This window comes from Artemia sp. Qi Xiang Cuo, chromosome 1 (assembly GCF_049724085.1).
Source record: "Artemia sp. Qi Xiang Cuo chromosome 1, ASM4972408v1, whole genome shotgun sequence".
Classification (NCBI taxonomy): domain Eukaryota; kingdom Metazoa; phylum Arthropoda; class Branchiopoda; order Anostraca; family Artemiidae; genus Artemia; species Artemia sp. Qi Xiang Cuo.
Genome location: NC_142794.1, coordinates 53837979 through 53910067, shown reverse-complemented (window position 1 = coordinate 53910067; position 72089 = coordinate 53837979). Strand labels below are relative to the sequence as shown.

Genomic DNA, 72089 nt, shown 5'->3' with positions numbered 1-72089 from the left:
GCGTTAGCAAAACCATCGTGTTCATAAAACTATGCCGTTTTGCAATTGTAATTAAACGAATAAAAAATATTTGTCAACTAGAAGTACAGAGCAACTTTAAAACTTAAAAGAAGTGAAATTATTCTGCCCCCTCTTCAAATCCCCACTCATTAAGTAAAGTTTTTTATTCCTTTGAAAAACCTTCTCTTTCGAATTCAATGGCCCTTTGTTCGAGTAAATGTTCTTAAAAAATCGGAGAAAAAAGTCAAACTTCAGAGTAAAGAGCAAGAAGTTAAGGAGGGGACATTCCCCTCATGTAAAGAATAATTTGTGTTCATTTTAGGCTTCAAAAGCTGCAAATTATTTTTAATTGGAACAAACAATTTTTTAAATACAATTTCCGATTGTTTTCCAAATCATGCCCAGGCTCAACCAAGATATAATGTGGGGTACCGGCCGCTTAAACTCCTGGTTTGTTTCTGTTAAAATGTATGCATCCATAATTTTAAATTGATTATTACCGTCCAGTTTTTTAATTTTCTGCTTAAGAAATAAAATGTTGGATTGCAACTTAAATTTTGGACAAAGTTTGAATATACAGTAAAAATTTGCGATGAACAGTAATTTGCTCAATAATTTCTTATTAATATTTTACTGCAGAATTTCAGGTGTACAAAGAGGGGTTTTATTGTTCATATGGATGGAAATTCTGTGTGACTTTTTAACTAACTCAGAGGTCTTCTTGTTTCACGGGGATATTGACCCCCTGACCCCACTGTTGGTGTCGCTCGGGACACATCCCTATAAAATCTTTGTTTATGAAGCGTTTACTTACTCAAAACTACCTGCCCAAATTCGGCTAGTTATCGATCCTTTTCAGCATGATTAGCTGAAAGAGTCCTGCATTAGGGGTTATTTGGTACGCCTTTACCACCTGATTACTGAGTGATTAGATAGATGGATCCTCTTTGACTAACTTCTAGTCGACTACTACAAAACTTCCGAACTGATCTTCTACTCTACAGCAGTGAATAATCTAAAATTGAAGGGTACCGGAAAACATATTCTGCTTTATGTCATTGACTCCCTACTAGGTCGCTTACAGTGCAGATACTCTCTCTTCCCGGGTGACGTCGATTCCAAATGTGCTGAGCAGAGATGTCGCACACCACGAGGTACGAAGCAAGCAGTCCTTTTGTTTTTCAGCATTTAAGAACTACGTTCTCTTAGAACTTGAAGAAAGATTGAGATATATGGATGATCTTTCTGAACTTCTGAAATGTACTGCAAAGAAAGTAGAAGTACATCCCAGGTTCAGTAATGAAGCCAGCAAACCTTTTTTCAATAGTGTTACAGCTGAACATTAGATTCCTTCAGCAAACCTTCGAGGTTCGTTCCAAGCCTTCAGTTCAATGAAACAAAAGAAGCCGAAGTGATTGGGCTCAATCCGCTGATACGAAGTCTCCTGCGCCCTAAACCGTGGCACTCAATTGCCTCTGTTACTGAAAAAACTGGGCGTCACTTTTGACGCTGACTGTTCGATTGGGACGCATGTTAATCGGTCTCGTGAAAAAGGGTAGTTGTGCGGTAAGCTCGCTTACTTGTTTGTGACAGTTGGGTTACCCCCAATCTCAGCTGAAAACTGTCTACATCATGAGTAACCGCCCTATTCTTGAATATGCATGCCCTGTGTGGGGACCACATGAGCATAATACGGACTATCTGAAAGAAGAAATGGAGGCGGTTCAAAACAGACAATCAAGATTATACTGAGCTAGAAGTATACCACTTAACGAAAATGCACTTTCTACCCTAATGGTCCCAACCCTACTTGATGGGTGTTTTCAGAAAATTCCCAAGTTCGGAGAAGCCACTCTTTTCACTAAAATATATCGTCAACTATTCCCTCCACCTGCACTAGTCAGTTCTAACACCCGTTACAAAATTGATGCAGGACAAACCGTCATTTGAATTCTTTTGTGCCTTTTATTCTAAGTGTTCTTAACAGATATTAATTGTATTGGTATCAATATTCGTATTAATACGAATATTGAGGCACTCAAGCATAATGTTTTGGAGATAAAAACTGATTTGAGTGCAGTGACTAATCGTGTCACATCGGTAGAAAATAAAAATAATGTGCTGGAGAGAAGTCGCAACAGTGAAATCAGAACTGCTGATTTTGACGATTATTGTGGCGGGCCAATCGGAGATAATAGTAAATGTAACGAGGAAATGAATTCTAGTAAGTCAATCGTTTGTCGAAGAAAATCGCAATAAAAATTGCAGCTTATTATTTCGGGGCCTGAATGAGGTACTTATTAAGAAGGCCGAGTCTCTGATTTCAGATGAGCTGGTGTATGGAATGTCATTTAATAGCAAAAATCTGCCGTCTTTTAGTGTTGTTCAGTGCTCAAAAAAGTTTGTAAAAAATTAAAGCAGACAATACACAGGTTTGATTTTCTATTTTTAGCAATACGAAAAAACTAAAAGGGAAAGAGTTCAGTGTGCATAAAAATATTTTTATTGGCGATGATGTTGTGCCTTGTGTGCGTACTGTGCGCAAGGAACTTCCGGGTATATGTAAATGCCTAGTCGAAATTGGAGTAGAATGCTGGGTACCCCTGTTATATACGTTAAGAAAGACAACACTGTAGCTAAAGTGCCTTTGTATAATGCAAAGGATTTGCTGATACAATAATTTGTGTATTTCTGGGGGTTGAGCCTTCTTGAAGTTTTGTTGTATTCGATTTTGAGTGATCTTATGATTTTGGAGCTCGTATGAACCAATAATTTGGAAACCCTTGTGTTAGGACCTTGCTAGATGAACGGGTTACGGGCAATATTTTCATGACGTGCTCTTTTTCTTTTTAGTGTTTTGAAGTTGATTGTTTTTGTTTTTCTATTTGGTGTCTGTTAGTTATTTTTATTATTGAAACTGTGTACCAAGGGTTTAGTTGAATTTAATGACTATGGGCAATTACGATCGTTATTCCCGCAGCATTAGCCATCTAAATAATCTGGAATCTTCTAATGTAGATTTTGAAGGTATATTTACGGAGCAGCTACATCGGGGTTATGATATTGGGATAGCAGGCCAATATAAATCTATTAGTTCTAAATATTTGTTTAAAGATCGAATTCAATCTGAGTATGGTGATGTGGATGCTTCAAAGTCACCCACCTTAATTGCTACGTACTAAATTCTTCGTTTAATTCCTTAAATGAAATATGTGAACTTTCTATTTTTTAGGTTATCGGTCTAACTGAAATTTGCCTGAATGACCATTACTCAGCTCTTTCACAGATTCCACGATACAAATTTTATAACAGGAATCGACAATTCAGACAACATGTAGGAAATGGCGCATATATCCGAAGTGATATTGAGGTTTTAATAAGAAATGACCTAGTAGTATATCAGGAAACGTTATTTGAACCATTTATTCTTCAGCTTCGACTGAAACCCAAAGATTTATTTGTTATCATCTTGTATAAGCCGCCATCTGGCTCCATACCAATCTTTATAGATCTTCTGGGTAAGCAGCTTTAGAAACTACCAGCCGGTTCGCATTCATTTATGATGGTGGTGATTCTTTTATTGACCTTCATGAGGTCGATACGAGCGTTTCTATGGATTTTCTGCAGCTTTGCATGTCCTGTGATTTATTTCCTGCTATTAGTATATGTACACGGGTCACCACCTCATCATCGAAGCTTATTGACAAGATTTTTTCAAGTTTAGATTTTTCAGTTCCAAGAGTTATTACTACAGATGTATCAGACCATTCTGGGATTTCAACAAGACTCGAGGCTTGTATTCCCCCAAAGCCAGCATCAATAGTTCCAAAAGGTCCAATGCCAGTGTTTAACAATAGTAACCTTCAAAGGTTTAAGCAGGCAATTGCGGAAGTCAATTGGAATAATTTGGTTGATCTTACGGATGATATAAATATGGGTTTTCAAAGATTTTATGACATGCTGATTTTGATAATGATAAAGACGTGTGTGGTAAAGCCTTTCTAATTAAGTCAATTTGGAATTTAGTAAAAATATGTTAAGACGTAAATGCACATAAAGAAAGAAAAACGAGCAAAAATGGGGTTTTTATAGGCCAAATGAAGATACTGAAAAAACGAAGCGAATATTTCGAGAGGACAAACGCCTCTCTTCTTCAGCGCGAAACGAAACGATGTATCAATAAAAGCCAAAAATTAAAGAATTAAAACCAACTACCTAACAACCATAAAAGCGAGTTATTCGCCAATATCCGCGATTTGCACAAAATCCAAAAAATATGAACTGCCATTGACGGATACTAGCAAACAACTGCTATGCTCCGTCGATGGCAGTTCATATTTTTTGGATTTTGTGCAAATCGCGGATATTGGCGAATAACTCGCTTTTATGGTTGTTAGGTAGTTAGTTTTAATTCTTTTAATTTTTGGCTTTCATTGATACATCGTCTCGTTTGGCACTGAAGAAGAGAGGCGTTTTTACTATAAAAAAATAAAGGTTTTTTTTTAAGTATATTAATTTTTCCAATAAAAAACCCATTTTTGATAGTTTTTCTTTCTTTATGTTATGTCAGGCCAAAGTGGTTTAATAAATTATTGACGTAAATGCAAGGTTTCGAAATGCAACTTTTTTTTTATTAAGATAAGGAACATATCCTGCCAAGTTTCTGCTTAACGGGAAATTGAAAAATCACCACTTCCTAGCTATTGCGTGAGTTGGGTCCAGGAAGATGTGGTTGATAAAAATATATAAAAGATACATTTTATGGGAAGGGGCAGACGGATACTAACTTTATGTCGGACTGACCTCTGGTCCGTTGTTTTAGAAATACCTTGGAATTTTGTCGGATCATTGTAAGTGTCTAAGTATCCTATTATATAATATTGTAGTTTTCCCCGGCTTGTGGTCTACTTGGGACAGCCAGTCCCAGTAGAAAAGATATATCTGGTATTATTATATGTTAATTGAATAAAAGTATTGTATTATAGCCAACCTCTCTACAATCTACCTTTAGTCCCTCGAATATACCCAGCTGGTACGCCTCATTAGTTCGGTCATAGCCTAAGGCACGCTACCAAAGTTTAATTATCTTAGGGCCATAGTTTATCTCCCCTATAAAGGGAGAAATAAAGGCATCAACGACAACATCACCCTAAATACCATAAGAACCACATTAACACAACTGGTGGCATTGCGGATAAACTGGGTCGATAGGGCTAGCTAAAAATAGTAGATTCAAATAAAATGGCTTTACCAGAGGAAAAAATGACTTCCCTATCAACGGTACTTGAAATTTCAAAAATTATACCCGAACACGCAGGAATTTCAGATGTAGATGAATTTATCGAAAAATTGAAAATTTTCGACGAACTAACTGAATCGTTTGAGGATAAGGTTAAAGAGCAATGCGTTGCAGCCAAATTAAAGGGAAGCACCCTTCAACATTTTGAGGCAATTAAGGAAAAAGAGCCCAAAAATATCAGTACTCTAATTGAATCTTTTAAAACAAGGTTCATAGAAACAAGCATCTCCGAGAGGCTAAGAACAGAGGTAGTGACATTCAATACCTTAACTAGTATCAGGGAATATGCCGACAAAATTTGTAGATCTGTATGCTTACAATTACAGAAAGGCGGGAATGACGAGACAGTATAGAAAGTATAATTACATACTTTTACCCAAGGGTTACCTAAAAAGCTATTAAGACTAATATTATCACGGAAACCTGAAAATTTAGAGCAGGCTATAATCCTAGTAGAAACAGAGGTAAAAATTGACGAGGACATGAAAAAGTTTGATCAGATGTCAATAAATAATACAGGAGCCCAAGAAAATAAAAAATATGAGAGAGGACAGAAGCGGGTGACCTTTGAGGAGCTAAATCATTAAACAAAAACGCGCGAGGAAGGCCAAAATCTCCCACCGTGGACTGACCCCTCCCCATTTGACGCCCAATCCTATGGTAATAGATCCTTAATGACTTGGATTACCGAGTATTATGGACACCCACCTCCTCCTCCCGAGGAAACTTATAGAGCAAATGGTGACAGGTCAAGAATATATAGAAATAGGTATAGACCCCATGAGGAAGGGCAAATTACCAAGCAATATAGGAAAAGATTCAATGGCTATTACTGTCGCAAACCGAACCAGTACGCATCAGATTGCTGGCATAAAATACCTAATGAAGGTCCGACATAGAAGACAAAACACCAGTTCAGAACACAGGGGGGCAGAAATTTAGGAACGCAGGGAACAAATAATACTTGGCAAACACCTAGCAATATTCCTGAATTTAGGCCCAGAAGGCAAACGGTTAATAATACCCAAGGTCAAAATAGCAATGCTGAAGAAAACTGGGATAATCCCAGAAACTTTTGGCCAAACAGTGGGTATTTAAACGGAGAAACCAGCCTGTAAGGGTCGACAGAGCTGTTTCCTTACAAAGACCCCTATACAGTTTAGAATGTTGTTATACAAATGCAAATAATAATAGTCTACTGATTTTGCGTTGTTTTAAAATTGAGTGTTTTAAAAATTTACCATGTTTACTAGATACGGCTGCATCTAAATCATTAATTCGAGAGGAAGTTTTTCAGAGGTTTCCTCCTAGTGTCAAAAATTGCGTAAGCAGATGCCAGAATACTCTGACATCAGTAACAGGACACAGGCTGACAATTTTGGGGAAATGTCCATTAAAATTTAGCACAGGGGATAAAGAAATAACAGTAACGGTGATAATATGCAAGCAGATGCCATTTCCTTGTATTTTAGAGGTAGATACTATCAGGAAATATGGGATTGTATGGGAACCCATATCTGATACAATAACCATAAACCAGGCAAATAAAACTAATGGGCAAATTGGCGTAACAACAGATCAAGAGAGTGATGATTTGAATTATAACCTGAAAATAAGCGGAAAAATCACAATAGAAGGGGGGACAACAGCTCAAGTTCTAGCGACATTAAATACAAAAGAAGGAAAGGTTAAAACAATGGACGCCATGATAGGAGGATACACCCTAAAAGAATATCCCACGATTTTCGTGGAAAATCAAGTTATTAATATTGAAAATGGTGTCACATATTTAAAACTATCAAATTTAAGTAGTAATAAAGTAAAACTGAACCAAATAGAACATGAATCAGTGGAAAGGATTTCAAATTCAGAAATAAAATCTCTAAACAGTCCAGAATTAATCATAAAATTCTCGAGCCACGAACAATTATCCTCATTAAAACCGCAACCACAAGAAAAGTATGGAATGTCGAAAACGGATTTCTTGCAACAATTTGATTTAAAACATTTACCGGAAAACGTAAAAACCCGGGTGGAAAATATTCTGTGCGATTTTAAATGGACTTTTGCAAGACACAAAGAGGATTACGGATTAACTCACTTAATCACGCACAAAATATCAACACAGGGTCCTCTAATTAAAAAGTCATCGTGTAAAACACCTTATCATTTAAAACCATGGCTGGAAAGCCAAATAATGGAAATGGAAGATCAGAGAATAATTGAAGGAAGTGTTAGCTATTGGTTTTTTCCACTAGTAATAGTCAGAAAAAAAAGATAAGACCTGGAGATTATGTATAGATTTTAGAGTGCTAAATGCCGTCACAGTAAAATACGTCATGAAACTACCAAGAATTGATGCGATTTTAGATTCGCTGGGACGTACAAAATATTACACTAGTTTTGACTTAATAGCAGGATATTGGCAAATCACTTTGGATGCAGAAACAAATTATAAAGCTACAGTAATCTTAGACGATGGAAGAACGTTCACATTTGAACGTATGCCTTTTGGCTTATCATTTAATCCAAATTGTTTTAGTCGACTAATGAATTTGGTGTTAAAAGATAACGAACCAGGAAGGAAAAAAGATACCTTGGCTTATTTAGATGATGTAATTTTGTTTAATGAAAACCTGGAAGACCACTTGGTCGGACTTAGAAAAATACTGGAAAAATTTGAAAAAGCATGCTTAAAATTAAAACCAGAAAAGCTAAAAATAGTAGTGCCAAAACTAGTTTTTCTTGGACACCTGATAAACCAAGGTACTATTTCACCAAATCCAGAAAAATTTACGGTCATAGAAAATTTACAGCCTCCTAAAGATCAAAAAAGCTGCAGATCAGTTTGTGGTTTGTTAAGTTATTTCAGACGATATTAAAAATTATGCAACAATAGCACAACCTTTGACAAACCTTTTGACAAAATCAGGTAAATTCGAATGTCCAGCGGACGCAAAACAAGCGCTGGATGAAATAAAAAGGCAATTATTACAGGCACCAAAACTTAAACTACCAGATTTGTCACAAGACTTCTGTTTACAAACAGATGCTTCGGTGTACGGTATTGGAGCCATACTATTAAACATAAATTCGGAAGGAGTAGAATCAATAGTCCAATACGCCAGCAGGTCACTGTCGGAGGCCGAGAGAAAATATTCGACAGTTGGAAGGGAATGCTTAGCAGTTGTCGGTTTTACAGAATATTTTCGAAAATTTTGCTTGGAAAAAAATTCATTTTACGCGTAGACCAAAAATCCCTAATTTAGCTACATACGATGCAAAATACTTCAGCACGACTGACACAGTGGATACTACATCTGCAAGTATATTCATATACCCCAATATATATAAAGGGCCGTACAAACATTTTACCAGACTATTTATTACGAAATCCTGATACCGAAGGAAATTTGATTACAACCATCCAGAGTGAACTGGAAGGGGATAGAAATACTATCTAATGAAAATATTTCGAATCATCAAGATAAAGATGATTTGTGTTTAGCGATGAAATCCTTTTTATCAAAAGGAGCGGAACTGCAAGAGCACTTTAAACATTTTTTAAAGGACTTAGATAATTTTAATCTTGATGAAAGTAAAAATCTTTTGGTAAGATATTACAGACCATCACAAGAATATAGAAAAAATGACTTAAAAATTATTCCAGCAATTCCAACATCACTGGAAGGAGAAATTTTACAGATGGCACAAGTAACGATTGGCTGTCACATGGGAGAAGCGAAAACTATGGGGAGGCTAAAAGGATATTTTCATTTTCCAAAAATGTACTCAAAAGTAAAAGCTTCTCATACAAAGCTGCCAAGAGTGTGCCAAACAAAAGTCGCCACCAAAGACCCCTAGGGCTGAATTAGGTCTCTACTCCACCCCTTCAGGGGTAGGAGAATTAATGTCAATAGACATTTGGGGAACAGGAGGAAGTTTACGAGTTTCCAGGAAAGGAAACAGGTGCGTACGAACCGTAGTTGACCATTTTAACTCATACTTACACGCTTTTCCAATTAAAGACGAAAACACAAAAAGTATTGCGAAAGTTTTGGTAAATCGCCAATTTTTGGAACACAAAATTTCTCCTAGAGTTTTACTTAGCGACAATGGGCCATGTTTTTGAACCAAATTATTAGACGAAATTACGGAATATCTGGGGGTGAAACGATGGTTTACCTCGTCTTATATGGCATCAGCAATGGAAAGGTTGAACGCAAACACAGGGAATTAGCTTACATGGTGGGGATACATGCAAGAGAAGAAAATGAAAATTGGGATGAACATTTGCCGTTTGTAGTCTTTGCAATAAATACGGCTTTTTCACGTTCATTAAAAGAAACGCCATTTTTTTGCAACATCTAAGAGATCCCAGAATTTTTTTAGATGAAAAACAAAATGATAGAATATATTATAACCTATACCAATATAAGCAAGAAATGGTAATGCGAATGAAAAAAGGCTATGGAACAAGTTAAAGACAATTTGGAAGAGGAAAAAACAGAACAAAAAGAAAAATATTGAGAGAACAAGCAAAAATAAGACAAATTATTGTTTAAGAGACTTTTACGCATAAAAAACTAACCTGGAAGGGACAAAAAAGTTAAAACCGAAATGGGATGGGCCCTACAGGATTTAAAAAATTCTACCAAATAACTGAACATATGTTCTAAAGCATCAGTATAAGAAAAAGGAAGAAGTAGTATACCATAATAGAATGGAAAAAGGATATTTTTCAAAACCATGGAAATCAGAGCCTTTTCCTTCAGACGAAGAAGAGGAAACAATTTCACCAGTATATATCAGAAGACCATATGAATTTTATGACCTTTTTAACAACCACAAAGGTTGGGAGGAGTGGAAGGAGTATTTTGCCCAGTCTTGGCTACAAACTCTCCACAGAAAACAAGAGAAAAAGGGAAATATTCGATGCTCATCGGATACTAGCGATGAAAAGCCTCAAACACAACATAATGGTTTAAAACGTGATAAACCTAAGGTGAAATCCAAAGAGGAAGAAAAATTGGAAGAAACCAGTGAATTATCTGATTTTCATACATTAGACTCACCTACAGTCTTAACACAAAAATGGCTCTTGGAACAAACGCCATCTACCAGACGCGAGCTAACAGAATGTGACACCGGTAATTCTTCTACAGAAACAGATATAGCTACTGGACAATCGTTAAGAAAAACCTCCTTAAGAGAGAAATTATGGATAAAAGTAAATAGACCAGGAGGACAGTAGCAAGTTCCTTCGTCTGCAGCACAAGTTAGTAAATAACTTATCAAAAAGGCCAAACGTCATGAGAAAAAAAAGATTAAACATATTTGACGAAGCAACAAAACCGCGCTTGAATTCAGAACCTTTTGAACCACACTATAGAGACCACGGAAAAAATTGCAAATATTATAAGGAAGATAAACAAAAATTTGGAATCCAAAATTCAGACCAGGAAACGGAAAAAGGGAGGACAAGCCGATTAATATTTGAATAGAATTAAATGATAACGGAAAAAAATAAACGAGTAAAGAGCCTCTAAATAAATCTATATTTTAATAATGTCAAAATTTCTTTCATAATATATCAAATAAATAAGGTCTGATAGTAGAAATCAAAAAGAATGAAGCAAATAGTCCCTTATATCCCAATTAGTCAACAAATAGATTGTGCCATTTGAAGCCAACGGAAACCTTATCACGGAAACAATTACACAGGGCATAAATAGGTGACTCGTAACTTTTAATGGATGTAGTGAAACTAATCGAATTATACATATTTAGAATCAGCATTAAAAGTCAATTCTTTTGATATGTATATTGAAAAAAATATTTGGGGGGTAGTTAAAAAAAACAAACGAAGGAGGGTAGTCTACTGAAATAGGGTCATGGAAGCTAGCAAATTTGGAGTAAGCTCAATCACTGCTGGTTTCTCGTTTTTAAGTAAATGCGAAGCATCTACTGACCTTTGACTCTCTGAGATAGCACATTCAGTCAAATTTGGAAAAAAAAGTGTTTGTGAAAAATTTTTAAATAATTATAATGGTAAAAACAGCAAGAGTTTATATTAAGTCGCGACATGTACAAGCTAGCTGTAATCTTATTAAAATTAGTTCTTGTATAATATAATAAATTTTTTATTGGTTACACAAAGTGAAAAAGAAAAAAAAATTAAAGACAATAATTAAGCGCTATAAAAGTTTAAGCGAAACTTAGAATAAGCTTAGAAAGCAATAAAAGTGCGAGGTAAAAGAAACGAAAAGCAGTTTCTTTTCTTGGAACAAACAAATTTTAACCTAAAAACTTACCAGGAGGTAAAAGCCAACGACAAAATCCATTACAAATAAGCCAAAAAAATTAACCCCATCGTCACAAGCAAACCACAATAATAGTTCAAGGTAATAATTTTAACTCTAGCGATGTAGTGGATCTGATAAAACGAACTGGCACAGGAGATCCCTAGTTTAAACAATTGGTTTTCACCTGTGCCAACCCAAACACCCAAATCCCAATCCGTTGAACCCTAACATAAACTAAACGTATCCACTATTTCTTTGAAAATAAAATATAACATTACACAACAAAAAAACTTGCAGTATTGAACAGAAATTCATTCATACAACGTTCCCAGATTTAAGCTTATCAATAAACCACAGATAGTGGAAATCGCATTCGAAGCTATGTAGCCTTGCAAAGAGAATTGTTGTCTCCGTTTGGCAAATAAAATAAGATCGTAATTAAAACTAAAATAAAATTTGTAACCACTATGGCGGAAAAATTGCATTTTATATCGAAATGAGAAATAGAAAATGCAGGGCAAAACATGATTAAAAATGTTCCAAAAATCACCTGAAAAAATACAGTACTTTTCTAACACGAACACTTTCAGACTGAGAAATTTAAATAATGAAAAAAAAATACAGGTTGTGAAATTAGACACCCCCCACCTCCTAAAACTATGGAGATAGTGAATTTGAACATAGATGGGCGATCAGCATTAAACCTTGTTAAAGCTATTGAAAAAAACATGAAGCATATAAAAATAGGCTTAAAAAAGACCTATTTTACCGAAAAAGCGGGCAAAGACTTGAAAGAACCATTAGGATTCTTTGAAATAAAGAATAAAAAGAAGAGAAAGGTTCAAGTTGAAAATATAGCCAGAAAAATTAAAGTAGAAGAAACTGAATGGAGTCAGTTAAACTCTGTTATACGCACATATTGAACTGACCGAACGATACTAGTATGAAAATTGTACTAAATAGGTACAAAATAACTAGCATTAATACTACGGATCCACCGTTACAGTGGTTAACTCTGGCCGCGATTAATATAAATATTGGAGAAAAGCTCCAAGAAGACAGGAAAAAATTATGCTCTTTTATGTGAGAGTCGTTTAAAAAAAAAAATTACAATCATTGCATAGAAAATTAAAATTAAGGCACAAAATAGCCTTAAGGACCAAAGTTGAAGTAGAAACTTAAGACAAGAGCACTAAAAGTTGGGAAGTTAAATGAAAATAGTCATTATCACTTGTATGTCTGAAAATAAATTACTGTGTGCCATGAAGGCAAGGTATATTTTCTTCAGAAGGGCCACTTTGTTTGAGAACAGAATAGCCCAAGAGGAAACTGTGGCCACAAATCAAAAAATTGTGACAATACTATACGATATAATTAATTATTGTGTGTGCAGGTTCATAATAGTCCTTTTAGCTGTAGCTGATTACAAGAGAACTAAGAAACGTTATTGGAGCTATCAGAAGGCAGTCCTGGTAAGCAAACCTTCAGGGTGCAGGCACGAGTCAATTGATAGTGCCAAAACAGATAAAAAGACGAATAGCTAAATTTTTAGCTTATCAGATCTAAGCTGTAAATGGAGCCTTATCCCAAAAGGACATTAAAGCTGAAAAAGAGAAATTACAGAAAAAAACGTTTTAAAACTGTCTCAAGTACCTAAAAATCTGAAAAGAATTAAAAAGCTCAAAAGTCCGAATAAACAGATAGACATATAGTAAGCTAATAACAGTTAATGACAAAATTTGCTTCGGAATAGAACCAAAGTTGTAAAACAAAGATAAGAAAATGTATATAGTTGTATATCTAAAATTTATGTAGTGGTAACAAATGTTGTTGAGAAAATATATACAGTTATAAAGATATTTTGAAAACCCTTAATAAATATGGAATTGTTATCATAAAAAAAATTGTAAATATTCGAATTTTAATAGCTAAATCATGTTATATGAACTATTGCCAAGCCCTTATATAGAGGCTAATCATACTTCTCAGTTATATTGTATAAACCTGATTGTTGGAGTTGATTTTTTTTGTAAATATTTTAAATTGCAGTTAAAACTTATCAGATAAAAGTCTTGAAGAACTTATTTAAAGTTACAAAAAGAACAAACATTGCAGTGACTAAATACATTGTAAAGGTACATAATTATTATTTGTTTTTAACAATTAAGTTATGCATCAACATAACTTCTGTTATTATATATATATATATATATATATATATATATATATATATATATATATATATAATATATATATATATATATATATAATATATATATATATATATATATATATATATATATATATATATATATATATATATATATATATATATATATATATATATATATATATATATATATATATATATATATATATATATATATATATATATATATATATATATATATATATATTATATATATATATATATATATAAGCTAAACTATCCACGTAAATATAGTGAATTAGTATGTTGAGTATTTTTGTTATTTTATTTTTGTATCATTCAAGAATTATTCTACATTAATACTTTATAAACAATTAAAAAAATTCTAATTGGAATCAATTCCAATGCTAGTCTATACTGTGATTTATTTTTTTAAATACTTTAAGTTTTAACCAGTAGTTAAATTTCCTATCTAGTTTTGCGACTTAAAAAAAAATACTTGTGTAAGTTATTACACAATGCTTGTATACTATGTTTTTATTTACTTTAAGTTTTAACTAGTGATTTAATGTTATATGTACATATTGGACTTCGAGTCAACGTATAAATATTTTTATTGTGAAACAATCTGTTAAGTGATTAATAATTATATATTAAGAGTAAAAAGAGGAGAAAGTAATTAAAAGTATTTAACTTTAGTTAAAAAAAAAGTGCAGTGATATATACAATTTTTGAGTGTTTCTTTTTACTATATATATAGGTAGCAAATTATGCTTTATGTGTATTCTAATGTGAATATTTATTTTAGATACAGCCTTAGCTTTTTACGGAAATCAAATTTTTCGTAAAATCCTTTCGGATCCATTTTTTTCAATCATTTTTTTTAACGCATTTTTGAAAAGTAACAAATTTTGAAGCCAGTTCAAATGTATCCTGATACTAACATCTCATGCCCTCAGAAACAAAACCATACCTGATCGCCTGATATTTTGGAAACTATAGCAGTATTACAGACTTTACTACAAGTTCATCAGAAAGTAAGACAAAATAGGAACTTAATTTAGGCCTAGAGAATATGCTACATAGCCCAAATGGCTTATATTATTGAAATATGTGAAAATGCTTTGTGCTGGAAAAATATGTGAAAATTTAAAAACCAAAAATGTTATTTTTAATTTATCCAAGGCATTTCTAAAACCAAAAATGAACGGTTTATCAACCACATCACACAGACACATTAAATTGTAATGGGAATTAAATTTAAACTCAAATAATTTATAAACATTTTAAATATAACTTGAAATCTAATTTAAGCAGAACCACTAATATAATGCTTAAGCCGCCTGGGGTCAAGCTAAAACAGAAGATGTATATGAAAAGGGTAAAAAGAGTATTTATCAGTCCTAGAGACAGAAAAAAAGAAACAAGGATGAATTATATGGCCTATATTGGACCAGAAACATGACCCTAAGGAAACCCATTGAGGGTATATGCACATAATGATCCAAAGATGGCAGCATAATAGCTGTAAACAAAATTAAGTTGTTTTAAAAGTAAAATACTGAGAATTGGGACAATTCTTCTTTAAATGGAGAGTATTGTGGTAAAGCCTTTCTAATTAAGTCAATTTGGAATTTAGTAAAAATATATTAAGACGCAAATACAAAGTTTCAAAATACCACTTTTTTATTAAGATAAGGAACATATCCTGCCAAGTTTCTGCTTAACGGGAAATTGAGAAATCACCACTTCCTAGCTATTGCGTGGGTTGGGTCCAGGAAGATGTGGTTGATAAAAATGTATAAAAGATACATTTTATGGGAAGAGGCAGACCGATACTAACTTTATGACGGACTGACCTCTGGTCTGTTGTTTTTAGAAATACCTTGAAATCTTGTCGGATCATTGTAAGTGTCTAAGTATCCTATTATATGTTATTGTAGTTTTCCGAGACTTGTGGTCTACTTGGGACAGCCAGTCCCAGTAGAAAATATATACCTGGTATTATTATATGTTAATTGAGTAAAAGTAGTGTATTAAGCCAACCTCTCTACAATCTACCCTTAGTCCTTCGTACATACCCAGCTGGTACGCCTCATTAGTCAGGTCATAGCCTAAGGCACGTTACCAACGTTTAATTACCTTAGGGCCATAGTTTATCTCCCCTATAAAGGGAGAAATAAAGGCATCTACAACAACATCACCCTAAATACCATAAGAACCACGTTACCACACGTGTATGATGTTTTTTTTTGCGATCAAGGAAAAAGAATCTTAAGAAACCATGGCTGTCAACTAGCGTGTTACGTTATATTAATAAAAGAGATCAACTTTATCTAAATTACTTAAATAATGAAAACGATCCGATTTGTTCAAGAATTTATAAAAACTTTAGGAATGTCCTTAATAAACTACTGAGAAATGTAAAAAAAAACTTTGAAAATAAATTCAAAGAAACTTGTGGTGGCTCTGTAAAAACATGGACAGTAATTAGAAGGGTGATATCGACAGAAAACTCTGTTTCCCCCATGAAGTACTAGGGAATCTCGGGTTGACCCGGACACTTTTTTCCTTCTCAAAAATCTCGGTAACTAGCAGACATATCTGAGCGTTTTAAGAACCTCAATGTGTGTCCAGAGATTCCGCATCTACGAGAATTTTTAACCGATTTTTGTCTCCACAGTTTTTTCAGAAACGGTTTAAAAACGAAACAAAAATCGTCCAAAACAACCCCAGAGTATGGGGTTGTCTCAGATATGCCGCGGGTCGCTTTGGATACCTTGTAACATTGCAACAACAGTTTCAATTATTATTAATCATCATAATCCAAAACTTTTTTAGCGAATGTTAAGCTTGGAAAAATCCAAGTTGAAGCCGAGAGATTTCACAGCTCTCATTGTACCACCTGTCGAAACTGGGCAAAGAAGCTTCAAGATAATATCATCTTTTTAAACTAAAGCCTTGTCAATGTGATCAAGAAAAACGAAATTTCATCCCATTTTTTTAGAAACACCACCTCCACGTCATCATCACCAATTTCTGCTACACGTGCAACATAAAAAACGTTTCCTTTGCCGACGACGAATATCACGAGCACAAAGTCATCAGCAGCTAGGATATTTACATTAAATAAATCGTCTGGATCCGTTACCCCAAGACGAGAGATTCATCAGAACTATCATGCATGAACAGACATTCTTGTAACTCATCGTCACTATCTTCACCCCGGTCAGTCACCTTCGGATTTCTTGCTTTATTTGGAAGGGTGGCGACAACTTTCTCCTGAGATCTTATTCTATTTTGTACCACTTCCGGTGTTTCTGTAAGTATTCTTGTTTTGCTGTTTTGTTTTACTCCTCGACCCTTGGTAGTTAAAGGTGGTATATGGGGAACTGGACTTTGTTGCTCGGAAGCTACAGAAAAAACTACAGCTTTTGAGTTTCGTAAGTACTCAGAGGTCTGCCTCATGTGGATCTGGCACAGCAAGTTGAGAATGGCTGTCCAGCAATTGATGATCTGTAACCGAAGCAGCAGAAAAATCAACGCGGCAGAAAGTGTTGTGGTCGAAAGGCCACAATCTGGGCTTTCTGAAGACAGTCACAATATTATTCATGCTGAACTTATCGATATATGGAACACGTCTGCAACCTTATATATAGACATACGTTGGCCTGGATGAAGTTTCAACCATCCATTAAAGCAGCTACTCAACGCTGTTTGAATGTTCTATAGACCGAAACATCTAAAGCTTGCAAGGGATACGAGCAGTGAGGTTGGAAGGTAAGTAAGATTACCGCATTTTCTTTGCAATAGTCGACTACTTGGATGTCCAGGTGACTGTCATGATTGTCCAGTAACAGAAAAGTTTTTGTTTATTTTGATGATCTGGTAAGCTTTACAAAATGTTTCATTGTCTCCAGGAAGATGTCGATCCAACCACTTGGATGAACTAGTCCCAAAGCACCAAGGGCCTATCTTTCAGCTTCCGTGGTAAGAAATAACCATTGGAAAGACAAAACCGGAGGCATATGGTTACTTATTGCCCAAACAAAACAGACCATCGTTACATTTGACCATGTTCTGTTGATGTCGTTTAGGCCACTTGCTTCTAGCCTTTCTTGGCAAGCACTCTAAGGAGGCAGCAATACAGTTGGGACACCTCCTTCATCGGTGTTACAAATACTGCCCGGAGGGATTTGGTATTTAGCATAGACTAGGGGCAAGGTTATCGAAGAATCTCCGTACAACCACTTTGTTGAAACCACTTGCTCTGGCTTGACTTGCTGCCTCAGAGGATCTGTTAAAATCTCACTCTTCCGCTTTAGGAATGCAGCCATCCAGTCTATTGGAGCTTGTGCCTTGATTTCCCAGGATGAAAAAAAAAAGGAAAGAGCATGAAGAGTACGGAAGGAGCATAAATAAGGTTTCCAGTGGTATGCTCACTTTATTCGTAGGTCAGAAGTGTGGACTGCTCCATATTTGCCTCAGTAGCAAAGTCTTAGCCTACATCGTTCGGCTAAAGACAGATGCAATGTATCGTATGCTATAAATCGACATCTCTTTGCGCTTGTATCTCCCCTCCTGGGATTAATTTGACAAACTAGGGTTATTTTGGACACTCTAAAAAAAATTGTCCAAACCAACCCAACTATGACGTCCGAATCAGCCCCACAAAGACCATTTCTAAATAATGGCTTATAGAAAAAATAGTTAAGGGAAGTCTAATTTCTGACTAGCTGTAGCTAGCGATATGATAAGTCAAAGTACCTGCAAACACTCAACTATGTACACACGTGAACAACACAGCTACAAAGCCTGGTGCATGTTAGTGGAAATAAAAAGAATACCTTAAAAAGTGGTTCAAAGGGAACATCTTTGAAACAAGTATTATGAAACTTTTCCGCCAAGTCGGCCACTCGTCAGCACTTGATCCTGATTTTTGGCAGAATTTTTTGTGCAAAACTCGATTTTCTAATGGCAGTGTCCGAACCAACCCGTGTCCGAAACAACCCCGAGCTCCCTTAATGCAAAACGGTTTGCTAACTAATAAACCAGAAGAGGTTTGCCATGCTCTTTCTCAACATTTTGCTAATCTTGGTGTAAATTTATCTTCCCATATTGTACCTTCTAATGATGATCCTTCTGTAAGGGCTAGGCACACGTAGCTGATTTCAGGAACCGATTTCAGCAGGGGTGTATTCCACGTCGAGTGATTCTAATTAATGGTGCTAAGAGGCGGGGCTTAGTGATGTTTTTCGGTGATTAATCATCATTAATTACGTTCTAGACAAGGAATGTACTAGGGCTTTAGAGCTTTAGGCTTGTAATTAATCGTATTTAATGATTATCGTAAATTAATCGCAATTAATGATTAATCACCGAAAAACGTCACTTAGCCCCGCCTCTTAGCATCATTAATCATAATCACTGGATATGGAATACACCGTTGCTGAAATCGGTTCCCGAAATCAGCTACGTGTGCCTAGCCCTTTAGAGTTTTCTTTTTTATGTAGACTCCAATTGATATTTCTATGTGTATGAAACCCTTCTGTCATGATAAAGTAGAGAAAATTATTTTTGGGTTGAAAAGTACGTCGGCCGGTAGGGATTCACTTAATCTTCTTGAGTTAAAAATAGCGTTTCCTTATATTGCAGATGTTTTTACTTCCCTTATTAATATGTGTTTCAAACAGGGGAGGTTTCATGATTGCTTGAATGTTGCTAACTCCCATTTTTAGGGGCGGTAATTAAATGATCTCGGAAATTATCGGCCTATTTCGGTCTTACCTGTTATTTCTCGCGTTCTAGAAAGTGTATTAATGCTATAATATATAATCACTTGGAGCGGCATAAAGTGTTAAACCCAATTCAATTTAGTTTCATGAAGGGTAGAACTAAAGAGTCGGCAATGTCACATATAACTTCGGTAATCAATTGAGCTCTTGATAATAATCTCAGAGTCACTGGTTGTTTCTGGATTTGATCAAGGCATTTGACACTGTTGACCACCAAATATTATTGCGAAAATGTAAATTTTATGGACTAAGAGGGACTATTTTGGCTTTGCTTCGTAGTTACCTCCAGAATAGAGAGCAGTGCGTTACCCTTAATGTAAAGTAAAAACCTTCAAGTAGAAGTCTTTTTAATTGTGGTGTCCCCCAGGGCTCTGGGTTAGGTCCAACTCTTTTTTTTGATTTTTATTAATGATTTGCCAAATGCTGTTACAGCTACTTCTAGAATTAGGAATTTAGTCCATTCAGCGCCTTCTGGGCCCAGTATATCTACACCCTCTTTTGCTGATGATGCGACATTGATGTGTATTGCTTCACTGAACAACTACTTACCTCTACAACAAATGCAGCGATGACCAAAACCTGTCTATGGTTGAAGGTAAACCGGCTTGACCTAAATATAAGTAAGCCAATTTTTTTTATCTTTTTACAGTCTCTAAATTATTATCTTTGGATTACTGAAATATCTTCACCAATGGGAATTGTTAAGCGGTCGAGGTTCGCTAAGTACCATGGGATTATTATTTACTGTACTTATAAGGCATAGTTACTGTACTTTTCAACTACGTTGAACAAAATGACTATCGTAAAATTTTCATAAGATGACTTTGAGTAAAAAAGGGACGTAAAAAACAAACAAACAAATAAATAAACACGCATCCGTGATCTTTCTTTTGGCAAAAAAGTACAAAATTCCCCATTTTTGCGGATGGGAGCTTGAAACTTTAACAATAGAGTTCTCGGACACGCTGAATCTAATGGTATGATTTTCATTAAGATTCCTTTTCCGGGGGTGTTTCTGGCCTTTTCCGAAAATCAGTCAAAATTTTCTCAGGCTCGTAGCTTTTGATCGGTAAGACTAAACTTATTGAATCTTATATATTTGGAATCAGCATGATAAATCAATTATTTTGGTATATCCATTGATATGAAAATTCCTTTGATTTTACATTTCCAGTTACTATTGAGCTGCGTCACTCCTTACTTACAGTTCGTTACTAACTGTTTGGTATACCACTATGACTGATGCATCACAGTTTTATAAAATGTAGAAAACTCTATAAAAATAAAAACCTTTATACCACCTAATTTTATGTTTTATAACTTTTGAATACGAGTTCCAAAAACTTCTTATAAGTTTGGCCTAATTCACAACATTTAGAATCGTCAGTCAAAATATCAATACGGTTACTGTTTTTCAACGTCGTAATATTTCAGGACGCAATTTTCCTATTATTTTAAATATCTTAGAATGTTAGGGCTTCAAGAAAAGCAATGATTCCACCAGTACGGGCCAGGGACCAATGGCCCCTTCTCAATTCTCAACAAAACAGTTTAAAGGCTCAATACTTGCAGCAAGACATTCCCGAGACCACCGGTCAAATGGTGGGCTTATGCAAGCCTGCGCCAAACTTCGTAATTAGATAGTTTTCTACACTTCGCGATGTAATTCTATCAACGAGAGGGAATATTCTGGCATAATAACATTCCAGGCACATGACCCGGAGCATGACATATTCATGCCTAGAACATTAGACTACAATAGGGCAGCAAACGATAATAAAAGAGAAGTTTAAACATTCCACAAAAATATAAAAACCAGAAAGACTGTTCATAACTCAGAATCAAAAGCAATGCTATGTCGTTAGCTAAATACAAATTCCTACAAGGAGCGCCTCTCTCTTAAGATTACCTTGCAACAGTGTTCGCAGTCATTGTCTTAAGTGAATCCGTGAAAGCCCTACCCCAATACCACTATGAAGCTGTGCAAGTAGGGAATCTCCTCTGGGAATAGGTGAAAAACAGAAGTGACGATGGAGTCAATATACCGAAGCAATCCCACATTACCGAAAAGCATGAGCCTTTTATCGGTGCAGTGGCTTATTTTAGTTGGCGAATAACGGTAGTAGGGACCCTTTATTTTTAGACAACAGCGTAAATAAAGCTTAAATAGAACCCCATCCTATTTTCATTATTCATCATAGCACCCGCTAAGAGGTTTTGGAGTGAATATTGATTTGGATGGAAAAAAAGCGGGATCTTTCCTGATCATCGTACATCTACTTACAAGAAGAGTAACAGGAAGAGGAAGGTGGGATCTCTGCCAATTGCCTTATGATGAATTAAGACAAATCCTCTTCTTAAAGCTTCTTCGGGTCAGATACGGGGAAAATATCCAAATATATGGGATGAAAATCTGCATAGTCTTGTGGTTCTATAGGGCTAACGGAAATCTAACCCCATCATGTTGCAGCTTTTAGTATAGACAAATATTAATAAATCCTCCCGCTCCACATGCCATGACAGCTTCAACTTAATAGTAGCAGCAGCAATAGCAGCAGCATTAGTAATAGTACTAAAGTATTTCATTTATTTTACATTTAGGTGAGATTAAAGAAGACAAATTTACATCAAGACTTTGAATGAACTCTGTCATTGAACTCTCTCCGGAAAAAAACCTGGTGAATAATCGGGTAGTTCATTATTTTGTGAATGACCCGAAAGTTAATTATTTTGTTTTGTATAAATATGTTAGTTCAAGTTTAATACTTTACTATTTCTAGTGATGATGATCGCTGTATATATGATCTAGACTTTTGTACCTGTTTTCACTGTCTAAACAAATGGATTTATCCCCATTTGAACATTTATTATTTCGTCGATATAAAACTATATCAAAAAGCAGTAATTGCATGCAGGATGTCAAAAGGGTGTATCAGCAGTATCTCCGAAACTGTATTAAGTTGAAACTCTTAAGTTTACTACTATTAGTAATGCTACTCGCATCCAAAATTACTAATGCTACTCGAAACCAAAAGTTATGAAACACAAAATTAGGTGGTATAAAGATTTTTATTTTAACAGTGTTCTCTAAAAAAAACGACAAATAAATAAACACGCATCCATAATCTTTCTTTTTGCAAAAAAATATAAATTCCGCATTTTTGCAGATAGGAGCTTGAAACTTCTACAATAGTTCTCGGATACGCTGAATCTGATTGTGTGATTTTGAGTAGAAGAAAAACCAACCAAAGAAGTAGGTTTTTTTTTTCTCGAAAACTGCTAAAGATAAAACTTGAGTTCTAGAAAACGTGCGGTTCTAGATTTCCAAAAAAAAACTGTTAACTGGCATGCCTTTGCATATCTCCAATATTTTATTAGAGGAAAGATTTGTAATTATTTTCACTCTGCAACGCCATCTAACAAAATAAAGTCAACTCCTTATTCCAACACCCTTTTTATAGAAACAAGTAGAAGGTTGGCAAGCCAAGTACAATTTATTTTTGATGACAGGTAAGTGGAAACGGCCATCAAGAATTTTCAAGCCGAAGTATGCACAAGGGAGGAAGGTAGGGGGGGGGGTTTCTAACATTGGTCAGAAGGACTCGCCCAGGAAAGAATCGTACAAGCTTGACCTAAATTCACACTATTTTTCGATTTCAAAGCACATCCCCTGGAGATTTTTGTTGTGATACCCCACCCCCGGTTACGGTTATATGCGCTTATTCAAGAATCAAAAGTGCAAGGCGTCTATGTGATCGGTTTTATACGACTTCAATCTGGAGTATTGTATTATTTGTCCCAGTAATCGAGAAACAAAAAAAGGACAAAAAGAAAGAAGATCACATTATATCCCCCGCTCCATGTAATCGAGTTACTTTCGAATTATTCAAAAACTAAACCAATCGAGTAAAATTCCCAATCGGGAATTTTATGTTTATAAGACTACCCTAAAACAAAGATCAGTCCAAAGAATGGTCGTAAGATATTAAAACAGGAGTCAATTCGACAAAGTTCACGCTAGATTGTGCAAAGACACATTCTCGAGAGTATGACTAGCAATTCGCAGCTAATGATAGGTGATTGTTAATTTCCACCACTAGCCTAATGACTAGCAATGCATTTCTAGCATTCTAAGTCTTCTATATATTTTCTGAATCTGTTCTGTTATTTGTGCACGGATTACATTCGACAACTGACATCTTTTAAGTGTAAGAAAAGGAAACGGAAAACAGGTTTATATCATGAAAATGATGCGTAGAAATAGTATATAAACTTATCAAATTTTTAAGCGTTAAAAAAAGAACAGGCAGTATTCAACTAATGCACTATTCCTAATACTTTGTACATTTAAATTTTCTAACAAACACTGTACTTGTCTTTGTTACAGATTCAATCATCGATTTAAACTGAGTATTAGCAATTCACCATTTCTATTATGAATTTTTTACATCTTTCATATTCACTGATTATTTCATCACGAGGTAGATTAGCATCTAAAGTCACAACAGGTGGCAGTGGCAACTTGGCTTGACCTTCAACTAACCATTTCTCATATACATCATGGATCTGCTGAATATATATCATCGGAATGGTTTGCTCTTCCGGTCTACCCCTTTGATAGATTCTGTTCATCGCTACCTCAGGAGATGACCGCAGATAAACTAGAAGACGAATTTCTATTAGATACGAAAAGAGAGTCAAGCTAGGATTACTCAAGCCTCTATAATTCAAAACTCTTTATAAGCTTCAATTTCTTTCTTTTTTTTCATATGTTTACCATAAGTTACTGCGAAAGCTTCACCAGGCAAGTACCTACAAAGTTTTTGCGGAGGGGGGATGGGTCTATTTTTTTCAAATGTCATAATTTCTCTGTGCATTATGAAATTCCTACTTCTAAAATTTGTTTGCTCTACCCATGGGACTGGGACAAACACAGCCCCACCTACCCCACGGGCATTCAAACGAAAAAAAGCTATAATTATCGAGATTCTGAAACGATGTGTTGAATCAATAACTTTTCGAAGATCTTCCTCATAGAGCCACTGTTACTTTTGAATTTCTTTGTAAGAGCGAATTATATTTTCTACCTTTCTATTTAACTTCATATTTCCTTGAGATGGTGTATACGGTTTTTAAAAGTCAGGTGACCTTCATATTCCAAATTTTTTTTTCGTCCAAAACCGATACATCACGTAAGCAATTATAAAGGAATTTCAAATTGAAGCGTCATAGTTCGCCATCACGCGATGAATAGTTGAGTCCAAAATAGATTAGAAATTGAGAAGTAAAGAGCGACCAATTGTAATTTCTATAGCTCTTTTTTATACCATCGCAAGCATGTCAAACTGGTCCTGGACGCCAAGCTGGACACACATATTCCAGACAAGCTTTTACGCATTTGCAGTAGATAAACGACTTTGGCTGGAACACCAAATCTCTTCGGTTTGGAAAAATAACTTTGACGTGAGGCACCATTTTTAATCAAAAAGTCGACGCACAAATTTCATCTTAGATATTTGTCCAGAAGTAGTCACGTATTTTAACTGTTTTGCTCTTTAGTAGTACAGTAGCATGTGATGCTCGACTATCATAGTTTGAGCATTATTTGTAAGCTAGTGAAGACAGAACTACGGCCCAGAGTATAAAAATCAAGTATTTTGCAGTAGGCATCAAGACATGGCTAATAATAGGCAGCGCAATCGCGCTGCCTAAGTAAAGAACGATGTTGGCACAATGTTTTATTATTTTGTTTCCCTTTAGACCAGAGTACTTCGTATCGAAGGAGTTGTCTTAAAAACTTTGAAAAGGGCTCATTCGATTTGAAATTGGAATGGCTAGTGCCCTTTTTAATAGTCAAAAGTGATTGGAAGGCAACTAACCTCCCTTCCACGCCCACCATTTCCCCAAACACATCCAATCAAAATTTTGAGATAGCCATTTTGTTCAGCGTAGTTAATTTCCAAATAGAAATTATGTTTTTGAGGAGGACACTCCCCCAAAACCCTCAGGGCAAGGGTTGTAAGTTATGCCCTAGGGGCATATAAGGTTTTTTTTTATTGAAAGCTTTGTCGTAGAAACTTGAAAAAAGGCTCATTCGATTGGACATTCAAAGGGCTAGTGCCCTTTTTAATAGTCGAAAGTGATTGGACAGCTACTAACCCTCCTCACACGCCTACCATTTCCCCAATCACATCCATTCAAAATTTTGAGATAGCCATTTTGTTCAACGTAGTTGAAAGCTCTGGATGATGACCCTGGGGGCATATGCCCGGGGGCATATAAGTTTTTTTATAGAAAGCGTTGTCATAGAAACTTCAAAAAGGAATCATTCGATTGGAAATTGAATAGGCTAGTGCCCTTTCTAATAGTCGGAAGTGATTGGAGAGTAACTAACGCCCCTCTCACACCCACCATTTCCCCAAACACATCCAATCAAAATTTTGAGACAGCCATTTTGTTTAACGTAGTTGAAAGTTCTGGAAATTCGGTCTTTGAGGATGACAACCCCCTCACAGCCCTCAGGGCAAGGGTTGTAATTTATGCCCTGGGGGCATATAAGGTGTTTGTAGAAAGCGTTGTCGTAGAAACTCAAAAAGGGCTCATTCGATTGGAAATTGAAAGGGCTAGTGCCCTTTTTGATAGTCGAAGGCTTGACATTTTTATAGTAAAGATCGATGTGGATACAATGTTTTTTTTTTTTGTTTTTTTTTTAGACCAAGGCACTTTGTATCGAAGGAGTTGTTTTAGGAACTTCGAAAAGGGCTCATTCGATTCAAAATAGAAAGGGCTAATGCCCTTTTTAATAGTCGAAAGTGATTGGAGGGTAACTAATCCGCCTTCCACGCCCACCCTCCCATTTGCACATTATGTTTAAAAAGTAAATGTTGTCTTAGGATTAAAGGAAAATTCATAGTCTTAATGCTAATTCCCTATGTGGCATCTCAGAATTATCCCAAGACAACTGAGCGTATTTATGTTCAAACTGTCAAGGCTGTTTCTGTTCTTAAAATTTAACCAATTTAAAACAGAGCATGTGTATTTAAGCTGTCAAAGAAAGTAAACAGACTTTTAAAATTTAACCTGCCATTCTGTGCTATAAAAAGACAAATTTTAGCCCAAATGGGGCAGTCACACTAAAGAACGCAAACTTTGGGATAACTAATCGAAAATGCTAAACACATACCCAAATACCCAAACACATCCAATAGAAATTATGTTTTTGAGGAAAACACTCAGCTCACAGCCCTCAGGGCAAGGGTTATGAGTTATGCCCTGGGGGCATATAAGGTTTTCATAGAAATCTTTGCCGTAGAAACTTCAAAAAGGGCTCATTCGATTGAAAATTCAAAGGGCTAGTGCCCTTTTTAATAGTCGAAAGTGACTGGAAGGCAATTAACCCCCACTCTGACACCCACCTTTTCCCCAAACACATCCAATAAAAATTTTGAGATAGCCATTTTGTTGAACGTAGTTGAGTTCTGGAAATTAGGTCTTTGAGGATGACAAACCCCCACAGCGCTCAGGGCAAGGGTTGTAAGTTATGCCCTGGGGGCATATAAGGCTTTCATAGAAAGCGTTGTCGTAGAAACTACAAAAAGGGCTAATTCGATTGGAAATTGAAATTGCTAGTGCCCTTTTTAATAGTCGAAAGTGATAGGAGGGCAACTATCCCCCTCTTACGCAAACCATTTATCCAAACACATCCAATCTAAATTTTGAGATAGCCAAGTTGTTCAACGTAGTTGGAAGTTCAGGAAATTAGGGGTTTGAGGATGATAACCCCTCAGAAACCTCAGGGCAAGGGTTATAAGTTATGCCCTAGGGGCATATAAGGTTTTTATTGAAAGCTTTGTCGTAGAAACTTGAAAAGGGGGCATTCGATTGTAAATTCAAAGGACTAGTGCCCTATTTAATAGTCGAAAGTGATTGGAGGGAAACTAACCCCCCTCTCACGCCAACCTTTTCCGCAAACACATCCAATCAAAATTTTTAGATAGCTATTTTGCCCAACATAGTTGAAAGGATGAAACCATTAACAGGAGGTTTACACCCCACCGGAAAAAAAAACGAGCAAAATCACCTTTTACAGCGGGTAGCACAACTGTTGTGGAAATTTTCCTTTTATCTTTTCCCCAAGGGCGATCGGATCGAACCAGTGGTCATAGATTATCGTGAGGGGCTCATTTGAACGGAAATACTGAAAATTGTCCCTTTTTCTATCATAGAGCAAAGTTTTTGGCAAAATAAGGCGATACAAGTGAGTGAAAGTTCTGATATTACCAAATAATTTAAACTGTTTAAAATGTTATTTATTAAACGCAGCAGTCAACGTTATTTATTAAGCCCACCAGCCCCTAAAACCTATCTCCCTCTGAAATCCCCGGTTTTCTTTATGGTTCTTCCTATCATGTACAATGTGTGCGCCCTTCAGGCAAGACCCCTAGCCCACACTTCAGTCTTCTGAAGTATGTATCTCCATCCCTCTTACGAATGGGCACTAAAATTTGAACATCATGGATGAAATTAGCGTTTTTCATATATTTTCAAGATTCGTGGGTTTCATATAGTTTAGTATTACCGTCTGTAAGAATTCAAGTGTTGGGAATATTTTAGACGGTGAGGGTCCATGAAAAGATAACCAAGAAAAAATATACAGTTTGATTCACAGTTCAACCCCCTACCTAAATCAAATAATCATTTCTGTCAAAAATTTCGACGGTTAACTCTGACACATAGAAAAAATAATCTCAAGCAAAATGAAAACAAATCACCACTTAATCCCTTTGTAGATGTCTAGTGTAAACAAATCGTTATCTGGACAAATTTTGTTCATATTCTAAAGAAAGAAGTCAGCGGTGAATGAAATTCCCGAAGATTTTTAAAAATTGATACATCAGCTAATTTAAAAAGTTTCATCCACCTGGCTCTACTATTTTCTTTGAAATAAAGAAGACAAAGTGCCTGAAAAGCAATTACTTGAGTAAATGACAGATAATGTACAGCGGGAAACCGAAATTTTTACTTCCCTGAGCATATATTAGACAGAAATTTTTTAGGATATAAATAAGGATTAAAGGAGATACTTCACACTGCGACCTGACAGCCGTTAAGACTTGATGTACTACACACTACCTGTCTTGATGTTACTCTCTTTGAGCATATGGTATATTATTTACAGATAGTGTTGATGTCTATGACACAGAGTAGGTGGCTTCGGCTCTATGTTATATTCAATCTCGTAAAACTCTAGAACTGTCTTTTTGCACGAAATTCTTTGACATCAATGGGGTTGGTGTTTTTTCATTGTTCGCATGGTGTTTCCCCATAAAGTGCTGAGCAGTATTTTGACATGCCTCCTACCCCCCCCCCCCAGAAAATCTCTACCTTTTCTCTATCATTTTTTTCACATTAGATTAGGGTTACTAGAAGTATAAATCTGCAGCCCTATCCAAGCATTCAAATCAGAGGTCAAGCAAGTGATTGAAATCATCGGTAGGTAATACCAACTCGAAAAGGCTGTGAATAACGGTCACAACTCAAAAGTTTTGCCAATCAAACAAGGGCGCCTGCCGTTGAGAGATTCCAGCGAGGACAGTGAAGGTAGTCGCAAAAATTACAACAAATTCAAGTCCCGTTTCCATTGTCGGCTTTTTTAAGCAGCTGAATATTTTGAAGTAATTGAGATTTTATTTTAATAATTAGCGCCTTGCAGCTTCTTCTATGAAAAACCCTGTTAAGAGAACTTACTTTACAAACATGCATTACGGAACTTCAACATTATACTGGCACTAACAAAAATTAATTAAAAAAAACAAAGGTTTTTTCGAGGGAAGTAAAGAGCGAAGTTGAAACTTAAAACGGACAAAAACTATTACTTCAGAGCCTATCCAATATATATATCAACAAAACTAGTACAAATAAACCAACTAATTATGTTTCCCTGTACTTTTAGGACTGTAGAACACTAGCGCTTTACTGAAAACACAAAAGTCAAGTATAAAAAAACTTGAATATTGATTTGGGAGTCAAAAATGAGTATGAAGCCTGACAACAATAAACTAATCTTTAAAGCTTTTCATAGTCTTACACCAGTTGTGGCATCAGTAAATTTCAATATATAATTAAAATTATCTTAAGAACATAAGCGTAAAATTAAGTATTTCTTTAATAACTGCGAAGTAATTGGACAGCATACGGAAATATTGGATTGATTTATCAGGTATCATTTTGGTCTCGCCAGCTATAATACCAATAGTGAGTAGTATACAGCCTTAAATTGTAAGAAATATGCTTTAGTATTACTTGAAATGAAGATCAAATAAGACATAATATGAACTCTGGAAATCTGGTTATTCCTCTCTGTACAACAGTAAATTTCAAGCTATGACGCAAATTCTAAAGCTAGTCTATAGTCCTAATGCTATCAAAATGGCTTTACTTCGATCTTGTGTATAAATTAATCAGGACGTTTCCTTTTCAGAACCAAAACGAGAACCAGTCATTGAACTGAGCCATTGTGCATAAGTAATACCAGTCGAAAACTTATTCTTAATATAATTTCTAATTATCACCTATCTAGGGGAGACAGGACACCTCTAGAAAATACTACCCACAACCTTGACAGTTACGAAAAAGTTTCAGTCTATAACATAAAGTTCATTATCCATACTTCACAAAACAATATATGTTTTTCAGGAACGTTTGTTCTTCGATGAGCAAAAAGCTGTTTTTACTCGGCCGACTTCGCCTGAAAAAGCCATAATGAAGACAGGGCTTTATAAATCACCTACTGACTAACAGAAACTAGAACGCTACTGTAACAAAAGAGAGAAGTTTAAGGGCTCATTTAAAAGCTTGTACTTAGACTTATCGCTTTTTATAAATTTGACTTGATCGCACATTCCCACAAAGTACACTTTCAGCAGTTTCCCCTATTTTTTTTTAAATAAAAAAAGTGCCTTTTCCAATGAAATGACCAAAAAAAGTTGTTTTTCAAAACCTAGGCAGGAGCAAACAACTAAGGGGGCTAAGTCGTTTCTTCCCTTCAGTTACTTTCATTAGAGCTAGCAAACTGGCTTCATCACAGAGTGAAGTTTTAAGGTTCAATTCAAAACTGTTGTTCAATTAAGCTAAATTTTTGGTACATTTTTAATTGAAAAGTTTTTAGTTTTAGTTAATTTGTTTTCACAATAATCTTTTACTTTTAAGATGAGTAGGCGATTTATGAAACTTACTAAGAGGGTATGGGGGGAGTATATGTGCGGGGTTCTTAAAAATCTACAGTTAAGGGCTTTGGACCATAATTATTGCAATGGTACCGTTTTATGCTTCCAAACTCTTCCACTTAAGAAGTGGTACCAAAAGTGCCGTTTTAGTGCTATATGGCACTTTTGGATGGTAAAATTGATAAACAGCACGTAGATATGAGTAAAAGGTATAAAATAAGCCTTCCCGGGATATACTCTAAAAATGAATACACCAAATTTGCAAAAATTGTGGATTATCTGAAAAGTAATAAAAAGAAGGGACAAACCATGATTGAAAAGAATCCAAGCTGGAATCGAACGCATGATAATCTAATTTGAAGTCCAGCGCTGTACTAACAGATTCACGCCTCTAATAATGTACTTCAGAGCTTTTCCACTTATGAAGTGGCACCAAAGATGTTATTTTCAGTGCCAAATCACAATTACGATTGTTAAAATTGATAAAAAAAAAAGCACGTAGATATGAACATAGCTTCAAACATGACATTAAGCATAACTTTTATAAGTTCTGCTAGCCCAATAGCCCAAGCTTTTCCATTTGAGACATTGCAACAAAAGTGCCATTTTTAGTGCCATTAGAACTTGCAGATGGCTGATTTAATAGGAAGAACGTAGATATGACCAATATCTTTTATATGAGCTAAAAAAAAAAATCTGTCTACGATGTTCTGGTAGCCCAGAAATGGCACGAAAAATTCCATTTTAGTTGCCACATGGCACTAGCAGATGGCGGAATTCTTAAAAAGCTTGTAGATATTAGAAATAGCTTTGAATGAGCCATTAAACATTTCTCAGGCCTGGAGGAAAAAAACAAACAAAAAAAGGGAGACAGATCAGTGCTACCGATGCAAAAGGTAGCACTATAACTGTAATTTTCCTTGTTTTTGAAGGAGGGAGCTGATTCCAATGGTACACTTTTCATTTTGACCTGAAGTAATTTTCGAGGGGTTTCAGGCTTTTTTTCATAATCACCATAAATTTCTTTTCGCCATAAACTTTTACTTTTAAGACGAACAAAAAAAAACAATTACTATTCCTGAATCAGTGTCGCATGGCAATTTTTTTCACAAGGTAGTTTTTTTCAAAACGCGTTTTTTTTTTAAATTTTGGTTACTATGGGTTTACTAGATTGCAGCTACCGCTGCAATCATGATCTAAAGACATTGTATGCATCCAGGTGTTCAGAAGAGCGTATCCGTAATAGCCTAGGAACGGCTAAGGGTATTAAATTGAAATATTCAGGGTTACTTTTACCGCAACTGTTACATCTGCGACTGCGACTAAATTCGACTGTGGCTACTCACGACTCTGTTTGTCACTATTTGCGAGTGCAACTGCAACTATCCTTTGACCGTGACCATAGATACTTGCGACCGCCACAACTTGTGATTGTGACTACTTGTGAGTACTTACTACTACCTAAAACTACGATTACTTGTGACTACGACCTCTTGTGAATACGACTACTTGTAACTGTGACTACTTGCAACTACTTCGATTTCATACGGCAACAACTGTGACTGCGACTATTTGTGACGCGGGTTGTTTCTAACTTCTGCAACTAGTTGTTACTACGATTACTTACGATTATGACTACTTGGGACTGCGACTGCTTGTAACTGTGACAGTGGTCACTTGCACCTACAATTATGACTAATATCGACTAAGATTGCTTGTGATTGCAACTAATAGCGAGTGCAACTACAACTATTTGTGACTACGACTACTTTTGACTGTGACTGCTTACGACTGTGAGTACTTGCGACCGCGAATACTATCGGCTCTAACTACTTGTGACTGCAACTATTTGTGCCGACGATTACTTAAGACTGTGATTACTTGTGACTGCAAATAACTGCAACTGCGACTACATGTGACAGTGACTGACCTAAATTTTGAATGCGTCTGTAATGCTTTCGTCTATAATGCTTTCCCTGCGACTACTTATTATGACTTTGACTACTTTCGACTGCTAACCCTACTAGTCTGCTCTTGACTGTGGTTGCTACTGCTACTTCTGCTGCTACTGCTGTTACTACTACTACTAGTACTACTACTACTATTACTATTACTACTACTACTGCTACTACTACTACTACTGCTACTACTACTCTACTACCACTACTAAAACTACTAGTACTGCTACTACTACTACTACCACTACTACTACTACTACCACCACTACTACTTCTACTACTACTACTACTACTATTAATACTACCACCGATACTATTATTTTTTATTACAGGCCTCACGGCTCCATCACAGATGATGATTTGCCTCTAGTCCTGGTAGTTACCTCATTTTCTAACACTGAGGTACTTGTTATACCTTCTATGCTTTAAAAAATGAGTGCATCACATTTGCAAAAATAGTGGATTATCTGAACAGTAATCATAAGAAGGGACAAACCATGGATGAAAAAATAATATCCAGGCTGGAATCGAACGCAAGATAATTTATTTTGAAGTCCAGCGCTGTACTAACAGAACCACGCCTCTAATAATGTAATTTAATATATTGATATTTGTAGGAGTTTAATTGCGTAGCTTGTTAAGAGGGCCTGGAGGAAGAATTTGCGAGAGATGTTATTGCAAACCTCCAGTTTTGGGCCATAATTATTATAATGATGCCGTTTTAAGCTTCTAAGATTTTCCACTAAAGAAGTGGCACCAAAAGTGTTGTGTTAAGTGCTATATCTCACTTACGAATGGTTAAATGAAAAAAAAAGTACTTAGCCATGAGCAAAAATTTGCAAATGAGCCATTAAACATCACTCTAAAAGGTTCTTGTAGCCCACTAGCCCCAGCTTTTACACTTGAGACTTGGCACCAAAAGTGCCGTTTTTAGTGCCATTTGAAACTTGCACATGGTGGTATTTATAGGAAGAACGGAGATACAAGCAATAATTATTATATGAGCTATCAAAAACCTATCTAAGATGTTCTGGTAGCCCGCTAGCCCCACCCCTCAAGAACGGCATAAAAAGTGCCTTTTTTCGTGCCATATGGCACTTACAGACGACATAATTTATATAAACCAAGAACATATGAGAAATAGCTTTTGAATGAGTTCTTACGCATCTCACTATGATGCTCTGGTAACTCGCTAGGCCGGGAAAAAAGAAGAAAAAAAGACCATATTAACATTTTTTAAGTTTTAGTTACTATAGGCTGTGGCTCCCTCTTCACTATAGGTTTCAGCTAATGTTTCAACGATAACAAAGAGTTCATTGCAAATTCTCCCCAGAAACTAGTTAACATTGAAATCTGTGGAATCCCATAGATAGTAGAATTTATGAAAAACCTAGTAAATATAAGCAATAGCTTTTAATAGAGCCATTAAACATTTATCTAAGATGTTGTGGTAGCCTGCTAATGTCTCAGTAGCTTACTGATGAGTACACGATTTATGAAAATTACTAAGGGAGATTGAAAGGGGAGTGTACGGGAGGGGTTTTTGTAAACCTCCAGTTAAGGGTTCTGGAACATATTACAATAGTACCTGTTTTGTACTTCAAAGCTTTTCCACTAAAGAAGTGGCACAAAAATTTTGTTTTCATTTACACATGTATAAAACACGTGTATATGAGAAATAGCTTTCAAATGAACCATTAAACATCACTCTTATAAGTTCTGCTAGCCCAATAGCCCCAGCTTTTCCACTTGAGACACAGCACCAAAAGTGCCATTTGGAACTTGCTGATGGTGGAATTTACATGAAGGACGTAGATATGAGCAATGTCTTTTATATGAGCTATAAAAGATCCTTCTAAGATTTTCTAGTAGCTTGCTTGTGTCACCCCTTGAGAAATGACACGAAAAGCCATTTTAGTGCCATATGGCACTTTCAGATGGCGGAATTTATAAAAACACGTAGATATGAGATATAGCTTTTAAATAAGCCATTAAGCATCTCTGTATAATGTTCTGGTAGCCCTCTAAAGCTATTGAAAAAAAAACAGAAAAAAAAACAGAAAAAAAAAACGGGAGACAGATCAGTGCTACCGATGCAAAAAGTGATTTTCCTTGTTGTTCAACGTGGGGGACTCTAATTTCACTATGTGAGGTTTTCGACTATGCTGATTCCAGTAGCACACTTTTCATTTAGATCTGACGCCATTTTCCTTTTAGAAAAAGTTTATTTAGTTTTTTTATTAAAAGTTTATTTAGTTTTTTTTTTATTAGTTTATTTATTACCATTCCTGAGTCAGTGTCAGATGGTAATTTTTTTCACTAGGCATTAAAATTTTTTTTTTTTTTAATTTTGGTTACCATGGGTTGTGGTTCGCTCTTTACTAGGTTGCAGCTATCGCTGCAACCATGATCGTCCAAAGAAAATAGTTATCGACTGGACAAATAATATACATATGGACAAATCATTTTTCAGTTGTATATTTTTCGGACTTGCAAAGCTTATTTACATTCTAATGGTTCCAAAATAGTTCTGCATAAATTTCCGCATTTCTGGATTGATTAGCTCAACCTATTTTTACTGTCTTTTGTGGTAACTGCATAGATCAGTTTAACCAGTATCTGTAATTAAGAAAATACACACCAATTAAATCAAGCTTTATATTCATATGGTCTTCCATCCACTCATACCAGGTAGAAAGTAAGTTATATTCTACATCTCCAATAGCCTTGTTCTTGTGTGAATTTTCTACAAAACAATACCTAAAAGTAAAAATAAAAGCTTAAGAATCTTATAACTATATACAAAGAAGACACCGGAGTTTCTTCATATGTGCATGCCCTGAGACCTGAGGGAGACACGAGGAGGGATCCGACGGCTTTTAGGGACGTTTGATTCAGCACAGTTTGAGCCTTTTAATTCCGAACGACCAGACTTTCACTAGTTTTCTAAGTAGAAAAGGTTTAAGGTAGATTTTCAGCGACGATTTAACAGCTACCTCCTACTATTAAAACACTATATTTCTTCAACATTGCCTAGAAACCCTCTCACTTTCATATAATATCCAGACATCACATTAAAATCAATAAATTTTGGATGCGAGAGCCTAAATTCACAATTTTTCGAGGTATCAACCTAGATATACAATCATTTCTCTTCCTTAAGATTCTTACTGAGTGTAACCTAAGTAAAGAACCAAAAGGGCTCTATACATTATTTTTCACCAATGCACTTCGTATGGAAGGAGTTAATGTAGAAACCTCTGAGGAGGGATCCTTCGATTGGAAATTAAAAGTTATAACGTTCTTATTAAGAGTCCAAATTAATTAAAAAGCAAACAACCCCCTCCCTCCCACGCCTTTTTTCTCAGATTAAAACTGATACAAAATTTTAAGATAGCCATTTCACTCAGCATCGCTAAAAGGTCCGATAACTATACACGTTTGAACCTAGGTCTCCAAAAAGGCTATGGGTAATAAGGTGAAGCTTTCAAGGTATGACGAACTGAATCAAAGCACAATATGCACATAGAGGTTGTCAAAAGGGCGTGTCTCTGGAACAGCTTATGGTATTAAGTTACAACTTTCAGGGCATCATGACAGGAATGTTCAATTGACAAAAAGGCAATGTGTGTACGCTATAACTCCTAAGCTAAGGCTAAGGGTATTTAGGTGAAAAATTGAGGTAAAGTTGAGGCAGAAATTAAACTAAATCCAAACTCACTATGAGAATGCAGGTTGTCAAAAGGGGATCACCAATATCTTAGGAATGGCTAAGAGTATTAAGTTGAAACTTACAGAGAGGGGGATGTTGAACCAGCCAAAAGAAACTATGTGCATACTACTGCTGCAACTACTACAAAGGCTAAGGGTATTAAGGCAAAATTTCAGGGAATTTCGACACTCGACACTGCAGTCGCTAATAACATTTGACAGGCAACCCTTACGTTTGTCTTCATCTCCTTGTTGCACGATTAATTTTAACAAATTTATAGGTTTCTTTAAGGAAATATGTTGGTTTTAGATTATTTTTTCATATCTTGGAGTTCGTAGATCGACTGAATGGGATATAAGTTATCACAATATTTGCTGATCCTTAAAATCTTAATTGATTTTTGATTTCTTAAAGTTAGAAAAGTGACCTTTAAAAGAATTTTTTCAGTAAAGTACAAATTATATTGTGGCTTTTAGAAAGTTTGGGGTTTAGAACCCTACTCTTATTAATTTCTGCTCGTTTTGAGTTTGACTTTTATTTATTTTAATTTCTGTTTGTTTTGGGTTTCATTTATTTATTGACACTGATTTGTGGTAGTTGTATTCTTGGTAGATTATTTGATTCTATTTTTGTTCATCTTGGTTTTATGGAGTTCTTTACTTTCTTAAAAAAATTTATTTTGTTGAAAAGTATTTTTAATTAATTTATGTTCGTTTTACATTGACATAGTCTTTTTCAGGGAGAAAGACTGAGCCTCTTCTAAAGTTAAACATCCCTCCCTTCCATAAAAACCTTAAATACCCCCTGGGCATAGATTACAACCCATGCCCATAATCCCTGGGGATTGTTTCAACGCTAAAGGCCTTGTTATATGATATTTAGACCATTTTGAATCGAAAAGCTATCTCAAAATTTCTATTAGATGCGTTTCGAGACAATACGACGTGTGTGTGTGTGGGTGTGGGGGGGGGGGGGGTAGCTGCCCTCAGATTACTTTGACTCTGAAAAAGAACACTAGAACACTAGAACGATTACCAACCCAATGAGCCCCCTCCCAAGTTTATATGACCAAACTTTCTATAAAAACCTTATATGTCCCCAGGGAATAACTTACAACCCTTACCCTGAGGGCTAGAGGTTTTGTTATTCTGAAAGACAAAATAACGAGACCGTTGTGATGCACTGAAAAAAATTAATATATATAAGTATGGACTGAAAGCTTCTGGGAAAGCGATGGGCGTGGGGGGGGAGATATTTTTCCTTTGATCAGTTTCCACTAATGACAATGACACTAGTCTTCTCAATTTCCAATCAAATGAGCCCTTTCTGAAGCTTCTATGACAAACATTTCTATAAAAACCTTATATGCCCCAGGGCATAACTTACGATCCTTGTCCTGAGGGCTATAGGGGGAGGATTGTCATCCTAAAAAACAAAATTTCCAGACATTTCCACTACATTGAACAAAATGGCCATATCAAAATTATGATCGGAAATGTTTAGGGAAATGATGGGCGGGGGGGGGGAGGTTCCCCCTCCAAATACTTTCGACTATTAAAAAGAGAAACAGCCCTTTCAATTTCCAGTCGAGTCAGCTCTTTTTGAATTTTTTACGACAACGTTTTTTATAAAAACATTATATGCTCCCAGGGCATAACTTACAACCTTAGCCCTGAGGGTTGTGGGGGGGGGGTTGTCATCCTCAAAGACCTAATTTCAAGAACTTTCAACAAAATGGCTATCTCAAAATTTTGATTGGATGCGTTGGGGGAAATGGTGGGCGTGAGAGGGGGGTGAGTTACCAACCAATCAGTTTCGACTATTAAAAAGGGCACTAGCCCTCTCAACTTCCCATTGAATGAGCCCCCTTTGAAGTTTCTACGACAACGCAATCTATAAAAACCTTATATGCCCCCAGGGCATAACTTACAACCCTTGCCCTGAGGGCTCTGAGGGGGTTATCATCCTCAAATACGTAATTTCTAGAACTTTCAATCACGTCCAACAAAATGGCTATCTCAAAATTTGGATTGAATGGGCTTGGGAAAATGGTGGGCCCGAGAGGGGAGTTAGTTACCCTCCATTCACTTTCAACTATTAAAAAGGCGCTAGCCTTTTCAATTTCCATTAAAATTAGTCATTTTTGAAGTTTCTACAACATCGCTTTCAATAAAAACCTTATATGCCCCCAAGACATAACTTACAACCCTTGCCTTGAGGGCCGTGGGGGGATTGTCATACTCAAAAGACATAATTTCCAGAGCTTTCAACTACGTTAAAAAAATGGCTGTTTCAAAATTTTTACTGTATGTGTTTGGGGAAATGGGGAGCGTGAGACGGGGTTAGTTGCCTTCGAATCATTTTCAACTATCAAAAAGGGCACTAGCCCTTCGAATTTCCAACTGAATGAGTCCTTTTTCAAGTTTCTACGATAAAGCTTTAAATAAAAACCTTATATACCCCCAGGGCATAACTTATATCCCTTGCCCTGAAGACTGTGGGAGGAGTGTCCTGCTCAAAGAAATAATTTCTAGAACTTCCAACAGTTTTCAACAAAATGGCTATCTCATAATTTTGATTGGATGTGTTTGTGGAAATGGTGGGCTCGGAAGGGGTGTTAGTTGCCTTCCAATCACTTTCGACTATTAAAAGGGGGACCAGCAATTCCAATTTCCAATCGAATGAGCCCTTTTTGAAGTTTCTACCACAACGCTTTCAATAAAAACCTTATATGCCCCCATGGCATAACTTACAACAATTGTCCTGAGGGCTGGGGGAATATTGTATCCTTAAAAAAAAAATTTCCAGACCTTTCTGATACGCTAAACAAAATGGCTATCTAAAAAATTTTGATTGTAAGTATTTTGGAAAATGATGGCCACGGGGGGGGGGGGGGCATTCGCTCTCTGACCGCTTTCTACTAATTGAAAAGGCACTGGTCCTCTCAATTTCCAATCGAATGAGCCCTTTTTGAAGCTTCTACGACAAAACTTTCTATAAAAAACCTTATATGCCCCAAGAGCATAACTTAGGACCCTTGTCCTGCGGACTATGGGGGAGGGTTTTCATCCTCAGACATAATTTCTAGACCTGTCAACTACGTTGAACAAAGTGGTCATATCAAAATTTTGATCGGAAATGTTTGGGGAAATGATGGGCATGGGGCGGGGGTGATTCTCTCCGATTACTTTAGACTATTAAAAAGGATAATTGCCCTCTCAATTTCCAATGCAATGACCCCTTTTTGGAGTTTTTACGACAAAACTTTCTATAAGAACATTATATCCCCCAGGGCATAACTCACAATCTTAGCCCCGAGGGCTGTGGACTTTAGCCCTGTGTGAGGGTTTTTGTCATCCTCAAAGACCTAATTTCCAAAACTTTCAATTACGTTGAAAAAAATGGCTATCTCAAAATTTTGATTGGATGTGTTAGGGGAAATGGTGGGCGTAAGAAGGGAGTTAGTTGCCCTCCAATCACTTTTGACTATTAAAAACGGCACTAGCCATTTCAATTTCCAATCGAGTGAGCCCTTTTTGAAATTTCTACAGCAACGCTTTCTATAAAAACCTTATATGCCACCAGGACATAACTTACAACCCTTGCCCTGATGACTGTGGAAGGGTTGTGATCCTCAAAGACCTAATTTCCAGAACCTTCAACTACGTTGAACAAAATGGTTATCTCAAAATTTTGATTGGATGTGCTTGGAGAAATGTGGGCGTGAGAGGGGGGTTAATTGCCCTCCAATAGCTTTCGACTATTAAAAAGAGCACTAGCCCTTTCAATTTCCAATCGAATGAGCCCTTTTTCAAGTTTCTAGGACATAGCTTTCAATAAAAACATTATATGCCCCCAGGGCATAACTTACAACCTTAGCCCCGAGGGCTCTGGGTGGAGTGTCATTCTTAAAGACCTAATTTCCAGAACTTTCCACTACGTTGAACGAAATTGCTATCTAAAAATGTTGATTGGATGTGTTTGGGGAAATGGTGGGCGTGAGAGGGGGGTTAGTTACCCTCCAATCACTTTCGAATATTAAAAGGGCACTAGTCCTCTCAATTTCCAATTGAATGAGCCCCTTTTTGCGCCCTGAATTCCTTCGACCAGGGCAAATGATCCCTCTGTCCCCCCCTAAGATGGCCTGTGGTTATTTGTTGTAACAGACTTCCTTTTCTTTCTTGTTGAGACATTCTTGTTGATGAAAACCTATCTTTCAAACGTCACATTGATTTTATTACAATAAAGATATGCAGGAGTCTCAGTATTTTAAGGAAACTTAGACATACTTTCCCTGGATCAATTTTGAAAATACTTTTTCACCCCTTAATCCAATCTTACGTTTTTTACTGTCCAATAGTGTGGATGTCAACCTTCCCTTCACTGTTAAAACCACTTTCTAAGGTTTACAATAAAGCTAGACACCTCATTCAGGAAACTAATCGTTCATTAGTTATCCCATTGCATGATCTTGAGTCACTATACATTCTTTCATGCGCATGCTTTACTTTTTCTCAGCTTCATGGTCACCTCTCCCGCCCCCTAAGTGTTCCGCTATCTTTTACCTCTGATCATAATAATTATAATCTTCGCAATATGACAAATAATGTTCAAGTTCCATTTACTCCTTGCATAAGGTCAGATTTTAATCCTTTAATGGCGTGTCATATTGTTTGGAATAAGTTGCCTGAATCGGCTCGAAGGTGCCACTCATTTGGTTCGTTAAAAAAAAAAAAAAATTAAATTCTTTGGCTTCGTAGAAGTTATTTTTTTTTTTTATTATTATTATTTTTTTTTAGTCTATTTAATCTATTTAATTAATTTAGTATATTTATTCTATTTTTTCCTATAGTTGTATTTTATCTATATTTTCTTTTCTTCTTCTTTTGCTCTTATGTCTTTGAGTAAGTGATCATTTTAAATTTTATTTTGTTTTTAATCTCTGAGTAAGTAACTCATTTGTCTTCTCCCTTCTTTGCATGCAAATGAGCATTTGGGGGAGTAATAGTATGTTCCCTTGTATGTGTATTTAATGAAGAATAAATCTTATCTTATCGTCTTTCTCTTTCCTTTTCTTTTAATAATTTCTTTTGTGGAAAGTTTTCTTTTTTAAATTAATACAATTAAAGACATAAAGATAGAGGAAGACGCTCAGAAAAAAGATTTACAAACCTCAGCCAATACATAACTGGAAGACACAAGGGACCTGAAAGTATGATAACGAGATATCTAAAGGGCATAACGTAACAAAAACTGACCCTCTCCTAAAAGAGTCATAGTGTACAATTTTTTCTAAAAACGTCAAATAATTGTTGTGATAAGCCTATAAATGCTTTGAAATCTACCTTTTATTGCAATGAGACAGTGCAATCAGGACACTTTTGAGGTTTTCATTGACCTTTTTTGTCAATTTGTGATATTTCTTTTAAAAAAATTTAACAAATAGCCTAATGCTGTTCCTTCTATTCATCCAAGGGTAAAACCTCCCTGAAAGAAGGTTTCAGTCATCCTAGTAAAATACTGCCAAAACTATTCAAACAAATCGAATTGCTCACCTCGAAAGGGAAAAAGTACACAGGGCCTTTTCTACAATTTCCCAAATCACTCCCTTCTTTCTGCTAAATTTTGTTTCAGTTTGTCTTTTTATTCTTTGAGATCCCGTCCCAATTCAACCATTTCCTTGGGATAGGTACACATGCTTTTCAGTGGAGCAATTTTAATGGAGGTACGACAAAATGCTCAAAGGCGAAAGTATTAAGAATGTGAATTGTGACATTTTGTAGTACAGTCCTTTTGCCAATGCATCAAATTTGGCATGTTGTTTGAATTTTGATGCTAAGCATGAGCAAGCATATTACAGGAAGTTGTAAAAGTTGTGTTTTCTCAAAGAAGGGTAAACAAACACACCAAAACTTTCAAGCAACAAATTTCAACACGAATCCTGGTCTCCTTGGCTTTCAAATGAAACATACAAGAGTTTATAAGTTTTATCATCCAATAGTACACTCGTGTTAGAATCCTAGATTTCGGAATTAAACAGGAAAAATGTCTCCAAGTATGCAAAAATTTTGAGTAAATTATAGCCACCACGGTCCCCTAATGACTCTGCTGTCGACTGATGATAATCGTGATAGCTTTGAAAATATAAATTTTCGCAGTTATTCAGAGCTAAATATCTCAAAACTCAGCAGTAGCAACACACTACCGGACTGACGCAAGGACCTTAGTAATCGAGAAGCGTCGTTAATCCAGCGTGTACTTACTTCAACACCATTGCAAAATTTATATTTTACAAGTAAATTTTACTACGTTGCATCCACTGCTGCAACCATGACCACATTTTTCACTTTCATTACTAATAATCATGATTACTAGTAGGACGGCATTGCAAATAATCATGATTAATAGTAGGATTTCTGACTCGTAATCATAATTTTTGTTCTGGTATATTTAGTTTGCAAAACGAAATAAACATGCTAATGTTGAAATGACTGTAGAAAATTATATAAATAGTCCTAAAAATTATGACATTTTGGGCAGAACTTGTCCAGAAGCTCCCCAATGCCCCAATTCGGTTATGCATGGAATTTTTACGGCCATTTAACTTATTAATTAATTTTGAATGTTTAAAAGGAAAGAGATTAGAAGTTATTTTTGCTATTGATTGTATATTACAAGATTAATTATATACTACTTCTGTTTCTTTGGAACATTTCGCCTGTAGTGACAAAAATATACATAAAAAAATGTCCTATTCATATGTCCTATTCCTATACAATTGTCATTACATATGAAAAAATTGTCCATTGTCATTCTCACGTTTTCAACACTATACTGCAAAATTTTACGCTTTGGAGCTTGTAAAGTTCAGCTGTAAATTCAACACTGACATTAAGCTAATTAACAGGCACACCCAAACTTATTTTATGAATACAGATACTGTACGTACATATATGGATATACATGTATATAACAGAAGGATATATGTGTGGTCTTATTCAATGCTTCAAATGACAAAAATATCTAAAGAACAGTAGAGCCCAGATAGGCTAAATGTTGGGCTTCCAGAACATATTCCTCAACACGTGCCTGACTGAGGCTCTAAAACAGTGCTAATTTGCATAAACATGCCATCAATGAGATAGGAACTGATTCCCCCCTCTTCTCTGGCAGGATTTCCTGGAATCTTCATGAACTGATGACAATGACACCTGGAACTGCAATGAGCAGGAAATGCATTGCAACTACATAAAAAACACGTTAATCCTGCTAGTAGCATCTCTACAGGTTTCAAATATCGTTTCTTCAAATCCTGAAATACAGCGTAGTGGTTTCTGAAGCTTTCTTGTAAGAAGAAGCAAAACCACTGGTGTTGCCAGGACCTTTGGGTCAAGCCCTCTTCCCGAAGCTTTACAGACCTGACCATACATTTTATATAAACTCTTCTATATGCACCTTTTAAATACTGTTTTGGCGAATCTACACCAACCCTCCCACCCAAACCGTAAAAAAATCCTGAATAAAAACCTGCACCCTACATGCATCAAAATATGTTCAAACTTATGGAAAGCCAAAATGAATGTTCGTGAACTGCCATCTAGTCCTTTCAAACTTTTAAAGAAAAAGAAAAGAAAAAAAGTTCACCTGTTATTTTGTAAAGATCTTTCGATCATTTTTACAGGAGTTGTGCTACTCCTAGTGTGGATGTCCAAACGTGTAAGCTGAACCAAGCTTTGGAACGCAAAAGCATATTTCTCCTGGTTTTCATAAAATAATTTAAGCATATTGTGACCACCTACATTGCGCCAAGTTTCAACAGGCTCCTAAAAATAAGCACTAATCACAAATAGGTCATCACAAATACTCACAAATCACAAATACCAACAATTCTTTGGTTTCAACTATATTGTCTCAATTCGATCTTACTAGGCAAAAATCTACTCCAAAATTGATACACCAAAATCCTAAAACTTAAATCTTTGATATGAAAGAAGTTTTATTAGATACGACCCAAATGACTGTCATAAAAGAAAAGACAAAGAGAGAAACAGAAATAAAGCTAAAGAATCTACTGCAAATAACAGAACCAATACCAAATACCAATGCAACATACACATAAAAAAGAGTAATTCTACTTAGTTTTACATACCTGAATAGTTTCAACTACTGAAGAGAACTGTTGGAAGTAATTAAGAAGAGATGATTTCCCACTTCCGACATTGCCTTCAACTGAAACTGTTAAATTCTTCATTTTCTGAAATTTGAACAAAACTGGAATCACTTTCTTTCTCAAATACATCAAAAGAATAAAACATGACTCAAGATACACAATTATGGGGCATTGTTTGATTTACAAAAGGCAAAAGCTTTATACTAGAGCTCTAATAAAATATCCACATCTCATCAGCATAATTAGAGGCATAACTTGTTTGTTTGATATACTTTTGATATAATTGATCGGTTTGTTTGATATAATTGATCGGGAGTGTAGCTCCGGCATTTTTATTGAGGGAAGGGACACAAGGGGTCCACACACGGAGAGTCAAGAGGCATAGGCTACATAATTATTTTTCTCTCCATATTATTGGTGCGGGGGGGTAACCCCCCCCCCCCCACCAAACGACGCCACTGTAATTGACATAAACAACTATTACGATCCTTTGTCTCTTTTTGTGATAAATAAAAAAAAAAGGTTTTCAGCTGAAACTAAGGAGCAACATCATAACTTAAAACGAATATAAATTTTTTACGAATATGAGGTGGTAGCCCCTTCCAAAATACCATGCTTATTACGCTAAAGTTTTTTTTTAGAAGTTTTAAAAAAGCTTGTTATTCTAATTAAACAACTCTTGTGTTTCAGGAGTTGTTCAATTGGACAGGAGTGATTCACGAGTTGCTCAATTGGGACAAGAAGTGAAACTTTAGAGTAAAGAGCAATGAATTCAAAATTTTACGTGTATCTATTTTTGGGTCGTTCTCTAGGCTTTTTTAATTTTAAGAAAAAATATTGTATGAACACAACACTTTTTATAGGTTCCACTGAAATTGGACCCTCGTGCATCTGACCCCAGGTGCAACTGAACCTCCGTGTAACTGAACTCTTGTCATGCTCAGCCCTGTTTAACTGAAGCTTCGTATAACTGAACCCCTGCGCAACTGAACCCTCATGCAACTCAACTCCCGTTTGATAAAGCCGTTGTGCAACTGAACCCTGTAAAACTTAACCCACGTGCATCTCAACTTCCATTCAACCCTCACTCAACTCAATATCCGTGCAACTCAACCTCCATGTAATTCAATCCTTGTGCATAGTAAAAGCTGTTTCTAATCGCAGATCTGCGGCAAAAATTCAAAAACCATCCCTCTTCTCCATTCACACATTAATAAAAACAATTCTAATATTTGACCAAGTACCAGGAAAGAAATCAAAATCTGGCCATTGATATCAGAACTGGACAAAGTCCTACTTGAATGGAGTACTTATTAACTATGTCATGCACAAAAAAAATGCACACAAGCAGCATCCTGAAAGAGAAGTATTTTCATTGCCAGCCAGTGACAAAAATTAGTTGCAATCATGGCTCTGCTGGATTTTTGTCATTAGTCCAAATTAGTTTAGTATGCTCAAATGGGTAATATAAGTTGGAAGATCCAAACAAAGTGAGAACCATATTTGAGCTTCTAGTCAGTACCATTTCAAATTTATTCTTAGGCGTTGGGTTGAGTTCAGTGAAACAAGGCTTAATTTAAATATGGGCGAGTTACATAAGGGTTAAGTCAAAAGAGGGCTCATTTAAATGAGGATCCAGTTGAATGAGGGTTTAGTTAAATCGGGTTGAGTTGTATGGAGGCTCAGTCAAACGAGGGTTCAGTTAAATGGAGTTGAATTGCACATGGGCAGAGTTGCATAGGACCCAGTTAAAACGGCGTTCAGTTGCACGAGGGTTCAGTCAAAAAGGGTTAAGTTACGCGTGGGCTGAGTTGGACAGGGGTCTAATTGCACAAGTGTTCAGTTAAATAGGGTTGAGTTGGATGTAGATCCAGCTAAACAGGGGTTCACTTGCGCGAGGATTCGGTTAAATGGGGTCGAGTTGCATGGAAGCTCAGTTACATGAGTTCAGCTACACACACACCCCTTTTACACACTGTACAACATCATTGCCACACTATCACCACACTTTTTGTGCTCTTTAAATGCATTTGAATGTGATGCGATTCACATGAAAAGTTTTTTTTTTTTTTTAAATAAAGGCTCAAAAGGAAAGTCAGCCATAAGGTGCACATCCTGCCCATGAAACAGCAAAATATTGCCATGCCCCACCAGTGGGGTATGAGCCACATGTTGAGAATCACGGCTCTAGACAATTCCTACCCATTTAAAATTTCCTCCAGACAATTCCTCTTTAACATCTCCACATGTAAAATTGAGTCAGCAAAGAGAAAGTAAGACAAATAAAAATAATTTTGTATAGGAATTCTGGCCAATTCCCCCAGTTTAGAATATTTCCAAGGAAAGTTCACCCCTAGAAACTTCCTTCTCCACAGAAAATTCTCCCTGTTTAAAACCCCCATCAGAAAATTTACCCTCTAATGTCTATATATTTTCAAATAGCAAATACTATATGTAAAAAATGGACAAATTTTACTACTTACAGACCCTTCCCCTGGGGCTGTTGGGGGTCAAGTTATCCCCAAAAGCACAGTTAATGTAATTTTCAACTATGCTGAGCAAAATGGTTATCTCGAAATTTTGATTGGATAACTTTGAGGAAAAAAGCGGGGGGTAGAGAGGATATCCTCTAATCTTTTTGGTAACTTACGAAGGACACTAGATCTTTAATTTTCCTTCAAATGAGCCCTTTTCCAATATTCCAGGACTATTGGTTTGATTCCATCATCTTTGGGAAAAAAAAAATCAAACAAACACACATCCATGCAAAAAATACCAAATTACAAATTTTTGCAGATGGGAGATCGGAACTTCTACAAAAGGGTTATCGGATACACTGAATCTGACGGTGGGATTTTGCTTAAAATTCCTTGAATTTTAGGTTATGTTTTCCTCCTTTTTCGAAAATCAGGCAAATTTTCTCAGGCTTGTAGCTTTTGATGTGTAACAGCAAACTTAATAAATCTTATACATTTGAAACCAGCATAACAAGCTAATTCTTTTGATTTAACTATTGATATCAAAATTCCATTTTTTAGAGTTTTGGTTACTATTGAGCTGCATGGCTATTTACTTACAGTTTAACATAAACTGTTTGATGATGAGTTCCTTCTTTATATATATTTTTTGTGCATAACTATTGGGATTTAAATGTGATCAAAAGTATTAAAATCCTGACAGGTACACATGTCTGATGTAGAGCCATTCCAAGGGGGGGGGGGCAGCAAGGACAGCTGCCCTTAGCACCGTGGCTGGGGGGAAGGCGGTTGGGTGGTTACGTACTTTGACCAAATTTTCCCCTTTGATTCAGCTTTTCTTGCTTATATTTCAGTTGAAAGAGGGTCACTGTAATTAATTTTTCCCCAGGCACCACTAACCCTATACACAGCTCTGGTCTGATGTAGACTGGTCTGGCTTTGAGTTAACCCAGCAATTTAACCCTTTTTTATTTTGCCTGAACCAAGCAAAATGCAAGGGCAATTTACAAGGTGAAATAAACCTTAGTCATGAATGCTTAAATAAAGCAAAACCAACAACTTTGTCAGAAACAAAATAGATGCCCACAAGAGCAGCATGTCCTTTGTTTAGCCTGAAGATCTTTGTCTCTTGTCTGTGTAAGCTTAGTTTGGCCTATGAAATTTGAAGCAATATGTTTTTATTGGGAGGGAGGGCAAGATGAGCCCAGGCTTGTACAAAGCTTCCATTAAAGTATTTTATTACTTTAATAGAGGTCCTACATACTTTTGCCTGTCTGGTTCTAAGCCAGCTTAAGCCCACTGTGTAGACTTGAGAAAAAGTTACTAATCCCTGAACTGCACATGTAGGACCCATGACTTTTCTTGAGGCAATACCAGTATCAATGATTTAATAATGTAAAATTGCGACATGGAGCATTACAACAGCAAAAGATAACAATGCACTGGCATTTTGACTGGCATATTCAGACGTCTTAAACTACACTTGTCAGGATTTTCAAAAGAGCCTATGTCACTGGGCTTAGAAACACAAAATTAGGAGACATAAAATTTATTTATTCAGGTAGAAAGGTGATGGGTCATACAGGTATTCAGTGATGTTTTTATCATCTCGGCTGTTATTCTGTTAGTTCCGGCTGCTCTGCCATTCTTAAGCCTGCAGCCTGACTGTCGAATTCTACATCACAAGGTTCTTCTGTGTTGATTTGGAGGTTCAAAAAGGGGGTTGTAGGGATATCTGGTGGATCCAATGGGCGGGGTCTGTTCAGAATCTTCCCAAAATGCAAGCCCCATATTACGGGTTTTTCTGCTGGGTCTGAGACAATTTTGCCATTTGCATCTTTAACTGGTCCGTTTACGATTCGGCATTTCCCCACAATTTCATTGGTAATCTTATATACGGCTCTGGAGTCACCAAGTTTCACCGCTTCCTCCGCCATGGCAGCTTTTTTTATCCAAAAATTTGCATTTATCCTGCCTTGCGCTCCTTTTGACTTGTTTATCTAGGTCTTTGTACATTTGGTTCTTCAGAACAGTGTCACTGTTTTCACCACTTTTTAGGACCTGCAGCTTTAAGTTACGACGCTCACCAATCAGGTTCCAGGTTGTCTCTGATAACCATTGGTCTTTTGGTCTCTTGGCATACCTAAGCGTAGGGGCAGCCATCTGATTGTAAGCCTCTTTGATGATGTTCCAGGTTGACTCAGTGTCAACATCTAAGAGAAGGGCTTCAAATTTGTAAGAGAGTGTAACGACGAACTCATTTTGAACTGTCTCAGCGGACAGCTTCGAGGAGTCAAAGGTTGGATTTTCTTTGGACCCTTATCTTCGGTGTGGCCTTTAGGTTCAACGCTATTCTCACTACCATTAGAGCATGATCAGACGCCTCGTCAGCACCTCTGAAAGCTCTCACATCTTGCAGACTGGACTTCCAAGAATATTTATGGGTAGTTTTATGTACAAACATGGTGTCCCCAATTACTAGGTCATTTGTAAGATAAAAGTCCACTAGCACCGTTTTGTTTTCATTTATCTCCCCGAGTCCTTCACTTCCAAGGACCTGTGGGCAATAAGATCTATCATTCCCCGCTTTGGCATTGAAGTCACCAGCAAAACAAATTAAATAATGACTGGAAATGTCTTTTGTCACTGCTTGAAGAGTGTTGTAGAAGCTATCTTTCACTGCGTTGTCTGCGTCGTTTGTAGGTGAGTAGCATGCTACTACGGTTAGCTTTGCGTTGTTACCCACAAATCAAGCTGTGATGATCCTTTCGTTAATGGGGTCCAATTTGTCAATGCTTTTGAGGCTGTTTCGGAGAGCATTATGGCCACACCCGCTACTTTCTTCTTCTCGTGGCCACTGTGCAGGATAGTATTCCCCTTATTCAGGTTTTGTTTGCCTGCTCCAGTCCTATGGACCTCCGAGAGTGCTGGTATATCCAGACCATAATTATGCATTTCTCTCATAGCCTGTTCAGTTTTCGACAGCTGGGCCATGGTTCTGACATTCCAAAAACCAAGTTTTATGGGGCAATTTGCTTTCAAAAATCGTTTACGGGGGTGTTCCAATGTTGTCAACGTCGGGTAATCCGGGGACAGTCCATGGTCATTATTCAATTGGGCAATCATAACACAAACAAAGAAACTTTGGCTCTTTTTGGATGTTTTTATAGCATAAATATTTCCAAAGGCAGGTTGCTAGACCACCGCAAATACCTCCTCCTTTATCCAGGCTTGGGACTGGCTGAAATTACTTACAGGCGGAGTTTGGCACCTTCAAAAGACTAGTAAATTTTTTTTTTTTTCCTGACTAAACTCTACTTTATAATTTGTATTTATTTATTTTTCGTTTTCTTCCCCTTTTTGCTCTTCTTTCAGTGACTGTGAGTATACGCGTTATTTTTATTATTTTTTTGTTTTGTCTTATTCACAGCCTTTCTTGTGGCTTATTTTTGTGTTTTGAATGGTTGGCAATAGTTTTTCATTTAATTGTTTTTCTTTTCTTTTTTTCTCTATAGTCTGATTGTAGCCAGTAGATTGTAGAAGAGTATGAAGATTACCTTTTTGATTTGAGAATAATATGCAGAGATATGAATTATGCTTGATGTTTGATTTTTTTTTCTTTTTGTACTGTTTTCTGTTCTTCTTTTTTTTTATCTCAGTAATTAATTGGCTATTGTTTTCTGAGTTTGTGATCTGTATATACTCCCCTAATTACAGGCCAAGGAGCCTTTGGGGGGAGTAGCACAGTTTATTATTGCATGTGCATTGATAATGAATAAAATCTCATCTTACTGTACAGAAGTGATGCCAAATTAAACAAAAAAATAAATAAATAGAGCAACAATTAAAAAATGCTTTACTTTTATACGGTTAAAGAACCCTTAAATGTTTAATTTTACCATACCAAAACTCTTATATTGTTTTGTGTTTTCAGTAAAGCGCTAGTTTTCTGTAATCCTACAATCATAGGGAAATATCACTAGTTGATTTATTTGCACTAGTTTTATTGATATATGTTAGATAGGCTGTGAAGTAATAATATTTGTTCGTTTTAAGTTTCAACTTTGCTCTTTACTTCCCTCAAAAAACTTTTTGAATTAATCTCTGCTCGTTTTTGATTAAAATTAAATAAAAAAAAGTTTTTTTAACTGAAAGTAAGAAACAACGTTAAAACTTAAAACGAACAGAAATTATTCCGTATATGGAAGGGGCTGTCCCCTCCTCAACGCCTCGCTCTTTACGCTAAAGTTTTTTATTGTTTAAAAAAAAATAGAGTTGTGGGAAAGTCAAACTTTAGCGTAAAGAACGAGGCGTTGAGGAGGGCGCCCTTCCATATACGGATAATTTCTGTTCGTTTTAAGTTTTAACATCGTTCCTTACTTTCAGTTAAAAACTTGTTTTTTTATTTAATTTTTGAACGTTTTTGAATTAATACAGATTTTGATTTTGGCTCACCGTACATGAATAACAAAAACAAAATTTGCATATTAATTTTACTTGTATTTGGTTAAATGGCTTCTCTTGAAAGTTGTTTAATTTTATTTAAGAACATGTTAGTTAGTAATAAATATACGTAGCTCACAAATTAACTTACATAACAAAATTCTATATTCATATATTTTAATGCGTATAGCAGGAGGTCCGCCCCCTAGTAAATACCTAACTCTTTACTCTAAAGTTCGAATTTTGTTCCAATTCTTTAAAAATTACCGCTTAATCACAAAGGCCGTTATTTAGAATGGATAGCTCTTATGAAAGTACTAAAAATCTTTGGCTTAAAGAGCGAGGTATTGACTTGGAGGTGGACCCAATCATATACGTAATATTTTCTGTTCGTTTTAAGTTTCGATGTTGCTTCTTACTTTAAGTTGAAAAACTAGTTGTTTTTTTTATTTAATTTCTGATTTTTTTTTAAATAATGCTGGCAAGTCCGGCGCCCCCTTCATAGCAATGTCCCTTCCCCCATGAAAACTTCCTTCATGGACAGATCCTCCCACATAACCCCCGACCCACCCAGCCCCCACTACCAGAAAAAAATCCCTCCTGAAAACTTCTATATACTTTCCAATAACCAATACTATATGTTAACATTGGGTAAAGTTCATAACTTTCAGCCCTCCCCCCGGAGAATTCGGGGGACTAAGTCATCCTAAAAGACATAGTTATCACATTTTCGACCATGCTGAACAAAATGGCAATCTCAAAACTTTGATTGGGTGACTTTGGGAAAAGAATGAGCATGGGAGGGGGCCTAGTTGCCCTCCATTTTTTTGGTCACTTAAAAAGGGCAATATAAATTTTAATTTCCTTTCCAATGAGCCCTCCAACGATATTCTAGGACCATTAGGGCGAAACTATAACCCCTGGAAAAAAAAAAAAAAAAAAAAAAAAAAAAAACAAACAAACAAAAATAAACACGCATCTTTCTTCTGGCAAGAAATGCAAAATTCCACATTTTTGTAGGTAGGAGCTTGAAACCTCTACAGTAGAGTTTTCTGATACGCTGAATATGATGGTGTGATTTTCATTAAGGTTCTATTACTTTTAGGGGGTTTTTCCCCCTTTTTTCGAAAATCAGCCAAATTTTCTCAGGCGCGTAACTTTTGATGGGTAGGATTAAACTTGATGAAACTTATATATTTAAAATCAGCATTAAAATCTGAGTCCTTGTATGTATCTATTGGTATCAAAATCCCGTTTTCTAGAGTTTTGGTTACCATTGAGCCGGGTCTCTCCTTACTTACAGTTTGTTACCACGAACTGTTTGATTTAGTTTAGAAACAACACTGCCATGATTATTTTTTGTTTCACGGAATAACTTCTGTTCGATTTAGTATTGCTCCTTAGTTTCAGTTCAAAACTTTTTTTTTTTTATATAGTTTCTAATCACCTCCTATCTAGGGAAAAATAGTGTTGTTTCTTTATGTTTTTTTTTTTTTAAGAAGAAATAGACGTTTAATTCTTTGTTTTAAAAATTAAATTTAGGAGCACTTAAGAAAGTAGCTCAAGGCGAGTAGCTCCGACACAAAAGGTTAACTAAGTGGACAGGTTTGCATATTGACATGCTTGTAGAAAATCTTGCTAGCTCAACAGAAACGTGCCTTTAGGATTAGGAAGTTATTTGACCTGTCCCTAAATAGAAAAGCCATTCATTACTTAGAGATGAACCGAAATCTTTAAAAAAGATTGTTTCTTGTGTAGGTACGGTAAATGGTATTATAAACTAAATTTGTTTTCATTTCAAAAATTTTGGGGAGAATTACCTGAATTCTCCTACAGAACTGTTTTCATTTGTTTTTCTTCCTCTTTGGATGCACAATCCTGTGTATGGAGATTATATTACAACAGAATTGTCAAGTAAATAATTTGAATAAGTAAGTATAACAATAAGTAATTCTTCTTTTAATATACAACTTTGAGTGGTTCCAGAACCACATGCCTCCAACTACTAAGTGGCAAGGGGTTGGGGTCAGGAGCACAATTTCCTATGGGACAGAGGGAGCAACTTCCTCTCCCAGACCACAGTTTTCCCCCAGACCCCAGTCCCCCCCTCCATATGAAATTTAGTTTCTCCAAAAATGTTGTCAAAATTAAGATAAGCCTGCATAATTCAGGCATCCACTGAAACAGGTCAGTTTTCTTTAATATATCTTTACCTTTTTTATTGCTATATGACCCGTTTTTAAGTTTTCTCTGTCATTTTCACTTGATTTGGGAAAACTGGCTCCAGATTTTACCCCCCCCCCCACACACAGGATTTTGAAGAAAAAAAAACCATACATTGTGGTATGGATTTAGTGATATACTAAGAATATCGTTGCAAACCATGAACTGGATAACCTCAATTCTCTTTTGAATCAAAATGCTTGACAAAACAACCTTCCCAGAACATGCTTTAAAAAATGAGTGTATCACATTTATAAAAACAGTGAAATTATCTAAAAATGATCAGAGGCAACGGTATAGCGTTGCCTATAGTAAAGGCCATACTGCTCCAATGTTTTATTATTATCATTTTTTTCCAGAGGCACTTCATATGGAAGGGGTCGTCGTAGAAACTTCAAAGGGGGCTCATTCAACTGGAAATCGAGAGTTCTAGTGCCCTTTTTAAGAGTCAAAAATGATCGGGAAGCAACTAGCCCCCCCCCCCCACGTCCATCAGTCCCCGAAACACATCCAATCAAAATATTGAGATGGCCATTTTGTTCAGCATAGTTGATTTCCAGATAGAAAATATATTTTTGAGGAGGTCACTCCCCCACAACCCTCAGGGCAAGGGTTTTAAGTTATGCCCTGGGGACATATAAGGTTGTTATAGAAGGCATTGTCGTAGAAACTTTAAAACGGGCTCATTCGATTGGAAATTAAAGGGCTAGTGCCCTTTTTAATAGTCGAAAGTGATTGGAGGGCAACTAGCCCCCCCCCACGCCCATCACTTCCCCAAACACATCCAAATAAAATTTTGAGATAGCCATTTTGTTCAGCATAGTTGATTTCCAGATAGAAAATATTTTTTTGAGGAGGAAATTCCCCCACAACCCCAAGGCAAGGGTTTTAAGTTATACCCTGGGGGCATATAAGGTTTTTATAGAAGGTGGTGTCGTAAAAACTTCAAAAAAGGCTCATTCGATTGGAAATTCAAAGGGCTAGTGCCCCTTTTCCCCACCCCTCCCTTTGAACTAATTCTGTTTATACCTGAAGGCCCAATGAGAGTTAGAATGGTTTGGTATTAACACACACCTATTAGGCATCTGCTCTCCTCCCTAACAAGGAAAGAAACAGAGTGTAAGGCAGTGGCGGATCCAGGGGAGCGGCGAGGGGGGCACCCCCCCCTAACGTTGTCTAAAGTAATGTAATTTATTTAATTAACGCAAGTTTGCTTTAATTAACCTTGCTCCTGACACAAGTTTATCGGGTCAACATAATTTGCGCCCCCCCCCCTAAAAAATCCTGGATCCGCACCTGGTGTAAGGACACTAAAAATTTTAATATGTTATTCAATGAACCCCGTTCCAAAGTTTATGCGACCACCTCTTTCACATAAAGTGCCCCGAGGAAAATAAATAAGTATTAAGTTCTTGAACCCTTATGGCTCTTTACTCAGGTAATGTTTTAGATTTATTTCTCACCTAAAAAGTTGAATAAAAAATTCTGTTTCCATGTTTATGAATATTCAAAATTATCTGACAATAATATGTTTGAAGGACGTATTCCACAACCAGAATATTTCTACGGTGGGATCTTTAATGCGGGGGATTTATACGCAGGAAAAGAAAATGTTCTTTGAGGGGGGAGGAATTTCCCAGGGGTGGTTTTTCCAAATGTGAATAATTCAGGGAGGGGACGACTAAACCCATTGAATAATATTCTAAATTTTACATCTGAAAGTAACGGGAATAATGAGTCAACGAAAATGTCAGAGATAGCACTTCAGGTTCCTTTAGACGATTTTGTTCGTGTCTTTTGAAAAAAGACATTTTCAAAAGACAGATTAATTTCATTTGTTTTACTTTCTCTGTGGCTGCTCAATTATGCATGTGAGGGGGGAGACTCCCCCCACCACTGTCTCCGCTAAGGTTTCAGTTTTATCTCAAGGCTTAAAAATGAACGCAATACGATAAAAGTATAACTCAAAATAACATTTATAGAATAAGAAATGCAAATAACGAGGGAAAATTAATCAAAGTTCTTTATTATGAGTTGAGACTCACCCAAATAATGGCCCAGGAAGCTCACCATTCCAAAATCTATGAAATCAATCTTGCAATAACTGAAAATATAAAGTATTTTGAGTAGTTTAACGTCTTCCACAACTCAAACGGTCCCATATTCTACAGCCCAATGAGTCCATCTAATCTCGTAAATCGAGAACGGAGGAGATAAGTGAAGTTCCGCCCCGTATTGGATGAGTCTCCAACCTCCCCCTTCCCCTCTCCTACAGTCTACGCTAAAGTTTTCTTCCTTCTGCCAACTACGCCGCCCCCACCCCACAAGTAATAATATAAATGAATAAATAGATTTTAAAGCAAGTAATGCTTAGATTGAATATTAAAATCAAGCTTAAAACGAAAAAAAATAGTTTGCTATTAAAGTATATATTAAACTTAAAACGATCAGAAATTAAATAAACAATCAATGCGAACAAAAATACAATGTATATTAATTTAAATGAATAAATAAACCTTAAAACAAGTGAAACCTGAATTGAATATGCAAATCAAGTTTGAATCGAATAAAAATAGCTACACACATGAGTTTGGGTATCGTCTCGCTGCAGAAGCCTAAAACCTACTGCGTCATTGGCGCTTTACTGAAAACAAATTATTTTACAAATGTTTTCTTTTGTACTTAATATTGTAGATAAATATTAAAATTAAAGTAAAATTTTGAACTGATGAGCTTTCAGCAATTAATATCACTATACATCAAATATTCAGTTTATTTTATTAGTTCTTTCCAAGATTGGTCAAGACAATTATAGTTTCACAACAAACACAATTTGGATACTGCCCCCTTCTTTAGCTGCAAAAACCTAAGGCCTTCTGCGTCATTGGCGCTTCACTGAAATCGAATTACTCTTATATTACAAATTTATTCTTTTCCAGTTCTTACAGCATTGAAAATGAAAATATAAATTACAGTGAAAAAAATTCTTGAACTGATGGATCTTTCAACAATTAATATCATTATATATCTAATATTCAATTCGATTTTGTTTATACTTTCCAAGACTGTTCAAGACTCATATAGTTCTCAGTAAAGCGCCAATGACGCAGTAGGTTTTAGGCTTCTGCAGCGAGGCGATACCCAAACTCATGTGTGTAGCTATTTTTATTCGATTCAAACTTGATTTGCATATTCAATTTAAGTTTTACTCGTTTTAAGATTTATTTATTCATTTACATTAATATATATTGTATTTTTGTTCGCATTGATTGTTTATTTAATTTCTGTTCTTTTTAAGTTTCATTTATACTTTAATAGCAAACTATTTTTTTTCGTCTTAAGCTTGATTTTCATATTCAATCTAAGCATTACTTGCTTTAAAATCTATTTATTCATTTATATCATTACTTGTTCTTTGTTTTTTGCTATGATTGTTTATTTAATTTCTGTTCGTTTTGGGTTTCATTTATTCTTTAATAGTAATTTCTGGTCGTTTTGAGTTTGAATTTTAACAGGTATTCATATATACTGATCTTAAGTTTAAAATTGCCTTTAATTTTCTTTGAAAAACTTATTTTTCGGAAAGTTTTTTTAATTAATCACATAGAAAGGGACAAAACCATGATTGAAAAAAAAAAAAAAATAAGGCATCAAACCCAAGACACCCTAATTTGAAGTCTAATGCTGTACTAACAAAACCACACCTCTAATAATCTGATTTGATATATTGGTTTCTAAACCTTATTTGCGTAGCTTATTAAGAGGGCTTGGAGGAGGAACATACGGGAGGTGTTCATGCAAACCTCCAGTTAAGGGTTTTGGACCACAATTATTAAAATGATGATATCATTTTATACTTCCAAGCTTTTCAAACAGTTTGTGGTAATGAACTGTAAGTAAGACGTGACCTGGCTGAATAGTAACTGAAACTCTAAAAAACGGAAATTTGATATCAATAGATACATCAAAAGTATCAGATTTTTATGCTGATTTTATATATACAAATTTCATCAAGTTTAGTTCTACCCATCAAAAGTTAAAAGCCTGAAAAAATATGCCTTATTTTCAAAAAAAGGGGAAAACACCCCGTAAAAGTCATAGAATCTTAATGAAAATCACACCATTAGATACAGTATATCAGAGAACCTTTCTGTAGAGGTTTCAAGCCCCTATCTGCAAAAATGTGGAATTTTGTATTTTTTTTGCCAGAAGATAGAACACAGATGTGTATTTATTTGTTTTTTCCTTTTCCCAGGGGTGATTGTATTGACCCAGTGGTTCTAGAATGTCGCGAGAGGGCTCGTTCAAACGGAAATTAAAAGTTATAGTGCCCTTTTTAAGTGACCAACAAAATTGGAGGGAAACTAGTATCACTTTTTTAGAAAAAAGACTACATTTCCATGTACAAGCTACGCTCACTATTCTACCAACAGAGACTCTTGACCATTTTCCAGTAGCCACAGTAAAAATCACCACTTCATTTCTCGAGGGTGTACCAAATAATGAACAAGTATCACTTTGTTATTGTATTTTGGGTTTTCTTTTTTTCTGCAGCTAGCTAAAGTAAAGAAAGAATAGTAAAGCTTATAACAACTGAATATTACTAGAAGACTAAAAGTTTGTAATAAAACCTTATTACTTTCCTGGTAACAAGCATCATTCATTTATACAGAAAAAGTTACCCTGGATGAGGTTCAAACTCAACACCTTGGAATTACAAGGCCTACACTCTACTGACAGAGCCATCAACACTTGTATATTATGAAAGAATATACAGTTTGAGATAATATCAAAAGAGTTACACAAAGGACCAATACAGTTCATTATAAATGGGGCCTATGCTAGTTTCATCAGATATAGCTGAAAACCTAGTAAATAACAAAACACAGAACATAGTAACTAAAAGTTAAGATAATTACATAAAAGACCTATGTAAAATCAATCCAATGAATTTGTTAGTAGATTTTATTTATATGTTGGCAATATTTGCATTATCTACTTAAGAAGTGACATAAAAAGTTCTTTTTTTTCAGAGCGTAATTTGATTTGAGGTAGGGGGCAACTGCCCCCTCCAGACCCCAGTTTGCCCCCCCCAGCTGAAATTTAGTTTATTCAAAAATATTTTCAAAACTAAGATAAGACTGCATAATTCAGAGAAACAGGCCAGTTTTCTTTAGTAATTCTTTGCATTTATGGTACTATAAGGCTTTTTCATATTTCTTACTAAAATTTTCACTTGATCAGGGAAAGTTTGGTCCACCTTTTTTAAAACCATTTGGAACTAGCTGATTGTGGAATTTATAGGAAGGAAGGACATATTTATGAGCAATATCTTTTATATGAGCTACTAAAAATTTGTCTATGATACAGGCAATACCAAAATGCCCAATAACAATATGCCCATTCCAATACGTGTGATATCAATATGTCTGATACCAATACAGCATACAGCCCTTTCCCCAGGGACTATGGTGGGTCATATCCTAACTAAAACCATAGATACTGGACCTTTGAACTATGCTGAACAAAATAGTTATCTCAAAATTTAGGTTGGATGACTTTGGGGGGAGGGGGCCTGTAGGGAGGAAGGGCTAGTTGCCCTCCAATCTTTTTGGTCACTTAAAAATGGCACTTACAAATTTAATTCCCTTTCAAATGAGCTATTATACATCTCTCTATGATTCTCTGGCCACCCCCTAGCCCTGCTAGAAAAAAAAAAGAACAAAAAAAGGGAGACAAAAAAGGGACAAAAAAGGGATGAGTGCTACCAATGTAAAAAAGCAATTTTCTTTGTTGTTCAAGGAGGAGGACTGTAATTTCCCAGTAAAAGGTTTTCGACCATGTTGATTCCAATGGCGTACTTTTTATTTGGATCTGTCGCCATTTTCGAGTGGTTTCAGGTTTTTTTTCGACATCACCATAAATTTCTTTTCGCTATAAACTTTTATTTTTATGACAAACCGAAGTACTAGTCACCATTCCTGAATCAGTGTCGGGTAGCAATTTTTTTTTCACTAGGTAGCTTTTTTTCTAAACGTGGTTTTTAACTTATGGTTACTATGGGATGTGGTTTGCTCTTTACTATGTTGCAGCTACTGCTGCAACCATGATTCATACTATAATTAGATAGGTCAAAATGGTTGTAGTTTGGTCATGGAATATGGTAGAGGGGGATCCACTCCAGGAAGCATTTATTTGTTTTAATTTTCATTTCCAGTATTTAATTAATTCTCTTATTTGTCATTGAAATGCCAAATAAATGTGATAATGTCCTATCCCTTTTGTTTTGGATTCACTGCTAATGCATAAATATGGAACTGCATCTATGTACAATACCATGCTGACTTCTCTCTATTTTTGCTTTTGTAAATTTTTCTTTTAACAAGCCAAAATAAAACTGACATAAATGTGCCAAGAATTATGACTAAAAGTTGCATTTCACACACCATTAGTGCTACTTGTGGGATATTTGTCTCTACAGAAGTATGCTGTACAAATTGTCTGCTGAGAAAGAAGTGAATTTAAACAAAACATATATATTTTACTCAAAATTTAGAAAATTTTGAGTGCATGTCTAAGCAGTACCAACCTCTTTTTTAGTGTTATCAATTTTATCATGCAGCACTAGAAAACCATGCTCTGCTTGTGAAGGAAATTATAGACATAAAAACAATATTCAGTGTGACCCCCTCTGGAAATGTATACCCTCCATACCCTAAATTAAACAAGAAAAATATGTGTGTAATTTTTATAGAATTTATTTTTTTCCCTTCCAATTGGCATCCCTAGCAATCTTTAACTAATTTATGGTTTCTGTTGCAATAATGCCAAGAATTGGTCAGATTTCCTGGATATTCTTTGTCAAACAATGCCCAGTGGATAAGTTAATAATTCTAACTTTATTTTTTGAAGACTTTCAAATTTAAAATATCGTCACTATTTAAATGCAGGGAATATGTCACAATATGATGTTTCATATTCTGTGGTGATACTTTGACTTATCCAGTATCTTCACTTAGACAGTAATATTATGCTGCCTATGACCTATGATTATGTCAATGAAATAAATCAATTTAATAAAAATTATGAATATTTCAATAAATCACAAATATTATAAGTTTAGTACAACTAATTAAATCCTACCAAGTCAAAATCCATTCAAAATTACAAGTAATTGAATAGCATGATGCCCAGAGCTATTAGAATAGAAATAGGTTCAATTATGAGATTGAGCATCCTGTGCTGGGCATGGAGGTTGGGGAAAGTAGAGGGGGATACATACTGTAGCATTAGTGGTGAATCCAGCTGAAAAAAACTGAGGGTGTATAGTATTCACCTTTGCCCACCTGAAAGCTTATTTACTTTATACTGCTGGCATCTGCAGCAGCTCACTGTTGACAATCATAGGCAGCGCGCTAGCGCTGCCTAAGTAAAGAACAATGTGGGCACAATGTGTTTTCAATTTTTTTCTTCACCCGGGCACTTTGTATCAAAGGAGTTGTCATAGAAACTTCAAAAAGGGCTCATTCAATTGGAAATTGGGAGTGGCTAGTGCCCTTTTTAATAGTTGAAAGTGATTGGAGGGCAACTAGCCCCCCCCCCCCCCCCCTCATTCCCCCAAAAAAATCCAAACAAAATTTTTAGACAGCCATTTTGTTCTGTATAGTTGATTTCCAGATAGAAAATATGTTTTTCAGGAGGACACTCCCCCACAACCCTCAGCGCAAGGGTTTTAAGTTATGCCCTGGGGGCATATAAGGTTTTTATAGAAGGATTTGTCGTAGAAACTTCAAAACAGGCTCATTTGATTGGAAATTCAAAAGGCTAGTACCCTATTTAATATTCAAAAGTGATTGGAGGGCAACTAGCTTCCCCATGCTCATCAGTCCCCCAAATACATCCAATCAAAATTTTGAGATAGCCATTTTGTTCAGCATAGTTGATTTCCAGATAGAAAATACGTTTTTGAGGAGGACACTCCCCAACAATTCTCGGCGCAAGAGCTGTAAATTATGCCCTGGGGGCATATAAGGTTTTTATAGAAGGCGTTGTTGCAGAAACTTCAAAACAGGCTCATTTGATTGGAAATTCAAAGGACTAGTACTCTTTTTAATAGTGGAAAGTGAGTAGAGGGCAACTAGCCCCCCTCCCTCACACCCATCATTCCCCTGAACACATCCAATCAAAATTTTGAGATACCCATTTTGTTCAACATAGTTTTAAGTTCTGGAAATTAGGTCTTTGAGTATGATAACCTCCTCACAGCCCTCAGGACAAGGGTTGAAAGTTATGCCCTGGGGGCATATAAGGTTTTATATAGAACATGTTGTTGTATAGACTACGAAAAGGGCTCATTTGATTAGAAACTGATATGGCTTGTGCCCTTTTTAATAGCCAAAAGTAATTGGAAGGCAACTAACACCCCTTCCGTGCCGACTATTTTCCCAAACACACCAAATCAAAATTTTGAGATAACCATTTTGTTCCACCCAGTTAAAGTTCAGGAAATTATGCCTTTGAGCAGGACACTCCCCCCACAGTCTTCAGAGCAAGGAGTTATGCCCTGGGGGCATATAAGTTTTTATTGAAATCCTTGTCTTAGAAACTTGAAAAAGGGCTCATTCAATTGGAAATTCAAAGGTCTAGTGCCCTTTTTAATAGTCAAAAGTGATTTGAGGGCAACCAGCCCCCCTCTCGCCCACCTTCTCCCCAAACACATCCAATAAAAATTTTAAGATAGCCATTTTATTCAGTGTTTTGGATTTCCTGATAGAAATTATGTTTTTGAGGAGGACACTCCCCCACAGCCCTCAGGGCTAGGGTTGTAAGTTAGGCCCTGGGGGAATATAAGGCTTTTACTGAATGTGTCATTGTAGAAACTTCAAAAATGACTAATTTGATTGGAAATTGAAATGGCTAGTATCCTTTTTAATAGTCAAAAGTGATTGGTAGGCAACAAACACCCCTTCCACGCCCACCATTTCCCCAAACATATCTGATCAAAATTTCTTGATAGCCATTTTGTTCCACAAAGTTTAAAGTCCAGGAAATTATACCTTTGAGCAGGACACACTCCCCATAGTCTTCAGGGCAAGGGTTGTAAGTTATGCCCCGGGGGCATATATGGTTTTGACTGAAATGGGAAACTAACCCCCCTCTCACGCCCATCATTTCCCCAAACACATCCAATCAAAATTTCGAGATATCTTTGTTATTCGACATAGTCGAAAGTTCAGGAAATTTGGCCTTTTAGGATAAAAACCCCATCAGAGCTATCAGTGCCAGTGTTTGAATTTGTGCCCTGGGGACATATAAGGTTTATATAGAAAGTTGTTGTAGAAATTTCAAAAGGGGCTCATATGATCGGAAATTAAATTGCCCTTTTTAATAGTCGAAAGTGAGTGGAGAGTAATTAACACCCCTCTCACGCCCTCCATTTCCCCAAACACATTCAATCAAAGCTTAGAGATAGCCATTTTGTTCAACGTAGTTGAAAGTTCTTGAAATTATGTATTTAAGGATGACAAACCCCCAAGAGTCCCCAGGGCAAAGGTTGTAAGTTATCCCCAGGGGGCATATAAGGTTTTTAATGATAGAGTTGTCGTAGAAACTTCAAAAGGGCTCATTTGATTGGAAATTGAAAGGGCTAATGCCTTTTTTAATAGTTGAAAGTGATTGGAGAAAGACTAACACCCCTCTTACGCCCACCATTTTCTCAGACAAATCCAATCAAAATTTTGAGATAACTATTTTGTTTAATCTGGTTGAAATTGCTGGAAATTAGTTCTTAGAGGATGACAACCACCCTCACAGCCCTTAGGGTAAGGGTTGTAATTTATGCCCTGGGGGCATATAAGGTGTTTATAGGAAGTGTTGTCGTAGAAACTTGAAAAATGCTCATTTGATTGGAATTCGAAAGGCCTAGTGCCCTTTTTATTAGTCGAAAGTAATTCGAAGGCTTGACATTTTTATAGTAAAGATCAATGTGGATATAATGTATTATTTTTTTGTTGTTGTTTAGACCAGGGCCATTTGTATCAAAGTAGTTGTCGTAGGAACTTTGAAAAGGGCTCATTTGATTGAAAATAGAAAGGGCTGATGCCCTTTTTAATAGTCAAAAGTGATTGGAGGGAAACTAATTCCCCCCCCCCCCACACCCGCCCTCCCATTTGATTTTATGTTTAAAACTAAATGTTGCCATGAGATTAAATCAAAATGCACTGTGTTAATGCTAATTCCCAATAAGGCATCTCAGCAGTATCCCAAGAACAACTGAGGGTATTATGTTCAAACTTCTGGAGCTGCTTCTGCTCTTAAAATTTAACCAAATCAAAATAGTTATGAAACTAAATTAAACACTACTATTTTTGTCCAGATTTTTAAGAGGGTGAATGTTGTTAAAAATTGCTGAAAATTTTTCTCAGGCATACAAATAGCAGGCCAAACTATAAATTCTTAAAAAAACGAAAAGATTTAAAGCATTATTTTCTTTTTCTCTGAAAAGACTATAAAATGAACAGAAATTAATTAAAAAAAACTTTTTCCACAGAATAAGTTTTTCAAAAAAAAGTAAAGAACTCCATTAAACCAAAAATTGGCAAAACTAAAATCAAATAATCTACCAAGTGTGAAACTACCACAAATCAGCATTGATAAATAAATAAAACCCAAAACGAACAGAAATTACAATAAATAACCAAGTCAAACTCATAATGAGCAGGAATTAACATAAGTTGGGCTCAAAACCCCTATGCCTTCCCAAGGCCAGAACATAATTTGCACTTTACTGAAGAAAATACAAATGAATGTGCATTGTCAGTTTAATATACATTCACTGATATTTAGTAATCAAAATCTTAATATTATTTGATTTATTAAAGTTATAAAAGTAAAAACATTAATATTTTTTCAGTAAAGTGCAAATTATGTTCTGGCCTTGGGAAGGCATAGGGGTTTTGAGCCCAAATTTTGTTAATTTCTGCTTGTTTTGAGTTTGACTCAGTTATTTATTGTTTTGGGTTTCATTTATTTATTGATGCTGATTTGTGGTAGTTGCATGCTTGGTAGATTATTTGATTTTATTTTTGCTCATCTTTTGTTTAATGGAGTTCTTTACTTTTCTTTGAAAACTTATTTTGTGGAAAAAGTTTTTTTAATTAATTTTAGTAAAAGCCAAGCACCAGCACTTATATGCATGATTGTTTAATGTGTGTTTATTATTTTACATGTATTGAGTAATGTTTATAGATTCACCAAGTAGTGTGTTTGTTAGATAGTTACTTTTCTTCACTTCTGCTTGAACACCATCTACTTCAATAGCACCCCCTCTTCTCCCCCCCCCAATAAAAATTATAAAGGTTTACCAGAATTTCTTATACAGATTCTGGCAAATTCCCCCATGTAAAATATTCCCAGAAAAGTTTACCACCCAGAAACTTCCTCTTCTACAAGAAAATTCTCCCTATGCAAAATCCCCCCTCCAAAAAAGCAATAAATTTCTAGGTGGCACTATAATTTAGCTAGGATGAAAGTGAAAACATCATTCAATGCCTTTTTTATGCTCTTTTATAATTCAATAATTGCTTCTGTTTCAAATTGCATCTTGAGCCCTTAAAGGGGCCCCAAAGGTATTTTATATGAATTGTAAAATAGCAAAAAAAAAGCATCAAATGATATTTTCAATTTCATCCTAGCAAAATTATATTGCCCAGTGCAAATTTACCATGAACTTTACCTCCCTCCCCCCCCCGGCTGATGTGGAAATATATACCCTGAATTGGGTAAATTGTTTGTTATTCATATTATTGACTTACAAATAAAGTAAACATACCACTTGATACCCTTTTTTATGCTCTTTCCAAATATAATAATCATTTTTGTCAGAAATAAATTTTACCCCCACCCCTATATAACAATTCAGGGTATATATTTGCACATTAGTGGGGGGGGGTAAATTTTATTTCTGATATAAATGAGAGGCAAGTTTAAACTTTTCCCCAACCCCCAAATATGCAAATATATATACTTAATTGATATATATATATAAGGGTGGAGGTGAAATTTATTTCTGACAAAAATGATTATTATTTTTGGAAAGAGCATAAAAAATGGCATTGAGTGGTAGGTTTACTTTATTCATTAGTTAATAATATGAACAACAAAAAATTTACCCTGAATTGTTGATGGCAAAGTTTTGAATTGCAAAATTCAGCACTATTTTTGTCAACAGCATTTGAAAAACTTGAAACAGTAGGAAAATGGTTTATATTTTAGTTGCCTAATAAATCAGATTTGAATTGTTATAAATAAGTATTTTTGGAATATATTACTCTTGAACAACTTATTTATAAACTAGTGATATGTTTTTAACCACTTTTCAATAACTTAACTTGTGTTGATAACTTATTTGTGTGGTTACAAAAATGAAATACCTTTGGGGCCTCTTTAAGGGCTCAATGCAATTTACAACAGAAGCATTTATTGAATTATGAAAGAGCATAAAAAAGGGCATCAAATGATGTTTTCACTTTCATCCTAGCTAAAATATAGGGTAACTTTTTTGTTATTCATATTATTGACTTATGCTTGTGCCACATTATTGTCACACTTGTCAATCAAATCAAAATTATGCACAACTACAGCACCAATTATGTTTGTCATTCATTATTTCTCAAGTTGAACATGTTCAACTTTCAAACATATATTTCTTGACTGACCAATCAGAGTAAAGGTTTAAGGCATAATTTTTAAAACTAGAAAAGATAGAAACTTAGAACAGCAGTTTTTCTATCTGGGAGAGGAATCTGAGAAAAGTTAAGAAGACTTAGTATTAGTAGAGAACAGTTGGACACAAATTACTGTTGGTGCAAACTCATTCAACTAATTTCTGGCAATTTTAATGTTTTGCTTTTTAAATACAAGTGTGATGCAAAAGTCAAGATAATTGCCTCATCATTCATGAAATTTTGCTTTCCTTTTCAATAGATGTGATTATGATGTGGCATGGGCATTACAAATAAAGTAAACATACCACTCAATGCCTTTTTTATGCTATTTCTGGTAAAATTCTACTTTAGTTACTTTTACCTATCTTGGAAAGGGGTGAAGTTAGGAAAATGAAACTTTCAGGGATGGGTCTACAGGCTAAAATATGTCCTGGGAAGGTACTTTGAAGTACTTATTTCCTCTCCTTCTCTCTCTAGAGGATCCTGAAATTTGACTACATGACAGGTCTATTACCTATTGAAATTTTGACAAAACAACATTTTACCTTAATTTTCAGTTATAAGATTCTTTTTCTCTGGCTTTAGTTCTGAAAATGTAATTCTGTTATTTGAGTAGTATTTTAAGTCATATCAATGTTAATTTTCAAAATTTAGGAAATGTATTTGCATATCTTTAAAACTATAAATCAGGATTGAGCAAAGTTGTGAAGCTGAAAAACAATTTTCTTGGACTTCATTTTAAGCAGAAGATTTATTTTGCAAGGTTTCACATTTATAATACACAGATTTTTAAAGGTCACCAAAGCTCAGGGCCCTCTCGAGGGAGAGGTAGTAGAGGTAGGTACTTCAAAATACTTTCCCGTGACATAGGCTACTTTAACCTGTACATCTATCCCTGAAAGTTTCATTTTCCTAATCAAACTCCTTTCCAAGATAGCCAAAAGTAGCTAAAGTAGAATTTTACCCTATTTCCAAATATAACAATCATTTTTGTTGGAAATGAATTTTATAAGCAAATAATATGATTTATAAAAAAATTTACCAATTATAGTGCCACCTAGAAATTAACTAAAAAAGCAAGGGGTCATGCCATCCCCAAAGGCATAGTCTAGTTGTGATGGCACACAACATCTTCCCAAGCATAATATATTCTATGCCCTGGATTCACTCCCAAAAGTTTCACTCACCTAGCCTAACTCAAGAACTTTGTAAGCTATCAAAAGCCTACAGTATAGAATTTTAGCTTTAAAGCACGCCTGAACTACTTAATAATTGAAATAGAGGGTTTCTCCTCTCTTCCAGCAAGGATTCAGGAGGCTTCTTAACTACTTAGCCTAATAAAAGAACTGTATTTTACTAATTCAAATACTTGTTATTATTTTGAGGGTTACCGACAGGGTTGCCTCCTGGTGAAAACATAAATCACTAGATTCTTTAAAACAAAATCACTAAATTAGCACATAAATCACTAGATTATTGAATAGAAATCACTAGAATCAACAGAATTGCTATACTATTTATCATTGTAATTTATAATTGTTCCGTTTGTTTACCATATTCTATACAGGCTTACCTACAGGAAAGGGGTAAAATTACCCCTTTCATGTGAAAAATACCTTTAGATTGATGTTTTGTTTTTTCTCAAGCGAAAACTACCTTTGAAATTTTGAAAAATGCTTTTTTGCTTCTTTATGCAGAAAATAGAACAAAATCCCTGCTTGCTCCCTGTATTTTCCGCAATTGGCACCACTGGCTTATACCCCGATTACTGAAAATTGGATATCTGTGATCTAATCGAAATATTTACTTTTTCTTTTTAATTTTCTTTTTCCTTGTCGATTCAAAACCTCCGTTTTTTCCCAAAAAATGTAGAAACTATTTTCTTTTAGTTTAGTTGAGCTGGTATAATTACTGGGACACCAGCGAAAAATTTGAATTTGGCCTTTTTATATTTTCATGGAAAAAAAATTATCCCCCCCTTTGCAAATTTCGATAAGCATCGTTCTTATTACTTATTAAATAAAAAAGAAGAGGTACTTGTTAATTAAGCAGAACACACTCAAGAAGTAAAACTATGTTAATCCTAGTGAAATAAGCCTAAATATGATGAAAACATAATACTTTAGTTTATATAATAATATAACTTGGCTATATATTAGAACATTAACGGGAGGGGGGGGGGGAAAATAAAGTAACTTAACCTAACCTTATCCCACCCCCTAATTTGCAAATATTTAATCCAAGTTATACATGTCCAATGCATTCTGTCACCCGTTATTTGTCTTTGTGGCTATGAAACTGGTTTTTCATAGGACGTACATTATCTTTATTATCCTTAGCAAGTTATCCTTAGCATACTTTCATGCCCAGACATATCCTCAGGACCTACGTGGATCGTGTTAAATCTAAACGTATAGTTTTGGAACCTTTCAACTACGCTAAACAAAATGGCAATCTCAAACTTTTGATCGAACAATTTTTGGTAAAAAAAGGAGGTGGTAGGGAGGTTAGTAGCCTTCCAATCTTTCTTCCAAATAAAAGGGACACCATAAGTTTTAATTTCCATTCAAATGACCCCTCTTCCAATTTTCTAGGACCATTGGTTCGTTACGATCACCCCTGAAAAAAAAAACAAATAAATATGGTGGGGTTATCTGATACGCCGAATTTAATGTTTTGATTTTAATTAAAATTCTTTGACGTTTAGTTGGTGTTGCAGGCAAAATTCGCACTTTCTTAGTCTTTCAAGGGCGCTCTATTCTTATATTTCGTTATTACAAACTGTTGGATATGTTAGCACATAAATCCAAAAAACTTGAAGAATAGGACATTAACTGCGTTTCTTGAGTGTTTCAATTACGAATAAGAGAATTTGGAGAATTGTTGGAGTTTCGTTTCGATATTAAAAGTAAAGATTAAAACCAATAGACAATTTTCAGAGTAGATACCCCGCTCCTCTTACTCCCGAAGGAGTTCAATCATCAAACTACAATTGATTTAATCTCTCTAGCTATATTACAAATCCTATTATAATAACAGTGAGTCGTATTTTCTTTTTTAATGATTTATTTTTCATTAAAAATTTATATTTACTCTACATCTACCTTCTTATTTTTCAGTGACTCCATTTCCGTACTATTTGCAGTTGAGAGGGTACAGTCACGTCCCCCCATTCACTCCACTTACACAGGTTTTAGGCTTAGAAAATCTAATTTAGAACTTATAGATCATAGAGACCCCCCCCCTAAATATGAAGAAAAAATTTAACCTGAGCATATGTTGTGAAATGGTAAATATAGAACATTTTTATAATTTAGCGATTAACTAGATTCACCTATTATCTTGATGGGAACGCTCTGAGGTCTGAGGTCATGAAATCATGGCCGTACCCAGGATTTTTTTTCCCGGGGGCGGGGGTTACTCAAAGATTTTTTTTGTTTTTTTTTTGGGGGGGGGGAGAGTTTACACAAAAAAACTAAAAAAGGCATAAAAAATTGTTTATATCCATTTTGTTACATTTTTACGAGTCAGAAAAACATTTTGGGAGGTTCAAACCTTCTACCCCCTACCCCTGTGTACGGGCTTGTGTGAAATGGACAAATGATTGGAAATCGAAAGTTTCAAAGGCGTATAGTTGCATATATGCTAATCTGGAACAAATTAGGAAGTGTAGTGAATCATTATTTTGCGTTTTTTTTATTAATTATCTTCTTTTATGATTTATACGATAGAATCATGAATCTACGCACTTCATTTTGAAAAATCACTAGGTTTAGGAAAAAATTACTCGTTTTAGAACAACAATCACTATAAGTTACTAGCTAGAAGAAAATCACTAGCCAACATAAAAAATCACTAGAAATAGTAATAAATCACTAGGAATTGCAATCTTGGTTGTCAATAGCTGGCGTTTCTAGCGAGTGAAAACTGAGTGAGGCTCAAAAAGATAGATATTCTCTTGAAAAGCGAGAAGTCCAAAAATTGGCTTGTGCACGACCAAAACTTGGCTTGTTGTTGGCCGCGTGCGTGTTGCCTGTCCCTCCTACTACTCTTATCACTTTCATATCGCTTAGGAAACACTGTGAATTATCCTACGGTTATCCGGGTTGCAGCGGTAGCTAGCAACCTAATAATAGATGATCACGCCCGATAGTTAAAAATGAAATAGCCTCTGACTCCTAAAACTAGAATCAGAAAAAAAAACTAAGTACAATAACCGCCATGTCCGAAACCCCTATATAGCAAACTGACCATGCCTTGGCTTGAACAACAAGGGAAATATGCCGGCTTGAAAATCAAGAAAAGTGGCTGAAATCACGATATTCTGCATAAAAGGCATCTTTTTTTGTTTTTTGTGTCTTCTTTTTCGTCACAGCATGGCTCTGGAACATCGTAGAGAGTTGTTTAATAGCTCATTTTAAAGGAAATTACCACATCTAGTGCCTTTTGTAATTAAAAATTATTTAAAAAATATAATGATTTTTTTACGAAAAAACTGCAGTTTTCTATAGCACTGTAGTAATTTTTTTCTCAGATTCAGGTGACCAGCACCACCAGTTTGGACTTTAAGGGTTTAGTGCCATATCCTTATATTGTTAAAAGTTACTACCTTGCTAGAACTTGCACGCCACTTTAGTAGTTCGTTCGTTCAACTGAACTACAGTCAAAACTACTGTTTATTTTTTTGTAGTCAAGTCAACTACTGAAGCTCAGGGTCCAAACGCAGGCTTAGATTTCTGCCGTAATTACTTTTGGACCACCTGGAAAGAATAAAGCTAAGAAAAGGACTGTTCTCTATTTCACCAACTTGATGCGAACATTAGTCACACAAGAGACTTTCTTCTTTTTCCTCCACAGGCTTTTCCCCTTCTTCCTCTTTCTTGACAATTTTTTGATAATTTTTTAAAGAACACTATTAATCTTTTGGTTCAACTCAAATAAAATTTATTGTTGCTTTTGCGGCAAATATACTGCTTGGTGTACTCTAAACTCTGCTAGCGTTTTCGAGAGAAAACAGCTGTTCTATGGTATATTGTAGCGGGGAGGGATACAGTGAACTGTATATTGCTCGAATAAATGAAGCAAAGTAAAGGTTACTAAAAAAGCCATCACCAAGCAGTTGTAATCTTGCATTTGTGTAATTTAATTTGAAACTTTGTATTTAGTTTGAATGTTTTCCAGGATCATTTCTTAAAAGAGTAAACAAAAAATAAATAAAAATCAAGTTTTAGAGTATGAACACAAAATTAATTCTAAAAATCAGAAAAATCCATGACAAAATTTTATATAGCAATGCTTTCAATTAAATGAAATATTTGAAAGCAATCTGTGCTGTATTACTGTAATTAGTTAAGCAATATTTGATTGACCGTTTCTTTTATTTAAATTATTGTCTATGCTTCTGTAAGTTATGGGAGATGGGATGCAGTCAATATTAAATTGTGGGAGATAGTTGAACTAGCCTTCCCATTAAAAAAACATGGGCTGATTCTCAGACAGAGAGGTCCGACATGGATTGTCACCTATTACAGCATCATCAGTTTTCAGATTTTTAGGCTTACCACATCATCAATCTGAAACAAATCCA

General features: G+C 35.6%; 1 protein-coding gene across 5 annotated transcripts; it reads right to left on the bottom strand.

Moving 5' to 3' along the window:
- Positions 1-22577: 22577 nt before the first annotated feature.
- LOC148956480 (deoxynucleoside kinase-like) lies at positions 22578-68130 on the bottom strand. 5 transcript variants are annotated; one of them, XM_089095510.1, is made up of 5 exons: positions 68119-68130; positions 44614-44718; positions 44109-44287; positions 35394-35512; positions 22578-24230 (listed from the first exon to the last, which is right to left on the bottom strand). In XM_089095510.1, exons 2-5 carry the CDS (start codon positions 44713-44715, stop codon positions 23983-23985), a joined length of 648 nt encoding a protein of 215 aa, XP_088951636.1. In that variant the 5' UTR covers positions 44716-44718; positions 68119-68130; the 3' UTR covers positions 22578-23982. The 5 variants fall into 5 exon arrangements, with proteins under 5 accessions (XP_088951636.1, XP_088951627.1, XP_088951619.1 ...); XM_089095501.1 differs by lacking the exon at positions 68119-68130 and adding an exon at positions 68076-68098; XM_089095493.1 differs by lacking the exon at positions 68119-68130 and adding an exon at positions 67872-67893.
- Positions 68131-72089: the final 3959 nt, after the last annotated feature.

Bases quoted from the DNA above. Each gene is read 5' to 3' on its own strand.
- LOC148956480 (XM_089095510.1), bottom strand. From the start codon at position 44,715: ATGAAGAATTTAACAGTTTCAGTTGAAGGCAATGTCGGAAGTGGGAAA. The intron at 44,288-44,613 runs GTATGTAAAACT...GCTTATTTTTAG, and splicing joins CAGTAGTTGAAACTATTCAG to GAGCCTGTTGAAACTTGGCG. The intron at 35,513-44,108 runs GTGAACTTTTTT...TTTTACTTTTAG, and splicing joins AGATCTTTACAAAATAACAG to GTATTGTTTTGTAGAAAATT.